The 72,089-nt window shown below is 38.7% G+C and overlaps 1 protein-coding gene across 2 annotated transcripts; it reads right to left on the reverse strand.

The window, feature by feature from the left end:
- Positions 1-2,134: 2,134 nt before the first annotated feature.
- On the reverse strand, positions 2,135-47,613 carry usp46 (ubiquitin specific peptidase 46). Of its 2 annotated transcripts, XM_061978089.1 has the most exons (12): positions 47,582-47,613; positions 45,344-45,378; positions 27,996-28,073; positions 23,105-23,296; positions 19,688-19,768; positions 19,391-19,604; positions 10,762-11,000; positions 10,611-10,687; positions 10,450-10,533; positions 10,171-10,368; positions 4,728-4,806; positions 2,135-4,643 (listed from the first exon to the last, which is right to left on the reverse strand). In XM_061978089.1, the coding sequence occupies exons 4-12, from the start codon at positions 23,138-23,140 to the stop codon at positions 4,542-4,544; spliced, it is 1,110 nt and encodes a 369-aa protein (XP_061834073.1). In that variant the 5' UTR covers positions 23,141-23,296; positions 27,996-28,073; positions 45,344-45,378; positions 47,582-47,613; the 3' UTR covers positions 2,135-4,541. The 2 variants fall into 2 exon arrangements, with proteins under 2 accessions (XP_061834073.1, XP_061834072.1); XM_061978088.1 differs by lacking the exons at positions 27,996-28,073; positions 45,344-45,378; positions 47,582-47,613 and having other exon boundaries at positions 23,105-23,460.
- Positions 47,614-72,089: the final 24,476 nt, after the last annotated feature.

Genomic DNA, 72,089 nt, shown 5'->3' on the forward strand with positions numbered 1-72,089 from the left:
ATGTATACATGTATGTATATATGTATACATGTATGTATATATGTATACATGTATGTATATATGTATACATGTATGTATATATGTATACATGTATGTATACATGTTTGTATATATGTATACATGTATGTATACATGTATGTACATATGTATACATGTATGTACATATGTATACATGTATGTATAGATGTATGTATACATGTATGCATGTGTATACATATGTATACATGTATATATGTATACATGTATGTATGTATGTATGTATACATATATGTATGTATGTATACATGTATGTATATATGCATACATGTATGTATACATGTTTGTATATGTATACATGTATGTATAGATGTATGTATATGTGTATACATATGTATACATGTATGTATGTATGTATACATGTATGTATACATGTTTGTATATATGTATACATGTATGTATATGTGTATACATATGTATACATGTATGTATGTATGTATACATGTATGTATATATGTATACATGTATGTACATATGCATACATGTATGTACATATGCATACATGTATGTTTATATGTATACATGTATGTATAGATGTATGTATACATGTATGTATATGTGTAAACATATGTATATATGTATGTATGTATACATATATGTATGTATGTATACATGTATGTATATATGTATACATGTATATATGTATACATGTATGTACATATGTATACATGTATGTACATATGTATACATGTATGTACATATGTATACATGTATGTACATATGCATACATGTATGTACATATGTATACATGTATGTACATATGCATACATGTATGTACATATGTATACATGTGTGTACATATGTATACATCTATGTATACATGTATGTACATATGTATGTATGCATGTCTGTATATATGTATGCATGTATGTTTATATGTATGCATGTATATATGTATGTATATATGTATGCATGTATACATGTATGTATACAAGTATGTATAAATGTATGTATACATGTATGTATATATGCATACATGTATGTATATATGTATGCATGTATGTATATATATGTATACATGTATGCATACATGTATGTATATATGTATACATGTATGTATATATGTATGCATGTATGTATATATATATATGTATGCATACATGTATATATGCATACATGTATATATATATGCATACATGTATGTATATATGCATACATGTATGTATACATGTAAACATGTATGTATGTATGCATGTATGTATACATGTATGTATATATGTATACAAGTATGTATACATACATACATGTATACATACATACATGTATACATACATACATGTATACATACATGTATACATACATACATGTATACATACATGTATACATACATGTATACATACATACATGTATACATACATGTATATATGTATACATACATGTATATATGTATACATACATGTATATATGTATACATACATGTATATATGTATACATATATATGTAAACATGTATGTACATATGTATACATGTATGTATGTATGTATACATGTGTGTATATATGTATACATACATACATGGCGTGGCAGAGTGGCCGTGCGCGACCAGAGGGTCCCTGGTTCAATCCCCACCTAGTACCAACCTCGTCATGTCCGTTGTGTCCTGAGCAAGACACTTCACCCTTGCTCCTGATGGGTGCTGGTTAGCGCCTTGCATGGCAGCTCCCTCCATCAGTGTGTGAATGGGTAAATGTGGAAGTAGTGTCAAAGCGCTTTGAGTACCTTGAAGGTAGAAAAGCGCTATACAAGTACAACCCATTTATCATTTATGTATACATACATGTATAAATACATGTATGTATATATGTATGTGTATAGATGTATCTATATTAAGTATGACTATTGAATAGTTTATATGTATCCTGTTCAAGCTCTGCCCTTTACCTTTGATGGAAAGGTATGTACACTTCATAAGTACCATGAGGGAACTCATTACAGTACATAGGTGGGGTAACTTCCTGTCACACATGAAGTGTACTGTGTTCCCTACAGTAGAATTTGAGTACTCTGTAAACTAGCATTTAGTCACCATGACAACATAGCCAGACACAGGTACAGATGCTTTTTTTTGTTAAACAAAAGTATTAGTGTGGTACATGCACTTTCTTTAAAAAATGTATTTTATTATTATACATCACTTCCTTCAACAGGTGGCGCTCTCTGCTGCCACAGTCACAGTGAGTCAGAGTGAGTGCATAGACAGCAAATGGAAGACATTGCCTGGGTCTTTATTCCCCCGCTACCGTCATCTTTGCCAACCAGGCGACAGTATATGCTATTAACAGTTAGACGCAAAATACCATTTTCGACATCTTTAAAAAAATGTTTTGTATTTTCATAGACGTTTCCTTCTACCTTTATGTACAAAGAGCTTCAAACATTTTATTACAGGTTCCACATCAACTCCAGTTTGGCACTTTTGCCCCGAGTCTTTGAGGACAGTAGGACACTTCTGTTAAAACCACACACACACAAACAGGAGTCCCACTACTCACAAATAGGACACATTTGAAATGCTAATTTCCAGTTTGACGCAAGGATCTAATTCCATTAATTAACAGAAGTATTTAGCACGGTTCAGGTCATTAGAGATGGAGAGATGGAAGACAAATGTAGTTGACATATAAAAAGGTCAGAAGTGATAGACAAGGTACAACAGGTGTGTCACTAAATTCAACATGAAAAAGCATCTGAACTGAGAATTAAACTCCACTTCAATATTATTGCACTACTTTGTACTAGGTTCTCTCCAAATAAAAAGGTGACGTTTGTTACGTAACGACACGCTTTGAACCTGCAAATTCCCGCAGACCTTCAACGCCCTACAACTGTAGAGAATGTCTTGGTACAAATTAATTTAGACTGTATTTTCCCCCCTAATTTATAAATGTAAGAAATGACAGGTGGTCTTTGGAGATGATTATACACGCAAACCAACAGGTGGTGCCAAACAGATTCTTAAAATGTTAGTAAAAAAATAAAATGTTTCATGCAATTTAATTTGTCATAGCGATTAGAGAACAAAATTAAGTGTATTCAGGGCTGTCGCATGATATACATTTTTAAAATCAAATTAATCACATTTGGGAATTTTTGTTAACCATGATTATCAAATGTGATTACTCACTTTCACAATTAAAATGTGTTTCAGAAAAGACCACAATATTTGTACACAAATGCAATTTCAGAGTCAGAATGTAATCCAGGAACATTTTACTTGGATGTACAGTACAGGTTTGGACACACCTTCTCATTCAATGCGTTTTCTTTACTTTCATGACTATTTACATTGTAGATTGTCACTGAAGGCATCAAAACTAATGCATGTAAAACATGTGGAGTTATGTACTTAACAAAAAAGTTGAAAAACATGTTTTATATTGTAGTTTCTACAAAATAGCCACCCTTTGCTCTGATTACTGCTTCGCACACTCCTGGCATTCTTTCGATGAGCTGACTCCTTCAAGACTGTTGGAAAACCATTTCAGGTGACTACCTCTTGAAGCTCATCGAGAGAATGCCAAGAGTTTGCAAAAAAAGTAATCAGAGCAAAGGGTGGCTATTTTGAAGACACTAGAATATAAAACATGTTTTCAGTTATTTCACCTTTTTTTGTTAAGTACATAACTCCACATGTGTTCATTCATAGTTTTGATGCCTTCAGTGACAATCTACAATGTAAATAGTCATGAAAATAAAGAAAACACATTAAATGAGAAGGTGTGTCCAAACTTTTGGCCTGTACTGTATGTCAAGTATTTGCACAACACTTAATAACAGTTTTACGTTTTTTTCAGTTCTGTATTTGAGTGAGATTTACCAGTGAACACACCAGTCGTATTCTCCTCTCATTTTTGACGTATCCATTGATCCGATCACTCTTCGTATAAAAGAACTTGTATGCTCAAAATAAATTGCATTGTTAATCCAAGTGTGATATTTTCTCGTGATTAATCACATGAGTTAACTCATTAATTTTGACAGCCCTTTTCATAGTGATTTTGTCCTTAGAATACTTCCCCAAAATGGTCTCTTGAGAAAGAGGGTGGTAATAATAATAAGATCAAAGTGCAAATAGTGACAGTAGCTGCAAACTTCAGAGGATCTTAGAGACACCTAACAAATTGATTCAATGTTTAAATGCTAGAATATGTTAAGCTTAAAGCGGAAAAGATGTGCAGCAATGAATGGGGACAACGCTAGAAGTGAGAGCAATAAATAAGTTCAATAAATAGAGAAAAAAGGCGACAGAAGGTGTAACGTCTGAAGGTTAGAAGGTGCCATCACAGTGATTGTGCTGTTAGCTAGTGGCTAAAATGGAGACCCTTCAAACCAGAAAGAAGTCATGAAATAAAAAGTGTGCATAGAAAGTGAGAGGAATGAAAGAAAAAGAATGCAGAGTGAGAGTTTGTGTGATAAAGTGCAGCCCAGACAGTAAAGTCAAGTAGTGGTTGGCACACACTTGTCAGAAGTGGAAGAACGGAGTCTGTGCCGTCGTTCGAGTCCCGCTCACTCCCTGGACTGGTAGAAGAGGATGTATCCCGACTCGGAGTTCTTGGAGATGTCTGAGGTAAGCCCGTAGAACTCCTCGATGGCGTGGGCTTCTATTTTCTGCGGGGTGGTTTTTTTTTTTAGCGACGAGACAAACATAGCGTGAGAGCAGAAAACAGAGGAGAAGATGAAAGGGTGACACACCTCCACGATGTCATCGTCAAACAGCAGCCAGAAGCCGTGACTCTTCACGATGGTGATGTAATGACCCCGGTTTGGACCGCTGAACACACAACAGTTGTTTTGTTATGCAATGCAGGACACTGACACACTGACACACCTGCTTTGATATCAGTCCAGTCACTACTTGCTTGGTGGGCGTGTGATGCAGACGCCAGAATTGTTAGTGACCAATAGTTGATCATGTCAAGAGTCTGGTGTCAGAAAACTAGGCTTGTTTTCAACAGATAACTAATGACACATTTAGCAGACACCCGAATGTGATATCAACTGATACTAAACCTGTATTTACCAATACATAAAAAAGTCAATAGTTTAAATGATTTGATACAACACCAGTTGTCCACAATTAGGGATGTAACAATAAACAGTAGAATGATAAAGAATGATGGTTAAAATGTGAATGATAACCTTAGAGCTGGATTGCTGGCCAATTTTGTTGTTTCCATACAATGACAATAAAGGTATTCTGATATTTACTGCACTGCAAAAACTGAAATCTAAGTAAGATGAAATATGTGCTTATTTTCTGTCTGATAAGATAATTATTCTCACTAAGCAGATTTTATGTTAGTGTTTTACTTGTTTTAAGTGTTTTGGTCCTAAATGATCTCAGTAAGATATTACAGCTTGTTGCTGAGATTTGATGACCTATATTGAGTAAAACATGCTTGAAACTAGAATATCAACTGTTGCAAAGCTGTGCCATCAACACTCACAAGTATAAAACTACTTTTTTAAAGTACCGTAATAATTTCTTATTTGAAGCATGAAATACAAAATCATGACTTTGACACAATTGTGTCTCATAATTAAAACGGATGACAGCCAAATGGACTTTGCTGTTTTATTTTCAATGAAACAATAGAAAATACATACTCATATAGTAGTACAGTAAACTGACAGTCAATATTTAAACATTTCAAACTATTTTGAACAGAAATAGTTCATTCATTTTCAGATGAATTCTTCAAAATTACATTAAAATTTTTTTGGGCCCGGCTGTATATATGCGCACTAATTGACTAAAAGAGCACGCACTTGGCGCAATGATGTCATGTTGTCGATGGAAAAATGCATTTTTAGACCATATGATTTGCCTGAGCGGTTGCCTTGTTGCCTTTCCATTAAGAACAATAAATTAGTTTTTAGTATAAGTTTGCTGGTTTCAAGAAATGTAATGCCTAGTGCATATCATGTCAAAATAATGGCACTAGCATTTATTTAATTTAAGAATATTTTTCAACATATTGAGCAAAAAAGGTTGGTTTTTTCTACTAAGAAAAGTGCACTTGTTATTAGTGAGAATATACCTATTTTAAAGGTATTTTTGGGTTCATTGAAGTTAGCTAATTTTACTTGTTTTGGAAAGTCTTGACAAGCCAAATTTTCTTGTTCTATTGGCAGATAATTTTGCTTAGTTCAAATAAAATACCCCTCATTTTTGTATTTTTTTTTCTTGTTTTTGAACACTGAGTTTTTGCAGTGTGGTGAGGCAAGCTAACATGAAAACAAGAGACATTAATGTTTTTCTGCATTGAAAAATGACCATTCCTCAATTTAAACTAGTCTAAGCACACTGAATCTATAAACAGAGCTCTCAGTCAGTGATGGAGCGATACTTGAAGCAATATGTGCGTGACATCACACAGAACTGACACGACGCACAAAATACAGTTTTTCCCTTTATCATTAAAAAACAGAAAACCTCGTACAAATTAAAACTGAAGAAGATGAACATATTTAAGTAGCCAGAACAATATTATTATAGAACATATTTCTTCTGCCAAGAAAGTATATTGTGTGGCTATGTACTATTTCTTTTATTTCATAGTTCAAATACAACTTGGTTAAAAGTGTGTATGAGTACTTTTTGAGCACCTTCAACAATACCATGATAATGATAGCTGTGCTAATTTTGGTGAGGATAACCGTGATATGAAATATTAATAGTTACATCAACTTTGGTAATGGTAAGAGCAGACCCACGGGCCTGACATCCACCAACACCAATGCCTGGGTGAGCTTTTCTTTAATGCACCATGAAAAGATTAGCGGACACCTGGATGTGAGAACACAAATCCACACTAGAGTTTGCTACAAGCCAATATTAAATCATGCGAAGGGCAGATACATGGACCTGATATGAGCCGATATCTACACCTGGATTGGCTTGACGGGATCATACCATTAGCTGATACAGACTCCTGGGTTGGCCATCGGTCAATACTTGATAATGCCATGGATGGTATTGTGCGATAAGTGCAGGTATTGGCCGATATTTTGATCTGGATTAACTATGAGCCGATACCGAAACCAACCACACTACAAGATACAGTACCTGGTCCTGGCATCTGAAAATATCAACACCTGGGCTTGAAGATACAGAGGACTAGTATCGACTGATGCCTGAAATTGTTTTCAGTTCAAAAGTTCCTCTTAAAGTGAGTTGAATAGTCACTTTTGGGGATGACACATTTCTTATCATGGGTATTGTGACCAAAATGATCATGGTTATCATTATTATCGCAGTATTATCAGATGAGCTCAAAATTTAAAAAATAAAATACTTATACTGAAATCTTTTAACAAAGTTTTTAAAAGAAAAATCCCCAACACATTGAAAATGATTTCCTTTACAGTAGAAACATTATTGTAGATAAGAACACGGTCTCATGTACCTCAAGTAGAAAGTTGAATGTGCATATGAAAGTAACAAGCATTATAAACTAAGTATTATGGCAGAAACAAAATAACGACAAAAAAAATAAATGTGAGAATTGTGCAAGATGGCACCATATGGATATAAGATGTAACTGCACTTTTTGTCCATATAGCTAAAAATAGTGTTCATATTTGAGGTCTGGTCTTACACATAGGACTGAATGATTATGGCCAAATTTATAATCACGACGCCATCATGTCATTTGTAATAAATAAAAAGGCTATAGAAAAACTATTGATTTATTTAAAGACAAATATTTGTGTTTTTGTTCATTAATAGTATCAACGTGTCAGCTTTTTCTCAGTACATGATGCCTTTATCTCTATTTTTACATTTTGACAGAGAGATGTATTTATTATTATTATTGTGTACTCATGTTAATGCTATATCAGGACAGATCCATTAGGAGTTGGAGCAGAAATTTGTCATATACCGTAACACGTGAACAAAATGCTATGTCACCTGAATGGTTTTTAAAGTAATAATTTTATGACAGGAAAAAACCCCACGAGTAATGTAAAAAAAAAAAAAAAAAACCTGGTGTTTTGTTTTAATATGAAACACAAAGTAGTTTGTCTAATCGAAATAAAGTCCAATAAACAAGCTTTGTTCTTCAACCACACCATGTGCTTCAGTACAACATTTTGGCCAATAAAATTAAACAGGAGTGATACCTCACACATCCACCTTTCTCCATCTAAAAACAACAGGACGCAAGATCCGTGTACCGTATTTTCCGCACTATTAGCCGCACCTAAAAACCACAAATTGACTCAAAAGCTGACAGTGCGGCTTATAACCCGGTGCGCTTTATATATGGATTAATATTAAGATTCATTCTCCTAAAGTTTAGGTCTCGCAACTACGGTAAACAGCCGCCATCTTTTTTCCCCGTAGAAGAGGAAGTGCTTCTTCTTCTACGGCAAGCAACCGCCAAGGTAAGCACCCGCCCCCATAGAAGAGGAAGCGCTTCTTCTTCTACTGTAAGCAACCACCCGCCCCCGTAGAAGAAGAAGAAGCGCGCGGATATTACGTTTCATTTCCTTTGTGTGTTTACATCTGTAAAGACCACAAAATGGCTCCTACTAAGCGACAGGTTTCCGGTTCATGAAAAGACGCAATCTCTCCATCCGCACACGGACTACTATTTCACAGCAACTGCCTAAAGACTTTCAAGAAAAGCTGGCTACTTTCCGTGCATATTGTAAAAACAAGATAGCTGAAAAAAAGATCCGGCCAGAGAACATTATCAACATGGACGAGGTTCCACTGACTTTTGATATTCCTGTGAACCGCACTGTGGATACAACGGGAGCACGTACGGTGAATATTCGCACCACAGGGAATGAGAAGTCATCCTTCACTGTGGTTCTAGCTTGCCATGCTAATGGCCAGAAACTTCCACCCATGGTGATATTCAAAAGGAAGACCTTGCCAAAAGAGACCTTTCCAGCCGGCGTCATCATAAAAGCTAACTCGAAGGGATGGATGGATGAAGAAAAGATGAGCGAGTGGTTAAGGGAAGTTTACGCGAAGAGGCCGGGTGGCTTTTTTCACGCAGCTCCGTCCATGTTGATATACGACTCCATGCGCGCCCACATCACGCTGTTTTTTAATATATTATTAAAGTTTGACTGACCTATCTGACTGTTTTTTTGACATTCCCCTTAGCGCAGTTAGATGCGGCTTATAACACGGGGCGGCTTATAGGTGGACAACGTTTTGAAATATGCCGTTCATTGAAGGCGCGGCTTATAACCCAGGGCGGCTTATGGTGCGGAAAATACGGTATTTGTGTTGCGCCATGTTTTGTCCATCGAAATGGCCCTGGTGGGCATGCGGCGACTTTGTTTCCAGGAGTAAACGGTGTTGCCTAAAATGCATTAATAATTGAGGTTTTTCGATAATTAAAAATGTAAACAGTATTACTAACCGTCTGGAATTTTACCGTGGACTATCATTATACTGTTTTCTGTATATATGTATATGTATACACATATGTGTATGTATATATGTTTGTATGTGTGTGTATATATATATATATATATATATATATATATATATATATATATATATATATATATATATATATATATATATATATATAAATAATCGATATACTCGTTTGTCTCTGTGCGATATAGAAAATGACTATCGTGATATTCGAGTATGCGATCTCACGCAGTTGCTTGTAGCTGCGGGCATTACACTACAGGCTTTTTTAAAATATGTCATCTTAGTGACATCATGCACAAAAGTGCACTCATAGCTTGTTTTAAAATGTCTCTGACAATCTTGCACTTTCTGTTTTGGAAATGACAATGTTTGTGCCACTGCTTAATAACTGTTTAATAAATACAGTTTTGGTAAATTTACTTAGTTGTGGTTTCCCTTTCTGCATGAAAGTTTAAAATGAGCATATAATAATGCAGTATGAACAAGAATGTTTTAATGTAGACACATAGAATCATCATACTGCTGTGATTTATCAAGTAAGATTATTATCAAGTGGTCATTCAAGGCTAAGGAAAAGTATTGAGATATATATCGTGTATCGTGACATGGCCAAAACATATCGAGATATTAATAAAAGGCCATTATCGCCCAGCCCTAATATACGTGTATATACTGTATGTGTGTATATAGCGCTGGCTAGTCGTTTCACACGAGTATGTAGCGTACCTGCCACAGTGGACCACCACAGCTACCAGGTCATACATGCGATCCAGGTTGACGGCATCCCCGGACGTGTTGAAGAGGCGGAGCTCCAGAGGGAAGACCACTCGATAGGACAGCTTGGTGTAGCGATGAAGCTGCTCCATGTACTTGAACCTCTTCAGGTGCAGCGCTAAGATCATGGGCAGTTTCTTCACACGCATGCTGCACATAAAAGACACAGGTGGCGGTCAGCCAGGTGGGTTTTGTTCTAGATGCGTGCGTGAATGGCGGCGCTCAGCTGACCGTTTCTGAGCCTCCTGCTTGCTGCAGCAGGTCTCGCAGTAGTACTTGTGCTCGCTGCACAGAGTCTCCGTGTTGCTGAAGTCCCTGCAGGGCACAGCGGCACACAGGCCAGGTTATATCTGTCTCGCCATGACCCAATGATGTGTGAGAATTGACACTACCTGAGACAGTGTGTTATTGATGTATTCTGCTCCACGTCCACGGAAAGATCTAGAAAATCTTCATCCTTGCTGCTCACCTGCAAAGACACTAATAAGTCTTTTCTTCTGAATTCATGATGAATGTGCGTGACGCTACTTAAAGGCCACTTACTGTTTCGCAGTTGAGGCAGCGAGTCTCGTTGGTGAGCGTGCCTTGGAAGATGTCATGGACCCAGGTGGGCTCCGTCTTGTGCTCCGCCTCCGTTTCGGTGGTGGCGACAGCGCCATTGTTCTTCAGGCGCCCGTTCTGCTTCTCTTGCTTCTTCTCCTCCTGCAGGATGTCGGCCACCGTGTTCAGCAGGTAGTTGAGGAACTCGTGGGCGTCCTGCTGCATGTAGTTATCAAACAGATCTGCAGGGAAAATATCAACTTATTTATAAGGGCGTAACAGGATTATAGATACAGTGGTATTTCGGTTTCAAGGTCTTGACAATAATACCGTGACGCCTAACGGCATCAAACAAAAACTTGGTGTGAAGTTTTTTCCAGCGCTTTTGCGTTGTCCGGCTCTGAAACTAAACCACATCTCCCAAAATTCGCTTCTTTCTCTCTGGCACTCATCGAGGGTGGACGCTCTCCTTTCCTCTCCCTTATCTCTCCTGCTTGCTTCTTTGTCTTGTCTGGTCTTAACTTTCTTGTTGCCTCTTTTTGCACTGCTCTCCAAATCTAAACATTGGAACTATTCAACTGGCCTCAACGAAATTAACAAGATCTTGGGTTTGGGGGAACCTTCTTGTCTTGACGGAGCTGTTGTTGCTGGACACACGACGGACTCTTGGGAGAAGAAGGAGTGCCGCGTGCCCGGCGACCCTTTCAGTCGAGGACGTGAAGATATCCACCTATTCGGAATTATGACAAAAGGACATCTGCTGATTGGAGTAAGCGTTGCTCTGAGAGCTGCGGCCTACCACCATGACCCCACACTCCCTTTCCTCTGTTGCTAGATATCTCGAGATGTATGTTGTAATATGTATATGTGCTTTGCTATGGAGGTTTTTTCCCACTCCAGACTGGGCCCCCGTAAGGAGCCCAGTCTAGATTGTATTTTTTACTCATCCTTCCCCAGCGTTTTACCTTTTTCCCCATCTTTTACGGGGCGCATTGTGGCGACCCATCAGCGTTCCTGTTCTGTAACCCTGTACACTGTTTGTTTGTCTAATCTTGAACGGGTTTGTGCTGAAAACAAAGTTTCGTTGTACTTGTGCAATGACAATAAAGACCTATCTATCTATCTATCCATCTATCTATCCATCTAATCCTGTGCACAGCCGAACACGGTAAGCAGGAAGTGAAGTGCGTTTGTGATTGATGAAAGGAATAGTTTTTTTGGGGCAATTCCTGGGAAGTGTCATCAAAATCTTTCCATAACAATTTGAGCTATGTTGCTAATAAACAGACAACCCCTGGCGAAAACATGACCTCTTTGGTGGAGGTAAGAAAGTCTGTGTTCTGCAAAGCAACACTTTCGTCTCCAGCATTTCCACAGAGCCAGCCGGTCACATCGCACAGCAAGGAGGCAATCACCTAAAAAGAATATGTTCAACAAGGGAAATATGGGAAAACTGAAGAATTACGTGATAAATCCTCAATCCATACATCTATTTTTCCACCGCTTGCTTCTCTCGATGTTGCGGGGGGGCTGGAGCCTTTTGAGCAGCACTCGAGCGGAAGGTAGGATACAAAAGTCGCCACCTCATAAACGGTCATCCAGAAATCATACTTGAAGCAAGCGAAGCCAAACATCAGTTTGTGAGGTATTTACATTATTAAAAGTTAAATTGGTAGTTAATTTTTTTTAGAGAAACAGCATTTTCCAGAGAGATATTTACATGTCCACTGTGGAGGAGACTGCTTGTCAAAAAGTTGAAAGACGCTAAAGTGAAAATTCTTGTTTTACACTAGTTGTCAATTTAAAGACACGCAACTGTAAGTTTTTTTAAATATTTGCTTGGAACAGTGGATGTCCCTGCACAATTCTTTGCACTTATGTTTGTAGTAATAAATATGATTACAACATTTTTAGCATTATGTTTGTGTTCAATTACTTGTGTTAATCTTAAACATTCCAATTACTTAATTTCACAAACGATAACATTTTTGTTTGCTCTACTTTTCAGGGAAGAGTTGCTTAAACGCTCGATTTTAAAGTTGTGGCATTTCATGAATTGAAGGAAAAACCTTTCGCATATACTATGATGATCCCTCTTTAACCCCACCCCATGTATGTGCTTACCACTTAAAAAAAAAAAAATCAAATAAGGCTTTGCTACATATCTTAAAATGTAGACTGAACGTCCACAAACTATCCGTCTGTGAGTTTGGTCGTTTTGTTGTTCCTAGGCAAGTAAGCTAACCTAGCATGAAGTTGCTGTTAAAATGTGAGTGGGGTGTCGGAAGAAATTCAATTAATCATTTTATAATTTTCAAGAATTTATTAAAAAGGAGCTTATGTAACCTGTTTTGAGAAGGTTTTGTTGTAAATTATACAAGTTTGTCAGTTGTGCGGAATAAAAACGTTATTGCTAATCACTTAGGAGTGCACAAATGTAGTGTGAAGGGGTTTGTGTACAAGTCTTATTTGTCTTGTAATATACAGGACCTACTTCATACTTTTCCATCTCACTCGTATTTTTTTCGGTAATCCGAATGAAGCTAGCATTCTCCATTTTCTTCGCTACCTTTGGAAATAAAACTTTTCTTTTTTTTTTCTCCCATCAATGCACTTCAAAATGTTTCGATCTTTTAATTTCAGAAGCAAATAAACAGTCCCGTCTTCATTCCAGTTGTTGATTGAATGTGATCTGCTTCTGGGTTATATCCTGCGTGTTTAGACTGGCGCAGGCACGATACGAAAGGTCCCTTATGGCAGCCCACACACACTCGAGAGAGATCTGGTTTCGAATCGCATAATCTAGGTGTGTTAGTCAGATTTTTCAAAAGCCAAACGTGATCATATTAAGGTCTTTCCACGGGTTGTAGGATGCTTCTTTTGAGCCAAACTATTTGAGAAATCAGATTGCTGACATCAATATATTGTTTGTAATGAAATAGGCTAAAAAACGTTATATTTTAAACTAAACAAATATTTGTTTCGTTTAGTTTAACATTTCAACCTTTTATTTTTTATTTTTACATTTTGATAGGTTTGTTATTTAAACAATGTGCTACACAGGTCCATAAAAAAGCTGTGTTCCACAAATGGCTCCCAGGCCACCCTTTGAACATCCCCAGGACGTATTAGATTATGGTTATGACTTATTGGTTTCAGGTGTGTTGAATAAGCTACATTAAGGAACATATTGTGGTAAAGTTTGCACATTTTAACAAATCTAAAAAAAAAAAAAAGAGTAGGAAAAAAAAACGTATTTAATCTTTCCCCTTCTTCATGTCTTTTAGTGATAGTTAATTCACAACACAATATTCACTATAACTTCACTTCCTGTGTGAAAGAAGAAAAAAAAGTTTTAAAAAATGGATAAGTAATAAAAATTAAAAAACATTTCAAGTACTAGCGGCGATGGAGCGAGTAACGAGTATCCTGCAGAGTTGAAAATAAGTTCCTGTGTTACTAAAAACTGTAGTTCCTGCATCACTGAAACAACATACATAACATTCTGCACGCGGTTGTATGCTTGCTGTGAAGGAGGATTTTCACTCACGCAGTGACTATTTGTATTTGATTAGTGAATAAATGCACGGCGCAAAGACACCCTCCTCTTTTTCACCATTAATGCATACACTAAATACAGCGTCAAAGTCGTAAAATTGCCACCACAGAACGCCTTCCGGTGTGAAGCGGATTGAAGATACATCCGCCACACCTCTATTAAAAACCCAGAAGCACCAAATCTGCCTTTATGAGTTTATTTGTGGCAACAAAAACATTAATATTAATAAACACTGACGTGTGTGTGAGGAGCGCCATATGTCTGTGCAGAATGGAGAGGTCTCCACCCCCGAACGCGGAATGGTGCCGCTACGGAACATCTCCGCCACCGCCCACCGAGGTTTAATGAGCATCATTGCGGCTCCGCCGTTCAACAAAATAGCGCAGACTTTGACGAGATCTCATGAATCTGCGCATGATCACGTGATAAGAGGACAGTTTATTCTGTCCTTCTAGACGAACAGAAGCAAATAAAGTCACTACTGCCCATTGGAGGTACATAATGTCTGTTGAACACACACGCACGCATACACCTCATTCAACTCCTGTCAACCACTTCCATGCCCCCCTGTCCCCCTAGACATCTTATAAGTAGAAGCAGCATTGGCTGCTGTTACGCGAGAAATTCGGCCGCCATCTTGAAGTGGTGATGAGGAGCCGGCGAGCAGCCTAAACTGACAGTTGACATGTAGAAAACAAAGGCTGGTGTTCAGCGTTTTCCTGCTCAAATGAGCGGACTGTTGAAAATAGGAATCGGGGGATTACTTTTCGAAAATAGGAATTGGGGGATTGCTTTTCAAAAGTAAGATTTAACATTAACGTACTATTGGTGGTATTTTGTGAAAAGAATATTACCACAGAGTTGAGAAGGAGCAAAGATTTTCAATAGTACTGAAATCGTAGCCGCTAGCAAACAAGAGTATGACCATAATATAATTGCTTGTCAATGAAATTAATTAAATGTAAAAATGTCATACTTGAATATTAAGTTGAAATAAATGATGAAGATAAAGATTGTAAAAGCCAACAGGGGTAAAAGTTAGGACCACAGTCCAGATTGTGTAGGGGGTGGGGGTGGGGTGGGGGTGGTGTTATATATATTTGCTAAAAAATCATAAAGAAATCTTCAGGAGAGAAAATTCACCAGCCGCCACCGATTATGAAGCATTCTCATTTTAGGCCAAGTATAAGACAATACCTTCTTAACAGTATAATTGTAACCAGGAATAAGTCTTCAAGTGACAAAATTCAAATACTAACATTGTTAGGTAAGACAGAATTTGGTTTTATTCTGAATCCAGTGAAACAGATTGGTGGTTTTAACTGATATAAAGACTTTCAGGTGTTTATATATGTTTATGTTTACGTATTTGGCAGACGCTTTTATCCAAAGCGACATACATAAAAAATACATATAAAACAATCACTGTAAACATTATCATTTAAGAGAAGAATGTAATATAAAAATATCAATACAAAGTGTCAAGACAGAATAAACTCTCTGCTGCTGCAGCAACAGAGATACAGTCTATAGGTCCCTAAGATATATAGATATCTAATGTATTCATACATAGGATATACGCATGTACAGTATATATACCGGTAACCTAATCATATTGTTTCTTCAACTTAAAAATAGCTGACCGTTTTTTTCCCCCTTCTCTGGGATTATATTCCCAGTTTTGATCTCGGACGTCTGGTCACTTATAGCATATAAGAATACTCGATTACTGTTAAGCAAACTATGAATAATAAAACACGCCAAAACATGTGTCCTTTATCATAGCTACACGTATGACGAATAAACGATTTTAGCTAAAGTGAACTGATGTGCAAAAATAGAAGCTCTGCGTAAATTTAGCGCAGGAATGCCATACTTCACACAATGCAAAGACGGTCCGCAGCGGTGGAAACTGACACATAATCTTAACTAATCAAATTAAGATTTTAAATCCATTAACAGTGCAGTCCCTAACGTCCATACGGTATAAGCAAAAGTTAATATTCCTGCAGGTCGTGTGTGTCTGCAACGGCATTATCACAAAAATACAAACTACCACGGTGGAGAAAGAAGATCACTCAAGGTGCAAAACATGCTTGCAGACATGGCAGCATGAGAAAGGCAAGGCCGAACTGAACATGATGGTGCATCTACGAGAGCACCAATCATCGCTATAAGCTACATTAAAGGTATAGTTAATGCTGCCTTGACATTAACTACCTATTTGCAGTTGTCATTAATGGCACAGATACTAGTTACTATGGAAGATACAGAATGCTAATAGCAAAAAAATATTTATATAGCCCTTAATCACAAGTGTCTCAAAGGGCTAATATGGCGAACACCAGCTAGCTAAAATGAAGCGAGGAATAGAATCACAGGCATGATGTTTTGTTTTACTTTAACGCCAAATATAGTTTCAATTGAGGAAGCAAATTAATCAAAATTCATTAAATAAACACTTCTAGGGAGTGACATTACTGCCAAAACTCCACTAACACACAAACATGTTTTTACTCCCGCCCAACAACTCCCAAGTAAAAAAACGATTTACTAGTATAGGAACAACTTTCTTCAATCAAAAAAAACGATTCACAAGTATAAAAACAATTTTCTTCAAGTTAAAACTTTTGGCAGTAAAAGTCCAACCTGCGCGATCCACACACTTGCACCCGTAATTGGCACTCCACAACAACAAGTGGTGCTGCAGAGTTTATTTAAGCTACAGTTTCTTCCCAGCTGACCACAACAGCATGACAACATAACACAGAGGCATTAATAAATAACATTGCATGATTTACGAGGGGATAATAAAATACATCTGTTAACTTACAGGTTGAACTTATTCCTCCTCTCTTTTGTCTGTTATTTTACTCCCCAACCTGCTTCTTCTTTTTGGCAGACGGCATCATGCGCAAATAAAAGTAGCTCTGCCGGCCTTAAACTGACTCAGCAGCACCACCTGTTGTTATCAAGTGCAAATTACGGGTGCTCTGAGTGCAAGCATGTGGATCATGCAAAGTGGAATATTACTGCCAAAAGTTTTTACTTAAAGACAATTTTTTTTATACTTATAGAAAAAATTGCTTTTACACTCCTGAGAAGTTTTTTTTAATTTAAGATTTTTTTTAACTTGCAAATCGTTTTTTCATTGAATAATTTTTTTTAACTTGTGAATCACTGGGTGTGAGTGAAAACATTTTTGTGTGTTTGTGGAGTTTTGGCAATAATTTTACTCCGTACACTTCAACTCCAAAACACACTTGGTGAAAAATTGTGAGCAAGGTTTTCAAAACTTGTTGAGATTTAGTTTCAAGCTGCAGCATACTTTTATTTATTATTAAAATTTTACTAAGAACTGTCTTTTTATGAATTAAGTGGTGACCTTCTTTAGTCACTTCATGATTACATTTATTTGCATTTTATGCTTGGGTTTTTTTTTGTATCTTGAGTTGTAGGTTTACCAACAGTATTATTCATAAATATATTTATTTAGAAATAATTCAGGTATTTTGTATTCCATCCATCCATCCATTTTCTACCGCTTACTCCCGTCGGGGTCGCGGGGGGCGCTGGAGCCTATCCCAGCTACAATCGGGCGGAAGGCGGAGTACACCCTGGACAAGTCGCCACCCCATCACAGGGCCAACACAGATAGACAGACAACATTCACACTCACATTCACACACTAGGGCCAATTTAGTGTTGCCAATCAACCTATCCCCAGGTGCATGTTTTTGGAGGTGGGAGGAAGCCGGAGTATTATATATTATAAATACATATATATGCTCCACTTCTGTCATTTTCTACTGTAGTTTAAAACTGCTGAAAAGTTATGTGTTTTCTTCTTTTCAATAAAGACATTTAAAAATAACACATTTTAGTGCTGTAATTATAATACCATAAATACCATTGATATATTTGCCTAAGGTTATCACACTGTCAGAATCTTATAACATGCCTCGTCTGGAGTTGAAGTAACATGTCTGCAGTGTGGATGTACTTCAATACAGAAACTACACAGCACTTCAATGTTTCCACATTTTGTTATGTTACAGCCTTATTCCAAAATGGAATTAATTTTTGTCATCAAAATTCCACAGACAATACCCCATAATGACAATGTAAAAATTATTTTTTAAGAGTTTCTTTTTTTATTTTTAGAAAATGTACTAAATGTAAAAAAAATAAGAACTAAAATGTATGTAGCAATTCACAGCCTTTGCCATTAAGCTTAAAAGTGAGTCAACTTCAGATTCTCTAGTTGAAACTGCCCAGAGATAAGTGTGCCAAGCTTGTGGCATCGTATTCAAAAATACTTGAGGCTGTAATTTATACCAAAGGTGCATCAACTAAGTATTGAGCAAAGGCTGTGAACACTTATGTACATGTGATTTTGTATTTGTATTGTACATTGTCATTATGGGGTATTGTCTGTAGATTTTTGAGGACAAAAATACATGTATTCCATTTTGGAATAAGTCTGTAACATAACAAAATGTGGAAAAGTGAAGCACTGTGAATACTTTCAGGATGCACTCACTGTATGTCCCAGAAAGACCCACGTACAACAATCTGCGAAACGTGCAATGAGGAAATATTAAGAAGGGGGATTTTCTGCGAAGATGTTCTCCATGTCGGGTTTGATCACCTGAATTGCAAACGTTCCGATCGCCATTCTGATTATGTGAACAACATTGCACACTAAAAACAGACTGTGTCTGTGGCCCCATTCAGTATTTGACCAGAACATAATGTGCATTTGTGGTAAATAATTTTCTTATTATTTTGTTCTTTGAAAGATAAATATTAATTTGTGCAATTGCAATCCCTTGATTTTAATGATGTTAGTATGCAGTAGTAGCCACAAATACAATTGTAATAACTTATTGTAAAAACTTATTTCTGCATTTTAAGTTTTTCCGTTTTCAGTTTCGGCCAATAATTTTCATTCTGGTACATCCCTAATGAAAAGCCCTAGTTTAGACCTTTTTAGTCAATCAAAAGGCTGAAGAAAGTCACTTTTGGAAAAGCCACAACAACAACAAACACCTCCTGACTATCTGTCCTTACCGTTCTCTTTACGCAGACGAGAGATGAACTTCTTGGGCGGGATGACGCCCACCTTCTTCTTCTGCGTGGCGATGGAGTGGAAGAGGTCAGCCAAGCAGGTGAGAAGGTTCTCCTTTTTCTTCTGCTGCGCCTTGTAGGCCAGCACGTTCTCACGGAAGGGCCTGCAAAAGTAGAGCGCCTGGAGCACCGAGTTGCAATAGCATGTGTTTCCAAACTGGAACACAAGGGATACATCAGAAAAGGTAAAATTGAATACGGTGAGGAAGAAAACGTACGAGAGGATGCGTTGATGCTCACGTTGACCAATCCAAAGTAATGTTCATTGATGGGGAACTGCTCCGGGCCAATGTCTTTCTCCAAAGCGGAGGCATTGATGCCCTGGAAGGAGGAACGGCGACAACATGAGACAACTTACTCTTACCTCTACTTTAGATCTATGGAATGCACGCGCTAAGTGTCAATCAGGTAACGGTATTAACTATTAAGTTTGGGTGTGCCATCTAGCTGTTGATTCTTTGCATGGAGTGAGAAGAGAAACAAAAATGAATGCGAAAAAAAAAAAAAGGAATTGTCAATAAAACAGGAAAAGTCACCTTGAGAGCAGGGCAGTTTTTTTTAGTTTTTTTTTCCAAAACAGACCATAGTCTTTAGCCACACTCAACTTTTTTTTTTCAACCCTCATCCGTTCCCTTGTCGCCATATGAAAACAACAGGTAGGAACTCAAGTGAAGGACTGTATAAATAAAATATACAAAAATATAACAAATGTGCTACTTTAAAAAAACAGTAACGGTCCATAAATGTTTAAATAATTACTGCGTAACAAATATCTTTCCATACTTGAACAAGAATAGCAGACCATTAAATGTTACACAGCCGTAACTTCCTGGCACAAACCTGCAAACATTTATTTTTATTTTTTAAGCTTCTTTAAGTTTACACTTTGCACTATTTTGTTACACTTTATTAAGCATTTCTTATATATTCCTTATTGCTGCACCTTCATTTTAAGAGGTTATTGTTAAAGAGGACCAACTCTGCTCACAGTCGTGGTCAAAAGTTTACATACACTTGTAAATAACATAATATAATGGCTGTCTTGATTGATCATTTCTACAGTTCTTATTTTTTGCGATAAAGTGATTGGAGCACATACTTGTTGGTCACAAAAACATTCATGAAGTTTGGTTCTTTTATGAATTTATTATGGGTCTACTGAAAATGTGACCAAATCTGCTGGGTCAAAAGTATACATACAGCAATGTTAATATTTGGTTACATGTCCCTTGGCAAGTTTATATATATGTATATATATACACCGTATTTTCCGCACTATAAGGCGCACCTAAAAACCTCCAATTTTCTCAAAAGCTGACAGTGCGCTTTATAATCGGGTGCGCCTTATATATGGACCAATATTGAGCCACAACAGGTCTCGCAACCCCAGCCTCTACTGTAGCGTCTATTCTATGCGCCTTATAATGCGGTGCGTCTTATATATGAACAAAGTTTTAAAATAGGCCATTCATTGAAGGTGCGCCTTATAATCCGGTGCGCTTTATAGTGCGGAAAATACGGTATACATATACACACAGTGTTGGCGCTAAGAATCTTCAAAATGGGATCCCAGGGACCCCATCAAGTCAAAAAAAATTGGGTCCCACTTTTTTTGTGTGTGTGTGTGTGTGTGTGTGTGTGTGTATATATATATATATATATATATATATATATATATATATATATATATACACACACACACACACAAAAAAAAGTGTGTGTGTGTGTATATATATATATATATATATATATATATATATACACACACACACACACACACACACACACACACACACACACACACACACACACACACACACACACACACACACACACACACACACACACACACACACACACACACACCATTTGTATTGATTTATTTTAAATATATTTGTATTGTCTCTTACTTTATTCTAGATTGATAGATTGATTTGATATATTTGTATTTTGAATATGCATAAAAACAAGAGCAAGCCTGATCCAATACAGTGCTATAGCCTTAACAGCCTTTATAACAAAATGAAAACAATGGAGAATAAAAAACGAAAACAAATGAGCATTGGACTTTTTTTCTTTTTCTTTTTCTTACATATTTGAAAAGGAGTGAGAAGAAGCTTACACTTATTTAATCCCACCCCTTTTCTTTAAATCATAAATTACTCTGAACTAGAACTACCTGTTCACTCTATGTACAAACTTAAGGAACTTGTATATACATAAATTATAGATATATACATACATATGCACACTACACACATACATAGCCACACCATTACCACTAGCGATCATGGAAATGGTATCATGCCACCACAGCAGCAGCACTGCCTCAATGGGCAGCCCCACACTCTTCTGTGACACAAACAACCCAATATCAAAGCCTTTCTTCATCTCTGTACCTCTGGAATACCATGTACCTATACTTCTTTTTAAACTGTTTTATGTTTGGACATTGCTTTAACTCCACATTCAAACCATTCCATAATTTCACTCCACAAATTGAAATACAAAAACTTTTTAATGGTCGTTCTATAACTAAGCATTTTGAAATTTAAATTCCCCCTTAAATTTTATAACCCCCCGTCTCGTGTGCTGAACAATTTTTGAATGCTTCCTGGGAGTTTATTTATTTTGGCTTTATACATTATTTGTGCAGTTTGATACAAAATAATATTAAATTTCAATATCTTTGACTGTAAGAATAGTGAGTGAGTATGGTCCAGATATCCAACCTTGTGATGAGCTGAAGACATGTACTTCTTTGTTAAAGTTTAAGAAAACATTGAAAGGTGAAATAATTGAAAATAATAAAATATAGTAACAATTACATTCATCCCATTGATTTTGATTTTATTTTTTGTTTAACGTTGATGTTCCAGGTAATCTTATTTTCAGTGAAGGTTTAGGATAGGCAAATATAAGCTTTGGCTTCAGCCTATTTCTTTTTTGGTCATGCTTTTTCTTTTTTCTTTTCCTTTTGTGTGTAAATGTGTATGATTGTTATATATGTATAGTCTGTACTCTTAAACTGGTCACAGAAAATGGTTAATGGTTGATTATATGACCGAAATAAACTTATTTCATTCATTCATGATCCGTACAGCTCTTTTCTGAAGTATAGTTATTGAGTTTAATGAGCTTTTATAATTATTCCCCCAGACTTCCACACAGTAGGTTAAGTATGGTAAGACTAATGAACACATACATGTTGTGTATATAAAATATGTTGATTGCTCAACCTCGTTAATTTTTGTAATATTGTAGTATAATGGAAGTGCCTTAATTTGTCTGTGTATTTTCAATATATCCTGTTTATGTATTCAATTATTCAATGGAAAGAAAAAAAACTTACACACGCAGTAATTAAGTGACCAAGTCAACAAGTATTTGGCAGCTGTCAAACTTAAGTCCCAAGACACAACATATAGAGACACAATATGCATGTTAATGGTGGCAATATCTAGCAGCAGCACAAATACATAACAGCAATTGTATTAGTGTGTTTTAAAGATAAACATTAAAGGTGAAGCACACACACAATGTCTCACATTTAAACCCACAGGCAGAGTTAGCGCACACAGGCTACGAGCTAACAAGCAACAGCATACGCCATTACATTACATTACTTTTACTCAGCATATTACATTCAATACTCACCATATTACAAATGGAGGCGATGTTTCTGACAGTCATTTAGTTCACAGTGTCCGCCATCTTCGGGAAAACAAACATGACTTGAGAGCGAGGTCACGACAGCAAACAAGTTGACTTCGCAGCAGCGACAGGCCGCACTGCTAGCTAGCCGGCGGCGACACAGACCCACACCACCACCATAGGCCAGCCCGGGACCTTGGAAGTCAAAGACGAAGCGGCTTCATTCTCAAGACTTATTTCAAAGAGATACCATTCAAATACAACATGTCGGCAGAGCGCTAAAGAAACATTTGTGTTAGCAAACAACCAGGAAAAGCTATCGCGCCTACGTCATGTAGTCCCGCCCATCTTTCCGACACATGATTGGTTCAGAGTCGTAAAATTGATTGACAGAGAACTTCAGCCAATCGGAGAGCCGGATAGCGACGCCTCGCTGCTATGCAACCAATCATTGTTATGGATATAAGAAAGTGGTTTACGGAAGTTGGGGTCCCTTCGGTTTGATAACCCAACAGTAGTAAAGTACTGTAATATTATTATGTTGCAAGCTACATTTGTCATGCACCAGAGTCGATTTGTTAAAGTGAAACCGAAAATTAATGATTTTAAGTTATTAATAAAATATTGGAAAATGGTAAAAAGTAGAAAAGCTCGTAAACCAGTGGTCTCCAAACTATGGCCTGCGGGCCAGATCCGGCCCGCCTGCGTCCAAAATTCGGACCGCGGGAAGTCCCAAGTTGGAAAGAAAATTATTATCATTATTATTATTGTCACTATTATTATCATTATTATAATATTTTTTTAAATCTGTCCTCTCTAATCCATTTTCTACCGCTTGTTACTCTCTGTGTCTCCTAGCCACTCAGGCAAATCATGTTGTCTAAAAATGCATTTTACCATCGATAACGTGACATTATCGCGCTCGGAATCTCTCTCTCTCTCTCTCTCTCTCTCTCTCTCTCTCTCTCTCTCTCTCTCTCTCTCTCTCTCTCTCTCTCTCTATATATATATATATATATATATATATATCCATCCATCCATCCATTTTCTACCACTTACTCCCTTCGGGGTCGTGGGGGGTGCTGGAGCCTATCTCAGCTACAATCGGACGGAAGGCGGTGTACACCCTGGACAAGTCGCCACCTCATCACAGGGCCAACACATATATTTATTTATTTATTTTATTTTATTTATTTTAACCGAGTCAAAAAGTTTGGGGACCCCTGCCTTAAACCATTATCTTTATTGGAGGAACGTAAGTTGTTTTACATAAGCCCACATTTTTATATAGAGTGCATTGGTATTAAAAAAAAATCCCAAAAAACATTTATTTATTTATTCATCTATTTATATATTTATTTATATCTCCAAGGTTTCTCATTGTCATCCCACTGATTTGAGTTTTTCCTTGCCCTGATGTGGGATCTGAACCGAGAATGTTGTTGTGGCTTGTGCAGCCCTTTGAGACACTTGTGATTTAGGGCTATATAAATAAACATTGATTGATTGATTACATTGTCTTTTACTTTATTTAATTAAAAAACATTTGTTTAAATAAAGATATTCATGGTTCAACCTTGTTAATGTTTGTAATATTGCAATATATTAGAAGTGCTTTTGCCATCTCCGGGTTGGGGAGGAGATCTTGCCCCAAGTGGAGGAGTTCAAGTACCTCGGAGTCTTGTTCACGAGTGAGGGAAGAGTGGATCGTGAGATCGACAGGCGGATCGGTGCGGCGTCTTCAGTAATGCGGACGCTGTATCGATCCGTTGTGGTGAAGAAGGAGCTGAGCCGGAAGGCCAAGCTCTCAATTTACCGGTCGATCTACGTTCCCATCCTCACCTATGGTCATGAGCTTTGGGTTATGACCGAAAGGACAAGATCACGGGTACAAGCGGCCGAAATGAGTTTCCTCCGCCGGGTGGCGGGGCTCTCCCTTAGAGATAGGGTGAGAAGCTCTGCCATCCGGGAGGAGCTCAAAGTAAAGCCGCTGCTCCTCCACATCGAGAAGAGCCAGATGAGGTGGTTCGGGCATCTGGTCAGGATGCCACCTGAACGCCTCCCTAGGGAGGTGTTTAGGGCACGTCCGACCGGTAGGAGGCCGCGGGGAAGACCCAGGACACGTTGGGAAGACTATGTCTCCCGGCTGGCCTGGGAACACCTCGGGGTCCCACAGGAAGAGCTGGACGAAGTGGCTGGGGAGAGGGAAGTCTGGGCTTCCCTGCTTAGGCTGCTGCCCCCGCGACCCGACCTCGGATAAGCGGAAGAAGATGGATGGATGGATGGATGGATGGATGGATGGATGGATAGAAGTGCTTTAATCTGTATGTGTAGTTTTAATATGTACCGTTTGTGTGTTCTATTGTTCAATAAAAAAGTAGCACAGGCCAATAAAAAAAAAATGTAGAGTATATTTTCAACATAGTGAGCAAAAAGGTCTATTTTTTTTTCTTCTACCAAGTAAAGTGCACTTGTTATTAGTGAGAATATACTTATTTTAAGGTATTTTTGGGTTCATTGAGGTTAGCTAATTTTACTTGTTTTGGAAAGTCTTGACCAGCCGAATTTTCTTGTTCTATTGGCAGATAATTTTGCTTAGTTCAAATAAAATACCCCTCATTTTTGTATTTTTTTTCTTCTTGTTTTTGAACACCGACTTTTTGCCGTGAAGATGTTTTGTACAATACATAAATCCTTAGTGCACGAATCAAATACAAGAGGGTTAGATTCTAACATTTAGGGCTAAAATAATAAAGTACAAAATGAATTTAAAAACCAACTGTTTAAAATGAGTAACAATTATAGTAAATACATTCATGTATAATAGCGAAACCTGAGTGATGTGTGCAATACTTCAAATTGTCATATCTTTGTCAAACAAGCCAACAATATTACTAATATTTTGCTGGAGTGTGGTTTCAATCATTGGAAATGATACTAACAATGTCACATTAATTTCAAGTCATTTTGATCACTGCAACTTTTTTATTATTACTATTGTCATATTTGTTATTTTATTTGCAATGTCTTTGTTGCTGCATCATACTATGTGCTTAGTTTATATTTTAACCATGTGAAGCACTCTCTGTGAGAAGTGCTATATGAATATTTACTTAAGACTGCAGCTATCAATTATTTTAGTAATCGAGTTATCTATCAATTATTTTGTTCGATTAATTGAGTAATGAATAGAGATGTCGATATATGCGTTAAAATGTAATATCGGAAATTATCGGTATCGTTTTTTTTTTTATTATCGGTATCGTTTTTTTTTTTTTTTTATTAAATCAACATAAAAAACACAAGATACACTTACAATTAGTGCACCAACCCAAAAAACCTCCCTCCCTCATTTACACTCATTCACACTCATTCACACAAAGGGTTTGTTTCTTTCTGTTATTAATATTTCTGGTTCCTACATTATATATCAATATATATCAATACAGTCTGCAAGGGATACAGTCCGTAAGCACACATGATTGTGCGTGCTGCTGGTCCACTAATAGTACTAACCTTTAACAGTTAATTTTACTCATTTTCATTAATTACTGGTTTCTATGTAACTGTTTTCATATTGTTTTACTTTCTTTTTTATTCAATAATTTTTTTAAATTTATTTATCTTATTTTATTATTATTTTTAAAAAGTACCTTATCTTCACCATACCTGGTTGTCCAAATTAGGCATAATAATGTGTTAATTCCACGACTGCATATATCGGTTGATATCGGTATCGGGCAATATCGGAATATCGGATATCGGCAAAAAGCCATTATCGGACATCCCTAGAAATTATTTCTTTAAAAAAGAAGTTTTAAGTGTTCAAAAACAAGAAAAAATAAATAAAATTAGGGGTATTTTATTTGAACTAAGCAAAATTATCTGCCAATAGAACAAGAAAATGTGGCTTGTCAAGACTTTCCAAAACAAGTAAAATTAGCAAACATCAATGAACCCAAAAAAATCTCAGCAACAAGCTGTAATACCTTACTGAGATAATTTCGGACCCAAACCCTTAAAATAAGTAAAACACTCTAACATAAAATCTGCTTAGTGAGAAGAATTATCTTACCAGACAGAAAATAAGCAAATATCACCCTTATTTGAGATATTTAATCTTACTTAGATTTCAGTTTTTGCAGTGTAGGTGTGCTTTCAGGGCTTGAATTGTTCACTTTCTTACTCTGTAATATTTTGCATGCTGATGGCGTGACGTAGCCTGAAGGCGGACATTATTAAGGCGAGATATCATCTCTGCAGAGGTCCCGCTGGGCCCCCCAGGCCGCTGTCACTGAATGACAAACCCGCTTTGTTTGTGCTTTCACAACAATCCCTGGGCAATTATCTCCTTAGCATTTTTATCCGGGCAAGAAAAGAAAGGAAAACAAGAAACAATACGACGAAATGCACTTCAAAAGGAAGGGGAAGGGAGAGAACAAGAGAGGGATCGGCGGAAAAACAAATAGTCGGGGCTCACAGTTGGACTTGGAAGGATGGGAGGTTGTCATTGTTGATGTTTGGTCTGCACCAACGACATGCTCTCTTATTGGCTTACCTCATGTCAACATGTAATTGACTGGGAAACACTGGCAGCTGGCAGGGCTTTCTTTCATACAAAATGTTCCGGGCTATTTCAATCGCTGATTATAATTACACACGTGGGCCTCTGTCGAACTTCCATTTTCTGACTCACGCCGCTTTTTATGGACTTCATGCTGGCCGTCTACGCACTTACAGGTGACAAAAGCACTCAGGGACGCCCTCGGCTTCAGCCGTAGAACCAAAACAGGCACGGAAAAAAAACTCTAGAGTAGCACATAACGAGGAGGCGTGAATTGGATTTTTTTTTCACCTTCTCGTTCATTCATTTAGTATGTGGGCGCCTTCTTACTTATGGAATTTTGTTTTCCCAACACGTTCCGCTCGAGGGCAGCCAGCCAGCAGGGGAAGCACGGTGTTTGCACTTTCCCTGCAGGTAAAAACACAGAGAAAAGCGAAATATTAAAAGTGTGTTTCCTGTAAAAGCCCCTCAAAAAAGATGACATTCCTGCACAGAGGAAAGAATTACCGTAAGGCGCACTTACAATCCTTTCATTTTCTCAAAACTCGACAGTGCGCCTTATAACACGGTGTGGGGAAAAATTGATTCGAATTCGAATCGCGATTCTCACGTTGTGCGATTCAGAATCGATTCTCATTTTTAAAAAATCGATTTTTTTTTTTTAAATTAATTTTTTTATTTTTTATTAATCAATCCAACAAAACAATACACAGCAATACCATAACAATGCAATCCAATTCCAAAACCAAACCCGACCCAGCAACACTCAGAACTGCAATAAACAGAGCAATTGAGAGGAGACACAAACACGACACAGAACAAACCAAAAGTAGTGAAACAAAAATGAATATTATCAACAACAGTATCAATATTAGTTACAATTTCAACATAGCAGTGATTAAAAATCCCTCATTGACATTATTATTAGACATTTATAAATAAAAAAATAAAAAAATAGTGTCACAGTGGCTTACACTTGCATCACATCTCATAAGCTTGACAACACACTGTGTCCAATATTTTCACAAAGATAAAATAAGTCATATTTTTGGTTCATTTAATAGTTAAAACAAATGTACATTATTGCAATCAGTTGATAAAACATTGTCCTTTACAATTATAAAAGCTTTTTACAAAAATCTACTACTCTGCTTGCATGTCAGCAGACTGGGGTAGATCCTGCTGAAATCCTATGTATTGAATGAATAGAGAATCCTTTTGAATCGGGAAATAAAATCGTTTTTGAATCGAGAATCGTGTTGAGTTGAAAAATAATCGATTTTGAATCGAATCGTGACCCCAAGAATCGATATTGAATCGAATCGTGGGACACCCAAAGATTCACAGCCCTAGTGCCTAATGTACGGAATAATTCTGGTTGTGCGTACCGATCTCGAATACATTTTATTTAGAATAGAATAGAATAGAATAGAGTTTTATTTGTCATTATTACAGTGAACAGGTTCAAAGAACAACAAAATTGGAGCAGATCCCCTAAGGTGCATACACAATAATTTAATAATATAAATAGTAGGGATGTCCGATAATGGATTTTTGCCGATATCCGATATTCCGATATTGTCCAACTCTTTAATTACCGATACCGATATCAACCGATACCGATATCAACCGATACATGCAGTCGTGGAATTAACACATTATTATGCCTAATTTGGACAACCAGGTATGGTGAAGACAAGGTACTTTTTAAAAAAATTAATAAAATAAGATAAATAAATTAAAAACATTTTCTTGAAACAAAAAAAAAGTAAAACAATATAAAAACAGTCACATAGAAACTAGTAATTAATGAAAATGAGTAAAATTAACTGTTAAAGGTTAGTACTATTAGTGGACCAGCAGCACGCACAATCATGTGTGCTTACGGACTGTATCCCTTGCAGACAGTATTGATATATATTGATATATAATGTAGGAACCAGAATATTACGATACCGATAATAAAAAAAACCATACCGATAATTTCCGATATTACATTTTAACAAATAATAATAAATAGTAAAAAAAAAAAAAAAAAAAAAAAAGATAAAAAAGAAGATATGTATCTATATACAGTATATATATATATGCATATATCCACACTAGGGCTGCAACAACTAATCGATTAAATTGATTAAAATCGATTATAAAAATAGTTGCCGATTATTTTAGTAATCGATTCGTTGGATCTATCCTATGCGCATGCGTAGAGGCTTTTTTATTTTTATTTTTTATTTATTTGATTTTTTTTTTAATAAACCTTTATTTATAAACTGCAACATTTACAAACAGCTGAGAAACAATAATCCAAATAAGTATGGTGCCAGTATGCTGTTTTAAAAAAAAATAAAATACTGGATAGGATAGAAATGTAGTTTGTCTCTTTTATCGGATTATTATTCGATTAATCGAAGTAATAATCAACAGATTAATCGATTATCTAATTAATCGTTAGTTGCAGCCCTAATCTACACACATGCATATATTCATACATATGCATATATATATATATATATATACATATACACATATAACATTATATTGCACATTATAGTCCGAAAAAATTAAAAGACATGACACATGAGGACATGACGGACACATTGTGCTCACTCAGGCCTGTTTGGTACATGGTGTATTAATAAGTGTGACCAGTAGATGGCAGTCACACATAAGAGATACGTGTAGACTGCAAGATGACGCCAGTAAACAACACCAAAACTTTAAATGTTCCATTGAGAATATAGAACATTACACACGGCGCTCAAAAATCTGTGAAAATGTTTTTAGTACGACTTCGGTAAGCTATGAAGCCACACCACTTGATGGATTGTCGGCGCATTAAACATAGGAATATTATTATGGTGTGTGTATAAGGACCGCAAAATGGCACCTATTGGCAGACATATTATCTGGCGTCTTGTTTCGCATTATTATGCAAAACACCAAAAAACTCAAAATAAGTCAGGGCGTGATGTGACAGGTGGTGACAGTACACCTACTTTGAGACAAGAGCTATAGTGATGCATGCTTGGTTATGCTTTGAATTCATATCCAACAAGTGCGACGACGACTTTTTACTGCTGAGTTTAATTTTTTTAATGTTTTATGCTGGTGGTGTGCCTCCGGATTTTTTTCAATGAAAAAAATGTGTCTCGCCTCAGAAAAGGTTGAAAAACACTGACGTAGACCACATAAAGAAAGAAAAAAAATCATAACATGACCCTTTTAAGTCAGTGGTTCACCGTCATTTTCTGCCAAGACACATGTGTGCTTATAGACCTCCTTAGGCCAGGGAGAAGACATTGTTCTAAGCAAAGGAAAAGAGATGGAGAGTATTTTATTAACCATCCTTCATCTGCGCACGCAGGCACGCACACACACACACACACACACACACACACACACACACACACACACACACACACACACACACACACACACACACACACACACACACACACCACACACACACACTAGGCTGCGGTACACTTTGTTCCCATCTGGACCTCAGCGGACACGTCTGCTCGTAGGGCTTCATTAAACACAGCAGCAAGGCATGCTGGGTACACGGCGGAACTCTGCGGATGATCTTCGCCAGCTCGAAACCGGATTCGACAAAAATAAAGCACTAAATCGGCACAGAAGATTGGGTATTAAAGTGTTTGGTGAAGTTAGCAAGATTGGGCTTTTTTTTTTTCTTTCTGAAATTCTGTGTGAAGGGTGAATTTGTTCCGTTGTGACTCAAAGGGCAAAAAGTCCCTTCCTTCAAAATAAGAGACACAAATGATGTTTGTTTGTCCATGAGAATGTTTGCTGGAATGCGACTTTCCTGAACACAACGTATAGATCGGGGGTCAGCTCTTCAGCACCGCCCTAGTGTGAAAATGGAAAAAGATGAAAAAACTTTTTTTTTTTTTGTTTTACTATGGTTTCTGTCAGAGGACAAACATGCCACAAACATTAATTGTTATAAATCCCACTGTTTATATTAAACATGCTTCACTGATGAGAGTATTTGGCGAGCGCCGTTTTGTCCTACTAATTTCAGCGAACCTTGAACTCAACATAGTTTGTTTACGTGTCCAACTTTCTCGGACGCTGCCACAGAAAGACGTGTTTTATGCCACTCCTTCTTTGTCTCATTTTGTCCACCAAACGTTTTATGCTGTGCAGGAATACACACAGGTGAGCTTTGTTGATGTTATTGACTTGTTGGAGTGCTAATCAGGCATATTTGGTCACTGCATGACTGCAAGCTAATCCATGCTAACATGCTATTTAGGCTAGCTGTATGTACATATTGCATCATTATGTCCCATTTGTAGCTATATTTGAGATCATTTAATTTCCTTTACTTGTGTCCTCTGTGTATTTAATTTGTATTTGCATGTCTCATGAGACATTATCTGTATGTAATATTGGCTGCATTTCTGAGCCATGTTGTTCCAGACCACAGCAAACGTTACTCAGCTTGCAAATATTGTAATAAATCCATTAGAAGAAGACAGCCTGCCGTTTCCTTAAACTTGGACACACACATCTATACCTTTGGCCATTCTGAGCCAGTAATTTCCAGAAGTTATCTCATCCTGTGAGAAGCCTCCATTTTACTAATGATTTCCAATGTTGCAAAAACGTGTAGAATAAAAATGAAATTCTAAAATTTCTGTCAACGAAGATTTGCGTCAGCCTTTGATAGTAGGCTAATATAGCTAATATAGACACTTACATCATGTGTTGCCTTCATTATAACACTTATATAAGGCTTTTAAAGTAATTTTGATAGTAGGCTATTATAGCACACATAAGTGACTGCAAGACATACTTGATCAACAGCCATACAGGTCACACTGAGGGTGGCCGTATAAACAACTTTAACACTGTTACAAATATGCGCCACACTGTGAACCCACACAAAACAAGAATGACAAACACATTTTAGGAGAGCATCCGTGTGACGACTGGGTCGCATAGTGATGCGGGTGTGGTTCTCCCAAGGATGCAGACGGCTTCGGACACAGCTTGCAGGTAGGAAAAATGATTTATTTTAAATATAAATAATATGATGAACAAACAAAAGGGCTAGCGTGGGAGCTAGCAAACCAAAAGAGCCTAGCGTGAGAACTAGTAGCTAAGAAACAGTAAATAATCGTCGTCATCAGTTGTGTGAGAACAAACTACGAAGCCAGACAGAGTGAGGCCAGAGCAAAGACTAAATAGCCCTCTGATTAGCGCCCGGGCAACAGGTGCGCGTCCCGAACACTAACCAGAGGCAGGTGCGCACAATCTGCCGTCATGGCAACAGAAACAAACTAAACTCAAGGTGCTGAAAACACGTGACACAAACAAACAAACTCTGATCCGGGCAGCGGATCGTAACAGTACCCCCCCTTAAAGGACAGATTCCAGATGTCCCTTGACACTAAATAAAACTAGAACCCAAAAAACAAGAAATAGTTCGAGAGTCAAGGGAGGGTGGAGGGAGGATTTGGTGGTGGGTCGCCAGGCCACGTGTCCCCGAATCCACCGGGGAAGAGTCAGGTGGCGGCGGCGAGTGGAACGCCGCTGCCGCAGGCGAGGCGGGCGACCACGGAAAGGCCACATTCGTGGCTGCCGAGAAGGTGGGCGTGAGTGGCGCCAGAAGTTCAGCAGCCGGAGAGTTCTACGACTACGTCTCGGGTGTCGCTGCTGTTTGCGCCACTGGCGTCCATAAACAAACCTCCGAGAACGCCGCTTGCGCAGCCAGACCACTCGAGGTCGCTGAGACGAAGACGAGGAGAGAGCAGACGTCGCCGTGGAAACAGGAGGAGCCGACGTCGCCGTGGAGGCAGGAGGAGCCGACGTCGCCGTGGAGGCAGGAGGAGCCGACGTCGCCGTGGAGGCAGGAGGAGCCGACGTCGCCGTGGAGGCAGGAGGAGCCGACGTCGCCGTGGAGGCAGGAGGAGACGTCGTCGCCGTGGGAGCAGGTGCAGGTTCTGGTACCAGCCGTGGAGCAGGTGCAGGTTCTGGTACCAGCCGTGGAGCCGGCGCTGGTGTGGGTACCAGCCGTGGAGCCGGCGCTGGTGTGGGTACCAGCCGTGGAGCCGGCGCTGGTGTGGGTACCAGCCGTGGAGCCGGCGCTGGTGTGGGTACCAGCCGTGGAGCCGGCGCTGGTGTGGGAACCAGCCTTGGAGCCGGCGCTGGTGTGGGAACCAGCCTTGGAGCCGGCGCTGGTGTGGGAACCAGCCTTGGAGCCGGGACAGGGGTTGGTCTTGGAGTCGGTGCTGGTGTGAGAACCAGCCTTGGAGCCGGCGCTGGTGTGAGAACCAGCCTTGGAGCCGGCGCTGGTGTGGGAACCAGCCTTGGAGCCGGCGCTGGTGTGGGAACCAGCCTTGGAGCCGGCGCTGATGTGGGAACCAGCCGAGGAACTTGGCATGGTGGAGCTTGGCGTGGTGGAGGTACTGGAGACGAAGCTTGGTGTGTCAGCCGAGGTGCAGGAACAGGTGCTAGCCGAGGTGCAGCTGGTGGTGGCCTAGCTGGCGGTTGTGGCTTAGCAGGACGAAGGACTGGTGGCGGTGGCCGTGCAGGAGGTTGCGGTTTAGCACGCCGGAAGACTGGTGGCGGTGGCCTTGCAGGAGGTTGCGGTTTAGCACGCCGAAAAACTGGTGGCGGTGGCCGTGCAGGGGGTTGCGGCTTAGCACGCCGAAAAACTGGTAGCGGTGGCCGTGCAGGGGGTTGCGGCTTAGCACGTCGAAAGACTGGTGGCGGTGGCCGTGCAGGGGGTTGCGGCTTAGCACGCCGAAAGACTGGTGGCGGTGGCCGTGCAGGAGGTTGCGGCTTAGCACGCCGAAGTTGTGCCACCGCACTAGCACAGTTCCCAGTACTAGCCCCCCCCTCAAGACGCGGATACCAGACGCGCTCTTTGCGGTTTGGAACCGTCTTCAAGGGTGGGTGGGGGGAGGTATGGAGGGGGGTATATTCTTCAAATTGTCCAAATTGACTATTATCATCCCCCACTTGAGATTGGGTGGGAGCACAGGGGGAAAAAATATGTGCAGTGGGCGGAGCAATAGTCACTGGGGGCGGAACCAAAGTCACTGGAGGTGGAGTCTGAAAATCAGAATGTGACTGACTAGACTTACACTTAATAAAAATGTCCTGATAATGTCTTATCTTACAATGAAAGTCATTTGGTATTGGCTGACAGAAAGACTTAGAAGATGGAAAAAAAAAATCTTGTTCAATGATGTCATCAGAAGTGGGCGGAGTTACCTCTTCGGGAGGCGCCAATGACATGACATTACTGTTGCAACTGTCCATGTGACTTACAGCCCAATCGGAGAACTTTTTGGCGAAGTGGTCGATGGGGTTGCCAAACATCTGAGGAGGGGGAGTTTGGGCTGAATGTAGCTTGCTTCGGTCCGGGGGAGGAGTTTGCAGGAGCGGCGCGTCTTGGCGGCGAGGGAAAGACCTCCTGGCCGGCTTCCGTCTTTGACGGCGCGCACGGTACTGCGGTTTAGCGGCGATGTCTTCCGACCAGAGGGAATCGATGGGGATAAGAGAGCCTCCAGGTCCCCACATGAGATTCGACCTCTCCTCCGTCGAATAGCGAAGCGTCTCGGCTTCCATCGCTCGCAACACCATGAGCGTACCTTCGTCCAACTCCTCGTTAGCCAGTGCGGGAGAATTGTTTTCTGCTGGCTTCGTACTGTGACGACTGGGTCGCATAGTGATGCGGGTGTGGTTCTCCCAAGGATGCAGACGGCTTCGGACACAGCTTGCAGGTAGGAAAAATGATTTATTTTAAATATAAATAATATGATGAACAAACAAAAGGGCTAGCGTGGGAGCTAGCAAACCAAAAGAGCCTAGCGTGAGAACTAGTAGCTAAGAAACAGTAAATAATCGTCGTCATCAGTTGTGTGAGAACAAACTACGAAGCCAGACAGAGTGAGGCCAGAGCAAAGACTAAATAGCCCTCTGATTAGCGCCCGGGCAACAGGTGCGCGTCCCGAACACTAACCAGAGGCAGGTGCGCACAATCTGCCGTCATGGCAACAGAAACAAACTAAACTCAAGGTGCTGAAAACACGTGACACAAACAAACAAACTCTGATCCGGGCAGCGGATCGTAACAATCCGCACCGTAACACAAAATAAACACAACAGAACAAATACCCAGAATCCCTTGTATCCGTAACTCTTCCGGGCTACAATATACACCCTCCCGCCCCCACACCTTAACCCCCCCGGAGGGTAGATAGAAATCCCACGGTTTATATTAAACATTCTTCACTGATGAGAGTATTTGGCGCACGCCATTTTGTCCCACTAATTTCGGAAGTCCCTTATTTACATGTGCAACTTTCCTTGATGCTGCCACAGAAAGACATGTTTTATGCCACTCCTTCTTTGTCTCATTTCGTCCATCAAACGTTTTATACTGTGCGTGTATACACAAAGGTGAGCTTTGTTGATGTTATTGACTTGTGTGGAGCGCTAATCAGACATATTTGGTCAGTGCATGACTGCAAGCTAATCCATGCTAACATGCTATTTACGCTAGCTGTATGTACATAACGCATCATTATGCCTCGTATTTTAGGTATATTTGTAGTTTCCGTTTCCTTCATCTTGGACACACACTTCTTTACCTTTGGCCATTCCAAGTCAGTAATTTCCAGGAGTTATCACACCTTCTGAAAAGCCTCGGTTTTAGTCACGTTTTCCAATGTTGAAAAAATGTGTAGAATAAATATTACATTTCAACATTTCTGTCAACGAAGATTTGCGTCAGCCTGCGACACACAGTCATTTTGATAGTAGGCTATTATAGCTAATATAGACACTTACATCATGCGTTGCCTTCATTATAACACTTACCGTATTTTCCGCACTATAAGGCGCACCTAAAAACCACAAATGTTCTCAAAAGCTGACAGTGCGCCTTATAACCCGGTGCGCTTTATTATGATTCATTTTCATAAAGTTTCGATCTCGCAACTTCGGTAAACAGCCGCCATCTTTTTTCCCGGTAGAACAGGAAGCGCTTCTTCTTCTACGCAAGCAACCGCCAAGGAAAGCACCCGCCCCCATAGAACAGGAAGCGCTTCTTCTTCTACCCGCCCCCGGAAGAAGAAGAAAAAACGCGCGGATATCACCGTACGTTTCATTTCCTGTTTACATCTGTAAAGACCACAAAATGGCTCCTACTAAGCGATCCGGTTCATAAAAAGACGCAATCTCTCCATCCGCACACGGATTACTACCGTATTTCACAGCAACTGATATTCCTGTGAACCGCACTGTGGAACGGGAGCACGTACGGTGAATATTCGCACCACAGGGAATGAGAAGTCATCCTTCACTGTGGTTCTAGCTTGCCATGCTAACTTCCACCCATGGTGATATTCAAAAGGAAGACCTTGCCAAAAGAGACCTTTCCAGCCGGCGTCATCATAAAAGCTAACTCGAAGGGATGGATGGATGAAGAAAAGATGAGCGAGTGGTTAAGGGAAGTTTACGCGAAGAGGCCGGGTGGCTTTTTTCACACAGCTCCGAAGGCGAACACACCTTCACTAAGACGGGCAGACAGCGCCGGACGACATACACCAACATTTGCCAGTGGATCGTAAATGCCTGGGCAGATATTTCGGTCACAACTGTGGTCCGAGCTTTCCGGAAGGCAGGATTCACAGAACAACAGCGACACTGACTCCCGATGACTTCGACGAGACGGAACCGGCCATTTTGGATACCACGCTTGCGCAACTTTTCAATTCGGACACCGAAGACGAAGAATTCGAAGGATTTACGAATGAAGAATAACTTCAGAAGGTGAGCGCTATGTTTATTTTGTGTGTTGTGACATTAACGTTCGAGCAACATTATGTTACTATTGCTCTACACCATTTTGAATTTTACTATGTTTGTGATTGCACATTTGCGTACATTTTGGGACAGAGTTGTTAGAACGCTGGTTTTCAATATATTATTAAAGTTTGACTGAACTATCTGACTGTTTTTTTGACATTCACTTTAGCGCAGCGTTTTTTTGACATTCACTTTAGCGCAGCGTAGGCGCGGCTTATAGTCCGGGGCGGCTTATTGGTGGACAAAATTATGAAATATGTAATTCATAGAAGGTGCGGCTAATAATCCGGTGCGCCTTATAGTGCGGAAAATACGGTATATAAGACTTTTAAAGTCATTTTGATAGTAGGCTAATATAGCTGACATAGACACTTACATCATGTGTTGCCTTCATTATAACACTTATATAAGACTTTTAAAGTAATTTTGATAGTAGGCTATTATAGCTACTATAGACACTTACATCATGTGTTGCCTTCATTATAACACTTATATAAGACTTTTAATTTTTTGCGGCTCCAGACAGATTTGTTGTTGTTGTATTTTTGGTCCAATATGGCTCTTTCAACATTTTGGGTTGCCGACTGCTGATCTAGTGGTACTTTAACTTCTCTAGGCAGTTACTTTTATGTGATTCATTATTTAAGTACAAAGAGTTATTTTCCTAGATTCAAACTCAGTGTCACTGTTCAAACTGTATCCCGAAAATATTAAATAATCGTTAAAATAAAACTACTGCCTTGTTTTTAATGAATACGTAGCCCTACTACGCTACTATATTTTAATGTTGGTCATTATGGTGGTACTTAGAGAGCCAAGTGTTTTCTGAGGTGGTACTTGGTGGGAAAAGTTTGAGAACCACTAATTTAGGCACACGCGCAACCCCTTTGAAAGCACAACTGTTGGATAAGACCTCCATCCCACTCAGCCAGTGACACACTGACGACGACACGTCACAATTGTCGTGTTCAAGGTCGAGAAAAGGTGAACCATTTGAGTCAGCCGGCGTGAATCAGCGCTAACTAGAAAGGGATGTGCACGGCGGGGAAGGCCACACAAACTATGAACAATGAGGGAGCCACAATGGTCGGGGGACGAGATAAAGTACCGACTGACTAGTTTATTTCAAGACAATAATAAAGAAATAACATACAAATAGAGAGTGTATAAGTAAAAGTCGTAAGACACCACAAGCGTTGGTGTTTTCTCATATTTGTACGACGTGAAACAGTCATTTTTTGGGTGAGAATCTGGATAAAAGTGCAGGTACAGAATATTACGACATCAGGGGAACAATAGTGGCACCACTCCAACTATGAACATGCTAACAGATGGACAAACTAAGTTTACTAAGGTCTACGCTCTACTTCTAGGGCAACCCAAAACGTTGAAAGAGTCATATTGGACCAAATATTAAACAAAAAAAATTTGTCTGGAGCCGCAAAAAATGAAACACATGACGTAAGTGTCTATATTAGCTGTAATAGCCTACTATCAAAATGACTATGTGTCGCAGGCTGACGCCAATCTTCGTTGACAGAAATGTTGAAATGTAATATTTATTCTACACATTTTTACAACATTAGAAAGCATTAGTAAAATGGAGGCTTCTCAGAAGGTGAGATAACTCCTGGAAATGACTGGCTTTTAATAGCCAAAGGTAAAGATGTGTGTGTCCAAGTTGAAGGAAACGGCAGGCTGTCTTCTTTTAATAGATTTATTACAGTATTTGTGTGGAGGGTGGGTGTGGCCTGCGGGCCTGCCGCGGAACGGGGTGTGCAAGGACCGGCCTCGAAGACAGCGACAGGTGAGTGGATGGCCCAGGTGGGCCTTGTTATCTAATCACCTGTCGCCTTTATTAGCAGCAGCCGGAACGAGACAGTTGGAGTGGGAGCCAGAGAGAGAGAGACACGGACTCGGAAAAAGAAAGACATTTTGCTGGAAAGTGAAGTGAATTATATTTATATAGCGCTTTTTCTCAAGTGACTCAAAGCGCTTTACATAGTGAAACCCAAGATCTAAGTTACATTTAAACCAGTGTGGGTGGCACTGGGAGCAGGTGGGTAAGGTGTCTTGCCCAAGGACACAACGGCAGTGACTAGGATGGCGGAAGCGGGGATCGAACCTGCAACCCTCAAGTTGCTGGCACGGCCGCTCTACCAACCGAGCTATACCGCCCCAAAGCAAAAGCGGAGCAATCTGTACGCAAATAAAACAGCGTTGTACCCATAAATCCGGGCTCTCGTGGCAGTGTGTGGTGGTCCGAGGAACCCACTAGAGGGCAACCTCTACAATTTGCAAGTTAGGTAATGTTTGCTGTGGTCTGGAACAACATGGCACACAAACTATCAGAAATGCAAGCAATATTACCTACAGATAATGTGTCATGAGACATGCAAATATAAATTATATACAAAGAGGATAAAAGTAAAGGAAATTAAATGAGCTCAAATGTACCTAAAATGAGGCATAATGATGTAACATGTACATGCAGCTAGCCTAAATAGAATGTTAGCATGGATTAGCTTGCAGTGACCAAATATGCCTGATTAGCACTCCAACAAATCAAGAACACCAACAAAGCGCACCTGTGTGCATTCACGTACAGCATAAAACTTTTGGTGGACAAAATGAGACAAAGGAGGAGAGGAAGATTTGACATGTAAACCAACTGTTGCGTGAACAGTCCACACTATGGTGAGTTCAAGAACCGCCGAAACTAGTAGGACAAAACGATGTTCACCAAATACTCATATTAAACAGCGGGCTTTCTAACAATTGGGAAGGTTTGTGTCATGTTTGTCCACAAACAAAAAACATACTAAAACAAAACAAAAAAATCCCCCCCCCCATCTTTTTACCATTTTCAATCCTTTTTTTTTAAAATGCTCCAGGGAGGCACTGGGGCGGCGCTAAAGAGCCGCATGCTACGGTGTGTAGTGAAGCATGTTTAGCTATTCCTCATCCTGCAGGGATGATACTTGTAAGAAATGTACTTTATTTGTCGCCATTGGATTAGTGATTTAGAAGTAGCTAAAACACTGGAAATTAGCCGCTAGCGAGCTAGCCATGTCTTAAAGCACCTCTTTCTGAGGGCGTTTCACTGTTATAACTTCACCTTTATCTTTAGTTTTTAAGCCAAAATTCATCCGTTCTCCCTTTTCTGTCTACACACTGTGTCTGCTTGTAAGTACTCCGTGACTGTGCGCTGCCGAACATGCTCCTCTGCTGGTAAACCAGCAATGACAAGACGTGACGACGACGGGGGAACTGGGGGGTGAGGGACCGGTACTTTTCAGAGGCGGTATAGTACCGAATATGATTCATTAGTATCGGGGTACTATACTAATACCGGTATACCGTACAACCCTAATTACTCGGTACTGAAAATGGTCGTACTGGAGCATTGCATCGTAATGTCTCACCGAAACGGCACACGAAAAACGAGTAAAGGAAATTTTAGGTGGAAACGTTTTAGTCAAAAAGCGAAAGTGGTGTGTACGAAAACGGAAGTACCACAGTGATGGTGAAAATAAACCAACGCCGTTAAAAAGGGGTACTAATTAGTAAGAGATGTACACAACATTGCATTTAATGTAAAAGTAGACTTTGTCAGGACAATATGTAGGTCAAAGTAGACAACGAGACAGAATAGTGACGTTGTCTTTTGTTTCACGATGAGTTGTGTTCCCCACTGGGGCATAAAAATGAGCACTAAACGTAAAAGATGACACATGAGTCATCTTTCAAAGCAGCCTGAGAGCCCCCATCACGCTGACAAACAAAAGGTCAGTTTGCATGAGAGCCTAAAGTCAACAGCCTGATTGACCCACTTCCAAGCGGCGTGGAGCACGTGGACGCAGTCTGCAGGCGTGACGGAACAAGCGGCGTTTAAAAAATCGACACTTAATCACGTTGCACGTTAACGAGGGGAGGAAGAAGAATACTCACTTATTGATTCTTTGTACTTTCTGTGTTATTTCATTGATTATGAATGTATTCATCCAAAACATGGTGCTAAATAATATTACAAACTATCCATGCATCCATTTTCTTCCGCTTATCCGAAATCGGGTCGGGTCGCGGGGGCAGCAGCCTAAGCAGAGAAGCCCAGACTTCCCTGTCCCCAGCCACTTCGTCCAACTCCTCCCAGGGGATCCCGAGGCGTTCCCAGGCCAGCCGGGAGACATAGTCTTCCCAACGTGTCCTGGGTCTTCCCCTTGGCCTCCTGCCGGTCGGACGTGCCCCAAACACTATTACAAACTATTCATCCATCCATTTCCTACCGCTTATCCCTTTCGGGGTCGTGGGGGGTGCTGGAGCCTATCTCAGCTACAATCGGGCGGAAGGCGGCGTACACCCTGGACAAGTCGCCACCTCATCGCAGGGCCAACACAGATAGACAGACAACATTCACACTCACATTCACACACTAGGGCCAATTTAGTGTTGCCAATCAACCTATCCCCAGGTGCATGTCTTTGGAGGTGGGAGGAAGCCGGAGTACCTGGAGGGAACCCATGCAGAATCAATCCCAAATATTAATTATATTTGACTGCTCTGGCTGCAGTGCCCTCTGCTGGTTGTTCAGGGGAGTGTGTAGGTCACATTTGTTTGTGCATCTGGTTTGTGGGAGGAATGTCTCGTCGACACAAAAGCAAAAAAAGCGATCCACATATGCAAATGCATATACAAATACAAATAAAAAAATCAAGCATATTTTTATATTCAAATCTCAAAAATATATTTACAAACACACGTTTATTTATACAAATTCTTGATTTATTTGTATGTCACATTTTTATGTTTATACATTTTAATTGTATATATTTTCAAATCTCAAAAATATATTTACAAATACACGTTTATCCATACAAATTCTTGATTTATTTGTATGTCACATTTTTATATTTATACATTTTTATCGTATATATTTTCAAATCTCAAAAATATATTTAAAAATACACGTTTATACAAAGTCTTGATTTATTTGTATGACACATTTTTATATTTATAAATTTTTATTGTATATATTTTCAAATCTCAAAAATATATTTACAAATACGCGTTCATTTATACAAATTATTTGTTTATTTGTATATCACATTTGTATATGTATTTGTATATTTATTAATATATGCATATGTATTAATTAGAGATGAGCCGATAAATGCTTTAAAATGTAATTTTGGAAATTATCGGTTTCAAAAAGTAAAATTTATGACTTTTTAAAACGTCGCTGTGCACACGGACGTAGGGAGAAGTACAGAGCGCCAATAAAACTTAAAGGCACTGCCTTTGCGTGCCGGCCCAGTTACATAATATCTACGGCTTTTCACACACACAAGTGAATGCAAATCATACTTGGTTAACAGCCATACAGGTCACACTGAGGGTGGCTGTATAAACAACTTTAACACTGTTACAAATACGCGCCACACTGTGAACCCACACCAAACAAAAATGACAAACACATTTCGGGAGAACATCCGCACCGTAACACAACAGAACAAATACCCAGAACCCCTTGCAGCACTAACTCTTCTGGGACGCTACAATATACACCCCCCCGCTACCCTGTTTAATGCATCCAGCGGGGCATCACAACAAAATTAGGCATAATAATGTGTCAATTCCACGACTGTATATATCGGTATCCGTTGATATCGGAATCTGTAATTAAGAGTTGGACAATATCGGAATATCGGATATCGGCAAAAAAAGCCATTATCGGACATCTCTAGTATTAATATCATATTGATATATATATATATAAGTTGATGTGAGACAATTCTACTTCCATAGATGTGAGTCAGACCGTGGATGTTTTGCTCAATCGCCGTCGGCCCGGTCTTCTCTGACGCCGCTTTTTATGTTGTGCTCGCCGACAGCAAGACCGCCACAGTCACCTTGACTTGCTTGTGTGTGTCAAAGTAGCAAAAAAAAAAAAAAAAAAAAAAAAAAAAAAAAAAGGCAGAGAAAAGGAAACTGTGGCTTTTTCTTTTCTGTTTTGGAGCACATGTTTCCATCTTCAACTTGCTCAAGCAGACGAGTGTGGCGTTCATGTGTGCAGCGGTTTAAAGACGTTGTTAAAGGCCTTCGAAGCAACAGCTCTTTTTGCCGCTTTGATGGCTGACGCACATCTTCTTTTTTTTTTGTCCTCAGCGCCGTTTGTCACGTACAGCGTGTACCCTTCAGGAACACGTATCCTATCCTTGCCCGGGGCAGTTTGGCCCTCTCTTCTTCCACAACACATCTCCTATATCTGTGGTTCTCAAACTTTTTCTTACCACCTCAGAAAACACTTGGCTCTCCAAGTACCATCATAATGACTAGAGATGTCCGATAATGGCTTTTTTGCCGATATCAGATATTCCGATATTGTCCAACTCTTAATTATCGATTCCGATATCAACCGATACCAATATATAATTAACACATTATTATGCCTAATTTTGTTGTGATGCCCCGCTGGAGGCATTAAACAATGTAACAAGGTTTTCCAAAATAAATCAACTCAAGTTATGGAAAAAAATGCCAACATGGCACTGCCATATTTATTATTGAAGTCACAAAGTGCATTTTTTTTTTTAACGTGCCTCAAAACAGCAGCTTGGAATTTGGGACACGCTCTCCCTGAGAGAGCATGAGGAGGTGGAGGTGGACGGGGTTAGCGGGGTGTGTATATTGTAGCTTCCCGGAAGAGTTAGTGCTGCAAGGGGTTCTGGGTATTTGTTGTGTTGTGTTTATGTTGTGTTACGGTGCGGATGTTCTCCCGAAATGTGTTTGTCATTCTTGTTTGGTGTGGGTTCACAGTGTGGTGCATATTTGTAACAGTGTTGAAGTTGTTTATACGGCCACCCTCAGTGTGACCTGTATGGCTGTTGACCAAGTAGGCATTGCATTCACTTCTGTGTGTGAATAGCCGTAGATATTATGTAACTGGGCCGGCACGCAAAGGCAGTGCCTTTAAGGTTTATTGGCGCTTTGTACTTCTCCCTACGTCCGTGTACACAGCGGCGTTATAAAAAGTCATACATTTTACTTTTTGAAACCGATACTGGTAATTTTTAAACCGATACCGATAATTTCCGATATTACATTTTAAAGCATTTATCGGCCGATAATATCGGCAGTTCGATTTTATCGGACATCTCTAATAATGACCAAGGTTCAAATACAGGAGCATAGTAGGCCTAAGTATTCATCGAAAACAAGGCAGAGGTTTTATTTAACGAGTATATTTAATATTTTGGCCACTGTAACATTACGCACAGTTTGAACAGTAACACTGTGTTTGAATATAAGAAAATAAAACAATGTACTTTAATCAAGTGACTCTTTGGCGTACTGCACCACAGTTTGAGAAACACTGTCCTATACCAGTGTTTTTCAACCTTTTTTTTTAAAATCCCCAGGCACACCACTAGCAGAAAATACTGAAAAATTTAGCCTATAATGACAATATAAAGTTGTTCTCATCAAAAACCTGACACAATTGTTCGATATGAATTCAAACCCTAACCTTAACCATCCATGCATCCCTAATTCTCTTGTCTAAAGGTAGGCCTACGAAGCAATTATCTACCTGCTGCCCCCTACTGATATTACACAGTAATACATGGTTACTTTGCCGATCTCTAGACTGCAGAGACCCTTAACAACAGCATATTATTTTGGGATTATAATTATTGGTTTGCAAAAAATATTTTTAGACCAAGTACCGTATTTTTCGGACTATAAGGCACACTTAAAATCCTTTCATTTACTCAAAAATCGACAGTGCGCCTTATAAACCCCAGTGCGCATAATGTTCATGTTCCTACCTGCAGGTCCTGTCCGGAGTGGTCCGTTTGCATCCCTGTATTCAGACAAGGAATACTCATGTAACTTGTTGCATGAAGCAAACAATTAAGCCAGGCCGACTAACCGGCAAAGGCAGGTTTAAATAGTCCCTCTGATTAGTGCTCGGAAAACAGGTGAGCGTCCCGAGCACCAATCAGAGACAAGTGGAAACAACAAGCACCCATGGTAACTAAAAACAAACAAGGGTGCACAAAAACAGGAACTAAGGGAGTCCAAAACTAACAGAATATAACAAAAACATGATCCGGGCCACGGATCATGACAGGTTTACATTATTCACCCAAGGAACTTTAGTTATTAGAGAGTTCCAGTCGGACGGTTTTTCACAGGACACATTTCCGGTGTTGTTGTTGCACTAGTGAGCCACGGATGAGGAGATGCTGCTCCGTTATTGATTGAAGTAAAGTCTGAATGTCATTAATACAGTTAGCTCCATCTTTTGACACTTCTTCCACTCCCGTCCTTGCACGCTACACCGCTACAACAAAGATGACGGGGAGAAAACGCTGTCGAAGGGGAGCCACGTAAATAAGACCGCCCACAAAACGGCGCATCCTGAAGCGACTGTCAGAAAAAAGCCATTGGAGTTGATGTGTAAAACATCATCTATGCAACATTTTGACCAAGGAACCACAATTACATGTTATGTAGACCACAAAGAAGTCTTTTACATTTAGGAAAAAAATCATAATATCTAATTCACAATTGATGTTAAAAAGTGGCTTCAATCAAAGCTGCTCACACGGCCACTAAGGTGGGCACTATGTCAACTTAATGTGTATTATATTTATCCATGAGAGCATTTTTGTTGTAAATTGTGAGGTGTGTCTGTTAAAATCATGGTTGTTTTTACAAATGATGACAGATGTGAACAAGAGCATGTATTGTCTTTGTGTGACGATGTAAATGAGGTGTGGTTGTATCCATCCATCCATCCATCTTCTTCCGCTTATCCGAGGTCGGGTCGCGGAGGCAGCAGCTTAAGCAGGGAAGCCCAGACTTCCCTCTCCCCAGCCACTTCGTCCAGCTCCTCCCGGGGGATCCCGAGGCATTCCCAGGCCAGCCGGGAGAGATAGTCTTCCCAGCGTGTCCTGGGTCTTCCCCGTGGCCTCCTACCGGTCGGACGTGCCCGAAACACCTTCCTAGGGAGGCGTTCGGGTGGCATCCTGACCAGATGCCCGAACCACTTCATCTGGCTCCTCTCGATGTGGAGGAGCAGCGGCTTTACTTTGAGCTCCCCCCGAATGACAGAGCTTCTCACCCTATCTCTAAGGGAGAGCCCCGCCACTCGGCGGAGGAAACTCATTTCGGCCGCTTGTACCCGTGATCTTGTCCTTTCGGTCATGACCCAAAGCTCATGACCATAGGTGAGGATGGGAACGTAGATCGACCGGTAAATCGAGAGCTTTGCCTTCCGGCTCAGCTCCTTCTTCACTACAACGGATCGATACAGTGTCCGCATTACTGAAGACGCCGCACCGATCCGCCTGTCGATCTCACGATCCACTCTTCCCCCACTCGTGAACAAGGTGTGGTTGTATTGTATATTAAATATATATATATTATATTAAGGATATTGTTTTTAATATTGTTTTTAATCTTGTTGTGCAGCACTTTGGAAACATTTTTGTTGTTTAAATGTGCTATATAAATAAAGTGGATTGGATTGAAGTATGTGTCCATGAAAGGGCATTTTATGACTTTTCTTAATTTGATTACATGCTATAGGATGATTTTATTGTCATAATTTTATTGCATGATTTTTGTATCCCTTTAATTTAGGTAGCCAGGGACTGCAGATGGAAATGAGCTATAATCTGGTACAAAACATATCTGTCTTTGAGCTTTATGTTTCTGTGCATTGTCCCTTCAAATAAATAAAGACTAAGACTAATAATATGACTTCTCTAATGCGCCCTATAATCCGGTGCGCCTTTTGTATGAAAATAGACCTGAATGAACCCGCTCATCGGCAGTGCGCCTTATAATCTAGTGCGCCCTATGATCCAGAAAAAGTACGGTAGGTAAAATTGCATAATTTCCCAGGACACACCAGACACTGGTTGAAAAAGGCTGTCCTGTTCTACATCAGCTCTTTCTAATGGAACAGACATGTGCTAAAGTGAAGGAACATGTGCTTCTGTCTTCCAGCAATACAGCCCACGTAGTAAAAAAAAATGATGAACTTGTGTACTTACCCACGTCTGAAGTGCTTCAATTGTGTTCCGTCGGCTGTTAGACGAGTCTACCGGGACACTCCAGAAGCCGTGCATTTGTGGAAAAACTAGGAGAAGTGCAGTAAAATGTCAACTCAAGTCATGTAAAAATGGCATCACACAACACGAGCAACACCCTAAGACAGTGTTTTTCAACCACTGTGCCGTGAGATACAGTCTGGTGTGCCGTGGGAGATGATGTCATTTCACCTTTTTGGGTTAAAAATATTTTTTGCAAACCAGTAATTATAGTCTGCAAATGATGTGTTGTTGTTGAGTGTCTGTGCTGTCTAGAGCTCGGCAGAGTAACCGCGTAATACTCTTCCATATCAGTAGGTGACAGCAGGTAGCTAATTGCTTTGTCGTGATCACAATATGCAGACGACAGCGGGAGGCAGCGTGCAGGTAAAAAGGTGTCAAATACTTAAACTGAAAAATAAACATTAGGCATTGAAGCTCAGGGAAGGCTATGGAGAACGAAACTAAAACGGAACTGGCGACAAAGTGAAGAAAAACAGAATGCTGGACGACAGCAAAGACTTACTGTGGAGCAAAGACGGCGTCCAAATGTACATACAAACATGACATGACAATCAACAATGTCCCCACAAAGAAGGATAACAACAACTGAAATATTCTTGTTTGCTAAAACACAGCAGGTGCAGGGAATAGCGCTTAAAGGAAGACAGGAAAATACCAACAAAAGAGGAAAAGCCACCAAAATAGGAGCGCAAGACAAGAACTACAAACACTACACACAGGAAAACAGCAAAAAACTCAATAAGTCAGGGTGTGATGTGACAGGTGGTGACAGTACACCTACTTTGAGACAAGATCTACATTGATGCATGGTTGGTTATGGTTTAAAGTCATATCCGACGACTTTTTATTGTCAATATCGAGTTTCATATTTGAATGATTTCTGCTGGTGGTGTGCCTTTGGATTTTGTCAACGCAGAAAACGTGCCTCGGCTCAAAAAAGGTTGAAAAACACTGCCCTAAGAGACACATCCAAAGAGTTCACTTCGATTTACAAACCTCTCATTATACGAACTTTCATTTACAAACCACAGACCGAATAAAAATATGCTTTTGTGAACGAATCTTGTCTCAGTGTACGAACATTTCCTCCACCCATTGTGTGCCTTTGGTGAAGCCATTTTGTGCCCGGCAGCACATCCATTATGGGCAGGCTAATTGATTTCCGGTACTCATTCTGTCATTAGCTAGTGTGCTTTGTGGGTTTTTTAGCCTTTTTACAGCATTTTCTAGTTTTTCTAACTCAATATGAGTCCTAAGAAAGCAAGGAACAAGCAATGTGCGGTTTGAAACATTCAGGAACTATCCACAGCGCTGTCGACACTGCCTTATCCCACCTCCCCCTGCCTTACGCCAGGAATATTAACCAACAATGTAAAGTGGATTTGATTTTTTATTCCTAGCCATTGTAGCGAACCTGGGTGTTAAATTTAAGGAGTTTTTTTTTTTTATGATTTCAAACTGTGAGTGCACCTCAGGATTAGTGACAGTGTGTGCGTGTCAGCAGGGCGACTGGATTTGAGGACAGCTGAGCTTGTTGTTGTTGTTTAGACTTTGTTATTGAATAGAAAGTTGATCCATCACTCCCTTGTTTATTGCTTAATATTGTGTTCAAAGCGTACACATTTTTACTAAGATATGGACTTTTGTCAAGGCTGGAACCGATTATTCATGTTTGCTTATGGCGAAATTTGCATCAATATACAAACTTTTCTATTTATGAACCCTGTTCATGAACCATTTAAGTTCGTAACTTCAGGTTTCACTGTTTATAAAACAAAATTGTATTTGTGAATTTATGGTAAAATGTAAAAAAAAAATTCTGTTTTTGTTATGACTGCAGACTGCCAATCAAAACAAATGTTAACTTATTGCAGTGGTCAGCCATGTTTGTGATGATCAAATACTGTACATCATTCAACAATGGCGGTGCCAATAATTAATGTAAAATGTCAGTTTAGAGATGATTTAGAGTGATCATGTATTTTTGGGGTACATTAGATTTAAATCTACCCATGTAGGAATCAACACAGAGTCATTTGGTAAATTGTAAAAAATCAAAACAATTAACCATTGAGTATAAAACTGTGTTTACGGTACATGTAATCATTTGGAAAAATGTCATTAAAACGTTTGTTGTAATGGACTAAAAATTCAGACTGTAGTAAAGCATCTAGACCAGTGTTTCTTAACCATTTTTGGGCCGCTAAAAATATATATTTCTCAGCTGTGGTCCATATGGGCCGCAGGCTCGCAGCGGTACTCAATTGTAATACACTTTTTCACCACTTGTGGCAGTAAGTACAATCTCAAAACAAAGAGAAGAAGAGCTAAAGTCATAGAGAAGTCTCATAAGTGCAAAAATTATGATTATTTGCACTTTTATTTAATTGACAATTTAGTTAATAAACATATACATTATTTACTATTAATTTAGTTCAAATGTATTTCTTTTTACCACTGCATACATTGTATGTAAATGTATTTTTCATCAGTTTTTATGAATCCTTTTTTTGCTGTATATTTACTTTTGTAATCAGCCTGTCCTAAGCCTTGATAATAATCTTTGTGATTAACACGTGGTTTCACATCATTTGATAAGGTTTAGCCTGTTAAACTGAAAGTGAATTAGATATAATTATTGAATATGATTAAAAACAAGAGTAATTCAGTGCCAATATTTAAGTTGGTCCTGAGCCCGTCTGTAGTGGAAAAGTTGGGCCCAGAGGTCATGAAGGTGAAGAACCTGTGATCTAGACAGCTAGTTTAAAAACATTAGCATGCGACAAATTATGAATTTGTGTACTTACCCATGTCTAAAGTACTTCAATTGTGTTAGACGCGTCTACTGCCACCATCCAGAACACCTGGAAATGTGCAAAAAAAATGTCAACTAAAGTCAGGGAAAAATAGATACATGCTCGTAAAGAGTATACAAAACTACATTTTATCAGGGATATAAAAAAGTCAAAAGTCAAAGTAAAAAAAATACAGTAAAAAGTTTGTTGTCATGACTGCAGACTGTCAATCAAAACAAATGTAACAAATGTACAAATGTAACAAATGTACAAATAGCTTGTTTGAATCTGGAGTGAATGAATAATAATAACAATTCAATTTATTTACGAAGCGCTTTTAAAAGATACTCAAAGACACGCACACATAATCAAAAGGAAACATGATCATATGCTTTTTTTCGCATTATCTCAGGATTCTAAGAACATTACTGTCATATTGAGTAAAAAATAGAGATGTCCGATAATATCGGCCGGTAAATGCGTTAAAATGTAATATCAGAAATGATCGGTATCGTTTTTTTTATTATCTGTATCGTTTTATTTTTTTTATTTTTTTATTAAATCAACATAAAAAACACAAGATACACTTACAATTAGTGCAGCAACCCAAAAAACCTCCCTCCCCCATTCACACTCATTCACACAAAAGGGTTGTTTCTTTCTGTTATTAATATTCTGGTTCCTACATTATATATCAATATATATCAATACCGGTACTGTCTGCAAGGGATACAGTCCGTAAGCACACATGATTGTGCGTGCTGCTGGTCCACTAATAGTACTAACCTTTAACAGTTAATTTGACTCATTTTCATTAATTACTAGTTTCTACGTAACTGTTTTTATATTGTTTTACTTTCTTTTTTATTCAAGAAAATGTTTTTAATTTATTTATCTTATTTTATTTTATAATTTTTTTTTAAAAGTACCTTATCTTCAACATACCTGGTTGTCCAAATTAGGCATAATAGTGTGTTAATTCCACGACTGTATATATCGGTTGATATCGGTATCGGTAATTAAAGAGTTGGACAATATTGGAATATCGGATATCGGCAAAAAGCCATTATCGGACATCTCTAGTAAAAAACTAATATTTGTGTTTGCAAACATTACAAACTGTACTACTCCTCTCTGGTGGGGGGGGGTGCAATACTTTTTCATAACATGGTCACTACTGCCTAGTTTCTCTTGTTATATTCTTATTTTACTGTTATATTTTTATTCTCATTGTTGCTTCTAATTTTTTTGATCTATTGTAATATTTTTCTATTTTTTTCCATTTATACTCCCATTATTTACTTTTTACTTTTTAAATTCGATCTCAATTTTGTACACTGCTGCTGGAAATTAAATTTTCCTGAGGGAACTCTCCTGAAGGAATCAATAAAGTACTATTTATCTATCTATCTATCTATATTGAGTGTGACACTGTCATATTGAGTAAAAACTATTTTTTGTATTTGCAAACCTTACAAAAGCATTAATTTCTAGTAAAACTAACAAAGATACATTATTTCAGGCATTATTAGCCATTTTGCATGTTTGATTTAGGAATTATATTTAACTAACTGTCATTGAGTGTGACACTGTCATATTGAGTAAAAACTATTTTTTGTATTTGCAAACCTTACAAGAGCACCTGATTCTAGTAAAACTCACATAGATACATTAATACAAGCATTATTAGACATATTGCATGTTTGGTTTTGGAGTTATGTTTATATAACTTTCATATTTAGTATGACAGTTATACTGTCATATTGAGTTAAAAAAAACTAACTCTTGTGTTTGCAAACCTTACAAAAGCTCATGTTTCTAGTAAAACTCACAAAGATACATTATTTCAGGCATTATTAGACATTTTGCATGTTTGGTTTAGGAGTTATGTTTAAATAACTGTCATATTGAGTGTGACACTGTCATATTGAGTAAAAACTATTTCTTTGGATTTGCAAACCTTACAAAAGCTCATGTTTCTAGTAAAACTCACAAAGATACATTATTTCAGGCATTATTAGCCAATTTGCATGTTTGATTTAGGAGTTATGTTTAACTAACTGTCATATTGAGTGTGGCACTGTCATATTGAGTAAAACTATTTTTTTGTATTTGCAAAAGCACCTGATTCTAGTAAAACCCACATATATACAGTAATACAAGCATTATTAGACATATTGCATGTTTGGTTTTGGAGTTATGTTTATATAACTTTCATATTTAGTATGCCAGTTATACTGTCATATTAAGTAAAAAAAACTAACTCTTGTGTTTGCAAACCTTACAAAAGCTCATGTTTCTAGTAAAACTCACAAAGATACATTAATACAGGCATTATTAGACATATTGCATGTTTGGTTTAGGAGTTATGTTTAAATAACTGTCATATTGAGTAAAAACTAATTTTTGTATTTGCAAACCTTACAAAAGCACCCGATTCTAGTAAAACTCACATAGATACATTAATATAAGCATTATTAGACATACTGCATGTTTGGTTTTGGAGTTATGTTTATATAACTTTCATATTTAGTATGACAGTTATACTGTCATATTAAGTAAAAAAAACTAACTCTTGTGTTTGCAAACCTTACAAAAGCTCATGTTTCTAGTAAAACTCACAAAGATACAATATTTTAGGCATTATTAGCCATTTTGCATGTTTGGTTTAGGAGTTATGTTTAAATAACTGTCATATTGAGTAAAAACTATTTTTTGTATTTGCAAACCTTACAAAAGCACCTGATTCTAGCAAAACTCACATAGATACATTAATACAAGCATCATTAGACATATTGCATGTTTGGTTTTGGAGTTATGTTTATATAACTTAAATATTTAGTATGACAGTTATACTGTCATATTGAGTAAAAAAAACAAATGTTTGTGTGTGCAAACCTTACAAAAGCTCATGTTTCTAGTAAAACTCACAACGATACATTATTTCAGGCATTAATAGACATTTTGCATGTTTGGTTTAGGAGTTATGTTTAAATAACTGTCATATTGAGTACAAACTAATTTTTGTATTTGCAAACCTTACAAAAGCACCTGATTCTAGCAAAACTCACATAGATACATTAATACAAGCATCATTAGACATATTGCATGTTTGGTTTTGGAGTTATGTTTATATAACTTTCATATTTAGTATGACAGTTATACTGTCATATTGAGTAAAAAAACAAATTTTTGTGCGCGCAAACCTTACAAAAGCTCATGTTTCTAGTAAAACTCACAAAGATACATTATTTCAGGCATTATTAGACATTTTGCATGTTTGGTTTAGGAGTTCTATTTAAATAACTGTCATATTGAGTGTGACACTGTCATATTGAGTAAAAACACATTTTTGTATTTGCAAACCTTACAAAAGCACCTGATTCTAGTAAAACTCACAGATACATTAATACAAGCATTATTAGACATATTGCATGTTTGGTTTTGGAGTTATGTTTATATAACTTTCATATTTAGTACGACAGTTATACTGTCATATTGAGTAAAAAAACAAATTTTTGTGTGTGCAAACCTTACAAAAGCTCATGTTTCTAGTAAAACTCACAAAAATACATTATTTCAGGCATTATTAGACATTTTACATGTTTGGTTTAGGAGTTATGTTTAAATAACTGTCATATTGAGTGTGACACTGTCATATTGAGTAAAAACAATTTTTTGTATTTGCAAACCTTACAAAAGCACCCGATTCTAGTAAAACCCACATAGATACATTAATACAGGCATTATAAGACATATTGCATGTTAGGTTTTGGAGTTATGTTTATATAACTTTCATATTTAGTATGACAGTTATACTGTCATATTGAGTAAAAAAAACTAATTTTTGTGTTTGCAAATCTTACAAAAGCTCATGTTTCTAGTAATACTCACAAAGATACATTATTCCAGGCATTATGAGACATTTTGCATGTGTTTGAATACATTTTTTCGCATAATCATAAAAGCCCATACAGCATGATAATAAAAACAACCAACATAAAATGTTCAAAATGAAAGAGAACATTGTGTCATGAGATGCTTTGTGCAGTATTCAAAGCACTTTTGAAAAGGTGGGTTTTAACAGCCTTTTCAAAGTTGTGGGCCATGGGAAGGGGGACAGAGGGTCTCATTTCAACGTCCAGAAAAGTGCTAGATGAATCCAATCCATTATTATAATTATTATGATCATTGGTTAGCTAGCCGGGCAGTGGAGTGTTGCAGGAAGCAGGTTAAGCAAAAATTCAGAGTACGGTATGTAAAGTCTGAGATGAGGGAAATTCAGGGTTTTCTGTGGAGGTAAGTGAGGTAAAGTTACCATGGTAACCGACTCTGTCATTCCTCCTAATAAACGTGAAGCAAGTCGTCAGACATGATGTGTCTGTTACTTTGTAGATGTTAAAACTAAATTATTCCTGAATATTTATGAAGTCATGTTACTTAGATGTATTATTATTATTATAGTGGACTGGTACATTAGAAAAAATAAATCTTGTGAGTAAAAAAAAAAACATCCTTGTTTTTTAGCTGTTTTATATTAATTCGATTTATTTTAATTAAACATAACCTCGTCATGTCCGTTGTGTCCTGAGCAAGACACTTCACCCTTGCTCCTGATGGGTGCTGGTTAGCGCCTTGCATGGCAGCTCCCTCCATCAGTGTGTGAATGTGTGTGTGAATGGGTAAATGTGGAAGTAGTGTCAAAGCGCTTTGAGTACCTTGAAGGTAGAAAAGCGCTATACAAGTACAAGTACAACCTATATTAAACACAATAAACCATTAAATATATATATTTTTTCATTCATGTAAATATACCTAAAAGCTGTGCTATACCCTGCTGAGAACTCAGCAGGATATTATTTAAATTATGACTAACATCAAGTGAAGTGGTAAAAACTGTTTTACAAACTAAAACAAAACAAACAAAAAAAACAACTTAGATTTCAGGTATTTTTAAAATGTTTTAGTTATAATCATTCAATCATTTTTGATTCATTGATAAAAAAAAGTAATAATTATAATTTGTTTTCATTATTGTAAATATAGCTACTATAGGAGCTATATTACTCACAACAAGTAAAATAACCTGCCAACAATAGCTGATATTGCAGATATATATCTCATTTCAAGAAACATATCTCCCATTTTAGAACAAAACATTAGAATACAAACACATTGGTGTAACGAATGGTTATAAAAAAAAAAAATTGCCCAACAACATATTTACTTTGTATTTTTGCATGAGTGTTTTTACCAGTGGGATTGCATCATATTAAAATGTGCTTTTATTCCATTTCATTTTTTACCTGAGGACTAACAGGAAAATGTCACTAAATGTTGAATCTGATATGTAATGCATTCAAACCTATGCATTAACTCTGGAAGTGATTATTGTCCAATATTTTTCAACTTGGTTACTTTCTATAAAACTGTTTATAGTCACCCAAAACACACATTTATTTTGAATTTTGACCAGATCTGACCAATCCCTGTCTGATTTAGACTAGATTTGACCAATCCAAGTCTGATTTAGACTAGGTCTAACCAATCTAAGTCTGATTTAGACTAGATCTGACCAATCCAAGTCTGATTTAGACTAGATCTGACTAACCAAAGTCTGATTTAGACTAGATCTGACCAATCCAAGTCTGATTTAGACTAGATCTGACTAACCAAAGTCTGATTTTGACTAGATCTGACCAATACAAGTCTGATTTAGACTAGATCTGACCGAGCAAAGTCGGATTTTGACCAGTTCTGACCAATTAAAATCTGAGTTAGACTAGATCTGACCAATCTAAATCTGATTTAGACTGGAACTGACCAGTCAAAGTCGGATTTAGACTAGATATGACCAATCCAAGATGGATTTAGATTATATCTGACCAATTGAAGTCTGATTTTGACTAGATCTGACCAATCAAAGTCTGATTTTGATCAGATCTGACCAATTAAAATCTGATTTAGACTAGATCTGACCAATCAAAGTCGGATTTTGACTAGATCTGACCAATTAAAATCTGATTTTGACCAGATTGAACCAATCAAAGTCTGATTTTGACCAGATTTGACCCATTAAAATCTGATTTACACTAGATCTGACCAATCCCTGTCTGATTTAAACTCAATTTGACCAATCCCTGTCTGATTTAGACTAGATCTGACCAATCCAAGTCTGATTTTGACCAGATCTGACCAATTAAAATCTGATTTAGACTAGATCTGATCAATCTAAACCTCATTTAGACTAGAACTGACCAGACAAAGTCGGATTTAGATTAGATCTGACCAATCCAAGATGGATTTAGATGATATCTGACCAATTGAAGTCTGATTTAGACTAGATCTGACCAATCAAAGTCTGATTTTAAAAAGTTTAAAGTTAAAGAACCACTGATAGTCACACACACACACTAGGTGTGGTGAGATTATCACCTGCGTTTGACCCATCCCCTTGTTCCACCCCCTGGGATGTAAGGGGAGCAGTGAGCAGCAGCGGGGGCTGCGCTCGGGAATTATTTTGGTGATTTAACACTCAATTTCAACCCTTGATGCTGACTAGAGCTGACCAATCCCTGTCTGATTTAGATTAGAGCTGACCAATCCAAGTCTGATTTAGACTAGATCTGACCAATCCAAGTCTGATTTACTAGATCTGACCAGTCAAGGTCTTTTTTTTTTTATCTGACCAATCCAAGATGGATTTAGATTATATCTGACCAATTGAAGTCTGATTTAGATAAGATCTGACCAATCTAAATGTATTTTAGAGTAGATCTGACAAATCTAAATGTAATTCAAAATTGTAATTTTGTCATATTGAGCAGAATAAAAATAATAAAGACGTGTGTTCATTTTCAGACAACCTTTTCCGTCTCCAGTTGCTATGACGACTCATAGATCATGGCTTTTTAGCGCGGAGTGGACACACTCAGGTTTGACTGAACTTACTCAGATCAGCTGTTCTGGAATGCTAAACTCAAGAGTCATCAACTCAGACTTACGGTGCTCCCCACTAGTCTGGCCAGACAGAAACTGCTGACTGTCAGTCAAAACAAATAGTAGCTTATTTTTTCCATTTTGCGCTTGACTTTTGCTATTTCCCAGCGGTATTGAATGCGTCACGTACAGTGTGGTTAGCAAGAAGACTTAACTTTGTCTGGGCACCAGGTCGTGGAAACACGTGCGTGAGTGCCGGGCACTTGGATGCTGGTTCATTCTGGGCGTCGAGTCATCCAGTCGGTGATCCCTGGAGGACGTGTGTGTGTGTGTGTGTGTGTAGTGTGTGTGTGTGTGTGTGTGTGTGTGTGTGTGTGTTCTTGTATTTCTACCCTTCTTGAGACACCAACAAGGAAAAGTACCTTCCATATGAGGACTGGTGAACAAGTTAGGACATAAATCATGGTCCCCATACGGAACACCATTGCATCTAATAGAGAATGTCTCATTTGCACCCCTGGTGGTGAAATCTATCAACATTAGGGTGGTCCCAGAAAGGAGGGATTTTTCAAATTGACTGTGTGTCGGTTTTAAAAGAGCTCCCCCTCTGGTCAACATATGAAATAACAAGTGTGTGTAAGAAATTGAAATGCGCCCCTTTGGCCACAATTTAAAAAAAAAAAAAAAAAATGTATTTAGAGACATACTGTAATAATGTGAAGTAAATAATGAAGATTAAAAACCAATTACAAACAAAAAATTCAAAAAAATAAAAAATCTAATTTCGACTTTTATCACTATAATGCCAATTTTTTTTTGTTCTTGTAAAATAGTGACATTGAGTAAAATTATGAATTTAGTCATAATTTTGCCAAGTAAAATACCGCTTATTATTATAATGTTGCCAACATTTTTAAGTTTTCTCATAAAATTGTGACTTTTGTCGAGTAAAATTACGACTCTTTTCATAAAATTGTCAATATGTTAAGCTTTTCTTGTACAGCTGCGACCGCATTTGGGTAATAGTCCAACTTTTATTATAACTATGCACAAATGTTCAGTTTTTCTTGTAAAATTTTGACTTGCGTTGAGTAAAATTACGACTTTTATTACAATGCTGCCAAAATTATACTTTTTTCTTGAGAAATTGTGAGCTTTTTCTTGTGAAATTCCAACTAATTTTTCACAAGAAGCTTTTGTATATTTGCATATATATTACTAATGTTGTAAATACAAACCTTTATACATCTAGAAAGGGTGGTCCTAAAGAGGTAGGCATTTTTCAGAGGTCTCAAGAAGGTAACAAATACAAGAGTGTGTGTGTGGGTGTATGTTGCTCCTGACTCTGTAAAACAAAAAACACACACAGAGGGGATTAATGAGCCTGTGAAGAAGAGCCAAGCTGAAAAGCACACAAGTTGCTCATGATGCAATTAAAACATTTTTATTTCAGCAAAAAAACACACTTTAGCGGGATATTTCGTGTCCGTGCAGGAGTGTGTGCACAGGTGTCTAATCCCCAGCTCGTCCGTCAGCGTGCACACAAAGACACTTTTACACCCCGACGTCAAAACAAACCACATAATTAAGCCTATGAACACATAAATATCGCCTGCTGTTTGTGTCTTGTATCAGGCCAGCCCGTATCGCAAAGACGGGCCGCCGTGTCCCCCCGGCAGGAGACGGCGAAGAGGACATCATCAAACATGATATCTGGATCCTGTCACACACACAAGAAGGCACGCCGTGTTCTGTTTAAGAAGAACTTGTGCTTACACTCGACTTTTATCTTCCCTAACATCATTCACAACTTTTTGTCAAGGGTCTCAAACTTTTTTTCAACAATTACCACCTCAGAAATCACTTTAAGTACCACCATAATGACCAATGTTCAAATACAGTAGCGTAGTAGGACTTAGTATTCAATAAAACAAGGATATTTGATATTTTTGGCTAAAGTAACATTACACAGTTTGAACAGTAACCACTAGTACATAACACAGATTGAGAATCGCTGACTTAGACAATAACTTAATAATAAGTGCATTTAAAAAGCTGGCTCACATTAAAAAAGAACACATAAGCCGTGTGTTAATGTTTCATTCAAGACTGCTGGAAAATTAGAAATATCCCATTTGGAGGTGAACCTTGGTCCGTGTACCTTCCGTTCATTCTATTTCCAATTCTTAAAGGGGAACATTATCACCAGACCTATGTAAGCGTCAAAATATACCTTGATGTTGCAGAAAAAAGACCATATATTTTTTTAACCGATTTCCGAACTCTAAATGGGTGAATTTTGGCGAATTAAACACCTTTCTAATATTCGCTCTCAGAGCGATGACGTCACGTTGTGACGTCACATCGGGAAGCAATCCGCCATTTTTTCAAACACCGAGTCAAATCAGCGCTGTTATTTTCCGTTTTTTTCGACTGTTTTCCGTACCTTGGAGACATCATGCCTCGTCGGTGTGTTGTCGGAGGGTGTAACAACACCAACAGGGACGGATTCAAGTTGCACCAGTGGCCCAAAGATGCGAAAGTGGCAAGAAATTGGACGAAATTTGTTCAAAATACGAGGGTGTGGGGAAAGCCGACGAAAATGGTCAGTCGTTTGTTCCGCACACTTTACCGACGAAAGCTATGCTACGACAGAGATGGCAAGAATGTGTGGATATCCTGCGACACTCAAAGCAGATGCATTTCCAACGATAAAGTCAAAGAAATCTGCCGCCAGACCCCCATTGAATCTGCCGGAGTGTGTGAGCAATTCAGGGACAAAGGACCTCGGTAGCACGGCAAGCAATGGCGGCAGTTTGTTCCCGCAGACGAGCGAGCTAAACCCCCTATCGACCCTAGCTTCCCTGGCCTGCTGACATCAACTCCAAAACTGGACAGATCAGCTTTCAGGAAAAGAGAGCGGATGAGGGTATGTCTACAGAATATATTAATTGATGAAAACTTTATTCATTACTCGCGGTTTTACGTAAATTATTATACATAAACTGTGTTTACCAATAATTTAGCTTAAAACCATTACAACACTTAAAAACAAACACATACTAATCGTTGGTTAGAAGGCGATCGCCAAATTCGTCCTCGCTTTCTCCCGTGTCGCTGGCTGTCGTGTCGTTTTCGTCGGTTTCGCTTGCATACGGTTCAAACCGATATGGCTCAATAGCTTCAGTTTCTTCTTCAATTTCACTTAAGCCGCTGAAATCCGAGTCTGAATCCGAGCTAATGTCGCTATACCTTGCTGTTCTTTCCGCCATGTTTGTTTGTATTGGCATCACTATGTGACGTCACAGGAAAATGGACGGGTGTATATAACGATGGTTAAAATCAGGCACTTTGAAGCTTTTTTTAGGGATATTGCGTGATAATGATAAATGATAAATGGGTTGTACTTGTATAGCGCTTTTCTACCTTCAAGGTACTCAAAGCGCTTTGACACTACTTCCACATTTACCCATTCACACACACATTCACACACTGATGGAGGGAGCTGCCATGCAAGGCGCTAACCAGCACCCATCAGGAGCAAGGGTGAAGTGTCTTGCTCAGGACACAACGGACATGACGAGGTTGGTACTAGGTGGGGATTGAACCAGGGACCCTCGGGTTGCGCACGGCCACTCTCCCACTGCGCCATGCCGCCTGTGATGGGTAAAATTTTGAAAAAAACTTCGAAAAATAAAATAAGCCACTGGGAACTGATTTTTAATGGTTTTAACCCTTCTGAAATTGTGATAATGTTCCCCTTTAAATTCCAATTCTGCAAATCAAAAAACACATTTTGGGCCATTTTTTCTATTTTCATTTCTGAAACAAAAGTTGGACAACTATTTAATGACACTTTTTTAAAACGACAATAGGACATCCTGCTGAACAAAGATGTTAGCGTTATGCTAAAAGCAAAGGAAACGCTAAAGTGGTCCGTGTACCTTCCGTTCATTCTATTTCCAATTCTGAAACGCAAATTAAAAAACTAAATTAGTGCCGTTTTTTTCGATTTTTATTATATATGGCGGATTTTAAAACAAACAAAAAAGGGTTGATTTTGACTAAAATCCTGCCATAAAATTGGATTTTGTGCTGTTTTCCTTTTATGTATTTTTATTTCTCCAGATAAACGCAAACATCGAATATACGTTCATCCGAAATGCAATGTTACCGTACAATACCGTATCTGTGTGATGACAAATTGAGTATTTTAGCTTTCCTTTGTGTTTAGCATGTTTTTAGCATAACGCTAACATCTTTGTTCAGCAGGATGTCCTATTGTCGTATTAAAAAAGTGTCATTAAACAGTTGTCCAACTTTTGTTGCAGAAATCCATCCATCCATCTTCTTCCGCTTATCCGAGGTCGGGTCGCGGGGGCAGCAGCCTAAGCAGGGAAGCCCAGACTTCCCTCTCCTCAGCCATTTCGTCCAGTACTTCCCGGGGGTACAAAAAAAATTGTTTTTTGATTTGCATTTAAGAATTTGAAATAGAATGAACGGAACGACTAGATATGACCAATCCAAGATTGATTTAGACTAGATCTGGCCAATCCCAGTCTGATTTAGACTAGGTCGGATCAATTGAAGTCTGATTTAGACTAGATATAACCAATCTAAAATTTATTTAGACGACACCTGGCCAATCCAAGTCTGATTTAGACTAAATCTGACTAATCAATCCAAGTCTGATTTAGACTAGATCTAACTAATCCAAGTCGGATTTAGACTAGATCGGACAAATCAAAAGTCTGATTTAGACTACATCTGACCAATCCCTGTCTGATTTAGACTAGATCTGACCAATCAAAGTCTGATTTTGACTAGGTCTGACCAATTAATATCTGATTTAGACTAGATCTGATCAATCTATGTCTGATTTAGACTAGAATTGACCAGTCCAAGTGGGATTTAGACTAGATCTGACCAATCAATGTCTGATTTTGACCGGATCTGACCAATCCCTGTCTGATTTAGACTAGATCTGACCAATCAAAGTCTGATTTTGACTAGGTCTGACCAATTAATATCTGATTTAGACTAGATCTGATCAATCTATGTCTGATTTAGACTAGAATTGACCAGTCCAAGTGGGATTTAGACTAGATCTGACCAATCAAAGTCTGATTTTGACCGGATCTGACCAATCCCTGTCTGATTTTGACTAGATCTGACCAATCAAAGTCTGATTTAGACTAGATCTGACCAATCAATGTCCGACTTAGACTAGAACTGACCAGTCCAAGTGGGATTTAGACTAGATTTGACCAATCAAAGTCTGATTTTTGACCGGCTATGACCAATCCCTGTCTGATTTAGACTAGATCTGACCAATCCAAGTCTGATTTAGACTAGATCTGACCAATCAAAGTCTGATTTTGACCAGATCTGACCAATTAAAATCTAATTTAGACTAGATCTGATAAATCAAAGTCTGATTTTGACCAGATCTGACCAATTAAAATCTGATTTAGACTAGATCTGATCAATCTAAGTCTGATTTAGACTAAAACTGACCAGTCCAAGTGGGATTTAGACTCGATCTGACCAATCAAAGTCTGATTTTGACCGGATATGACCAATCCCTGTCTGATTTAGACTAGGTCTGACCAATTAATATCTGATTTAGACTAAATCTGATCAATCTAAGTCTGACTCAGACTAGAACTGACCAGTCCAAGTGGGATTTAGACTAGATCTGACCAATCAAAGTCTGATTTTGACCGGATATGACCAATCCCTGTCTGATTTAGACTAGATCTGACCAATCCAAGTCTGATTTAGACTAGATCTGACCAATCAAAGTCTGATTTTGACCAGATCTGACCAATTAAAATCTGATTTAGACTAGATCTGATAAATCTAAGTCTGATTTTGACCAGATCTGACCAATTAAAATCTGATTTAGACTAGATCTGATCAATCTAAGTCTGATTTAGACTAAAACTGACCAGTCCAAATGGGATTTAGACTCGATCTGACCAATCAAAGTCTGATTTTGACCGGATATGACCAATCCCTGTCTGATTTAGACTAGGTCTGACCAATTAATATCTGATTTAGACTAAATCTGATCAATCTAAGTCTGACTCAGACTAGAACTGACCAGTCCAAGTGGGATTTAGACTAGATCTGACCAATCAAAGTCTGATTTTGACCGGATATGACCAATCCCTGTCTGATTTAGACTAGATCTGACCAATCCAAGTCTGATTTAGACTAGATCTGACCAATCAAAGTCTGATTTTGACCAGATCTGACCAATTAAAATCTGATTTAGACTAGATCTGATAAATCTAAGTCTGATTTTGACCAGATCTGACCAATTAAAATCTGATTTAGACTAGATCTGATCAATCTAAGTCTGATTTAGACTAAAACTGACCAGTCCAAATGGGATTTAGACTCGATCTGACCAATCAAAGTCTGATTTTGACCGGATATGACCAATCCCTGTCTGATTTAGACTAGGTCTGACCAATTAATATCTGATTTAGACTAAATCTGATCAATCTAAGTCTGACTCAGACTAGAACTGACCAGTCCAAGTGGGATTTAGACTAGAGCTGACCAATCAAAGTCTGATTTTGACCGGATATGACCAATCCCTGTCTGATTTAGTCTAGATCTGACCAATCCAAGTCTGATTTAGACTAGATCTGACCAATCAAAGTCTGATTTTGACCAGATCTGACCAATTAAAATCTGATTTAGACTAGATCTGATAAATCTAAGTCTGATTTAGACGAGAACTGACCAGTCAAAGTCGGATTTAGATTAGATTTGACCAATTGAAGTCTGATTTACACTAGAACTGACCAATATAAATGTAATTTAGAGTAGATCTGACAATTCTAAATGTAATTCAAACTTGTCATTTTTTCATATTGAGCGGAATAAAAAAATAAAGACGTGCGGTCGTTCATTGAGCAGCGCTGCACGTGAGAAGAAGCATAAGCAGAGAGTGAAAAGAGGATTATCCTGCAGTTAAACGTCTTAGCGCAAACATACGTGTCCATGGTCACATGCACACTGTCTATGTCTGCAACACTAAGTGCTTTTAATCTGGCACTGTACACACACACACACACACACACACACACACACACACACACACACACACACACACACACACACACACACACACACACACACACACACACACACACACACACACACACACACACACACACACACACACACACACAGGCACGTGTGCAAAATAAGCGCACGGGCCAATGATCCTGACGCCGTGCCAGAGATCAGCCGTGGAATGTAAACAGGAGCAATATGAATGGAGATTGAATCTAGATTCAGATATTTTCCATCAAGTTCCCTCACAGCTTTGACTCGTGGCTCGGAGGACAGGGGAGGGTGTGTGTGTGAGTGTGTGTGTGGGGAAGCTTAAGGCTGGCATTCCTCAGGTGGGAGGAGGTGTGTGTGTGAGGCTATTGTCATTCACACACACACACACACACACACACACACACACACACACACACACACACACACACACACACACACACACACATTGTTGACATTCAGAAGTATGCAAATGCAGTTCATTGGGGTTTACATTTCAATACGATGGCCAATACCATTGCTCATTGGGAATGCTAATCGATGGCGGACGTACACAAACATACCCAGCAATGGACTCCCCATTAATGACAATGATACCAATCTCATGAGCAGGCTTTGACGGTTGGATCATAAGGTTTGATCCTACAAAGAACCGGCCTTGGGAGGGGGGGGGGGGGGGGGGGGCAAAGAAGTATGCCTCTTTTTGTGGGCTAGGACACCTCGGGAAGTTACTCACGAGAGTGTCAACAAGGACATCCTTCTGTGAATACTTTGGATTTCACCTGCCCCCCCCCCTAATTATCCCCACATTCCACGTGCCATGAATACCCCCAATGATGCCTGACAATTGCCCTCAATCTAGCCAAGTACCCCGCAAAAGTTAGTGCCCTCTAGGCAGCCATGTTGCAAACACCAGCTGGGATTGCCACGCGAACGTAAGAAGACGTTAAAGACGTCCCTGATACATGACACAACTATTTCTGAGGGGATTAAGTCCCATCTTAAAACTCATTTGTATACGCTAGCCTTTAAATAGACCCCCTTTTTAGACCAGTTGATCTGCCGTCTCTTTTCTGCTCTGCCCCCTCTTCCTTGTGGAAGGGGGGGCTCAGGTCCGGGAGCCATGGATGAAGTGCTGGCTGTCCAGAGTCGGGACCCGGAGTGGACCGCTTGCCTGTGCATCGGTTGGGGACATCTCTGCACTGCTGACCTGTCTCTGCTCGGGATGGTCTCCTGCTGGCCCCACTATGGACTGGACTCTCACTATTATGTTAGATCCACTATGGACTGGACTCTCACTATTATGTTAGATCCACTATGGACTGGACTCTCACTATTATGTTAGATCCACTATGGACTGGACTTTCACAATATTATGTTAGATCCACTATGGACTGGACTCTCACTATTATGTTAGATCCACTATGGATTGGACTCTCATTATTATGTTAGATCCACTATGGACTGGACTCTCACACTATTATGTTAGATCCACTATGGACTGGACACTCACTATTATGTTAGATCCACTATGGACTGGACTTTCACAGTATTATGTTAGATCCACTATGGACTGGACTCTCACTATTATGTTAGATCCACTATGGACTGGACTCTCACTATTATGTTAGATCCACTATGGACTGGACTCTCACTATTATGTTAGATCCACTATGGACTGGACTTTCACAATATTATGTTAGTTCCACTATGGACTGGACTCTCACTTTTATGTTAGATCCACTATGGACTGGACACCCACTATTATGTTGGATCCACTATGGACTGGACTCTCACTATTATGTTAGATCCACTATGGACTGGACTCTCACTATTATGTTGGATCCACTATGGACTGGACTTTCACAATATTATGTTAGATCCACTATGGACTGGACTCTCACTATTATGTTAGATCCACTATGGACTGGACTCTCACTATTATGTTAGATCCACTATGGACTGGACTCTCACACTATTATGTTAGATCCACTATGTACTGGACTCTCACTATTATGTTAGATCCACTATGGACTGGACTCTCACTATTATGTTAGATCCACTATGGACTGGACTCTCACTATTATGTTAGATCCACTATGGACTGGACACCCACTATTATGTTAGATCCACTATGGACTGGACTCTCACTATTATGTTAGATCCACTATGGACTGGACACCCACTATTATGTTAGATCCACTATGGGCTGGACTCTCACTATTATGTTAGATCCACTATGGACTGGACACCCACTATTATGTTAGATCCACTATGGACTGGACTCTCACTATTATGTTAGATCCACTATGGACTGGACACCCACTATTATGTTAGATCCACTATGGACTGGACTCTCACTATTACGTTAGATCCACTATGGACTGGACTCTCACTATTATGTTAGATCCACTATGGACTGGACTCTCACTAATATGTTAGATCCACTATGGACTGGACTCTCACTATTATGTTAGATCCACTATGGACTGGACTCTCACTATTATGTTGGATCCACTATGGACTGGACACCCACTATTATGTTAGATCCACTATGGACTGGACTCTCACTATTATGTTAGATCCACTATGGACTGGACTCTCACTATTATGTTTGATCCACTATGGACTGGAGTCTCACTATTATGTTAGATCCACTATGGACTGGACACCCACTATTATGTTAGATCCACTATGGACTGGACACCCACTATTATGTTAGATCCACTATGGACTGGACTCTCGCTATTATGTTAGATCCACTATGGACTGGACTCTCACTATTATGTTAGATCCACTATGGACTGGACTCTCACTATTATGTTAGATCCACTATGGACTGGACTTTCACAATATTATGTTAGATCCACTATGGACTGGACTCTCACTATTATGTTAGATCCACTATGGACTGGACTCTCACTATTATGTTAGATCCACTATGGACTGGACTCTCACTATTATGTTAGATCCACTATGGACTGGACACCCACTATTATGTTAGATCCACTATGGACTGGACTCTCACTATTATGTTAGATCCACTATGGACTGGACACCCACTATTATGTTAGATCCACTATGGGCTGGACTCTCACTATTATGTTAGATCCACTATGGACTGGACACCCACTATTATGTTAGATCCACTATGGACTGGACTCTCACTATTATGTTAGATCCACTATGGACTGGACACCCACTATTATGTTAGATCCACTATGGACTGGACTCTCACTATTACGTTAGATCCACTATGGACTGGACTCTCACTATTATGTTAGATCCACTATGGACTGGACTCTCACTAATATGTTAGATCCACTATGGACTGGACTCTCACTATTATGTTAGATCCACTATGGACTGGACTCTCACTATTATGTTGGATCCACTATGGACTGGACACCCACTATTATGTTAGATCCACTATGGACTGGACTCTCACTATTATGTTAGATCCACTATGGACTGGACTCTCACTATTATGTTTGATCCACTATGGACTGGACTCTCACTATTATGTTAGATCCACTATGGACTGGACACCCACTATTATGTTAGATCCACTATGGACTGGACACCCACTATTATGTTAGATCCACTATGGACTGGACTCTCGCTATTATGTTAGATCCACTATGGACTGGACTCTCACTATTATGTTAGATCCACTATGGACTGGACTCTCACTATTATGTTAGATCCACTATGGACTGGACTTTCACAATATTATGTTAGATCCACTATGGACTGGACTCTCACTATTATGTTAGATCCACTATGGACTGGACTCTCACTATTATGTTAGATCCACTATGGACTGGACTCTCACTATTATGTTAGATCCACTATGGACTGGACACCCACTATTATGTTAGATCCACTATGGACTGGACTCTCACTATTATGTTAGATCCACTATGGACTGGACTCTCACAATATTATGCTAGACCCACTCGACGTCCATTGCATCCGGTCTCCCCTAAAGGGGAGGGGGTCACCCACATATGCGGTCCTCTCCAAGGTTTCTCATAGTCATTCTCATTGACATCCCAGTGGGTTGTGAGTTTTTCCTTGCCCTTATGTGGGATCTGAATCGAGGATGTCGTCGTGGCTTGTGAAGCCCTTTGAGACACTTGTGATTTAGGGCTATATAAATAAACATTGATTGATTGATTGATTGATTGATTTCCAGTAAGTTCTGATCAGATTTGAAATTTGGGGTGGTTTTGCACGAAAGTGTTTGGACACCCGCACACAGCATACATCTTTACAGACGTAAACATGGGGGAAAGCGTGCAGCTTCCAGAAGATCTGGAAGGGGTCTGTGGAATTTTTGAAGGTGGATACGATAGGCCAGAGGTCACTGAAGTTTGACTTGAGAGAGGCTCGGAGGAAAAGGTATTTTACTGGTCGCCGGCAGGGAAGTCCAAAACACGTAGAAAATCCAAGGGAAGTACGCCCCATCGTGCATTGGAACAATACGTCAACAAGGGGGGAGCCGTGTCTATTTACTGTATTAGTCAAAGAGACAGGTCTATCAATGATCAATGTCGGTGCCAGTCAGATCGGATCGGTCTGACTGAGCCCTACCAGTGGCGCCAGGTCTGCTGAACAAATACATGACCGGGGTGCCCAGAAGAAAGCTGGCAGAGTGAATAGGTACATTTTCTGTATTTAACAAAGTTATTGAGCAACCAGCCATAGTCTTGGACACACCTTCTCATTCAATGCGTGTTCCTTATTTTCATGACTATTTACATTGTAGATTGTCACTGAAGGCATCAACACTATGAATGAACACATGTTGAGTTATGTACTTAACAAAAAAGGTGAAATAACCGAAAACATGTTTTATATTCTTCAAAATAGCCACCCTTTGCACACTCTTGGCATTCTCTCGATGAGCTTCAAGCACTCCTGTGAAGTGAGAACCATTTCAGGTGACTACCTCTTGAAGCTCATCGAGAGAATGCCAAGAGTGTGCAAAATAGTAATCACAGCAAAGGGTGGCTATTTTGAAGAAATTGAATATAAAACATTTTTTCAGTTATTCTACCTTTTTTTGTTAAGTACATAATGTGTTCATTCATAGTTTTGATGCCTTCAGTGACAATCTACGATGTAAATAGTCATGAAAATAAAGAAAACACATTGAATGAAAAGGTGTGTCCAAAATTTTGGCCTGTACTGTATACACACACACACACACACACACACACACACACACACACACACACACACATATATATATATATATATATATATATATATATATATATATATATATATATATATATATATATATGTGTGTGTGTGTGTGCTACGATTTCCTTCTTGAATTCAATAGAGTTTCTCACTGTCTTCAGCAACTTTCTTTGGACACATAGCATCTTATTTAGTAGGCATACTCAATCATAGGGAAAGTGGGGGGTAAGAAAATGGAGGTACCACTGTATTGTACAAACCTATCATTATTCTAATTGACACAGGCAAGCTCTGATGAGTCACTTGTGTGGTCTTTGTACAGCAAATGAGTGATTCCTCAGCTGCCAGGAGGCTGAAAAGCATCCCTTCTTTTTATGATCTGCAGCCACTTACTATTATCTCAGCCTTTTGCTACACTTTCATGCCTTTCATCCCTCCGCGCTACAAGCGCGCAACAGCGTGGGCTGGCTACAGCAAAATGTGCTGCACGGTAATTCCGTCGTTCTGTTGAAGTGAATGTACTTATTCCTCTTTTGTCCTTTCCTTGATGTTGTTTGTGGGGGAAAAAGAAAAAAAGACATGGAAAAACGTACTTGCTTTTTTAAATCTGTTTTTTCCATTATATGTTTTTGATTTAGAAGGCAGACAAATAATAAGTAGGAGGAAAAATATATTTAAATATTTTTTTTCAAATTTGTTTTCTTTCAAAACAAGAAAACGATTACAAAATATTAAAACAGACATGGAAAACATATTTGATCTTTTAACCTCATCACCTACTCAGTGGCCTAGTGGTTAGAGTGTCCGCCCTGAGATCGGTAGGTTGTGAGTTCAAACCCAGGCCGAGCCATACCAAAGACTATAAAAATGGGACCCATTACCTCCCTGCTTGGCACTCAGCATCAAGGGTTGGAATTGGGGGTTAAATCACCAAAAATGATTCCCGGGCGCGGCCACCGCTGCTGCCCACTGCTCCCCTCACCTCCCAGGGGGTGATCAAGGGTGATGGGTCAAATGCAGAGAATAATTTCGCCACACCTAGTGTGTGTGTGACAATCATTGGTACTTTAACTTTAACTTTAAAATCTGTTTCTTTCCATTATATGTTTTCGATTTAGAAGGCAAACAAATAATAAATAAGAAGAAAAAAACTATTTAACAATATTTTTTTTCTAATTAGTTTTTCCCCAAAACAAAATGTTTTTTTTCTATTTTTCTTTTGGAGAAAAAGGAGAAAAATATGAAAAATAACTTATACACATATATATATATATATTCTGTCATTGTATTATTTCGATAATGAGGAAAAAATACAATCTTTTTTCAAAAACCCCTTAAATTCTTTAACTGACTGTGTGCGTTTATACTATGTATATATATATATATATATATATATATATATATATATATATATATATATATATATATATATATATATATATATATATATATATATATATATATATTTGTGTATATATATATACATATATATGTGTGTGTGTATATATATACAGTATATATATATATATATATATATATATATATATATATATATATATATATATATATATATATATATATATATATATATATGCGATATAGCTCGGTTGGTGGAGTGGCCGTGCCAGCAACTTGAGGGTTGCAGGTTCGATCCCCACTTCCACCATCCTAGTCCCTGCCGTTGTGTCCTTGGGCAAGACACTTTACCCACCTGCTCCCAGTGCCACCCACACTGGTTTAAATGTAACTTAGATATTGGGTTTCACTATGTAAAAGCGCTTTGAGTCCCTGGAGAAAAGCGCTATATAAATATAATTCACTTCACTTCACTTATATATATATATATACATACATACATACATACATACATACATACATACATACATATATATATATATATATATATATATATATATATATATATATATACGTATATATTTACACACATATATATATATATATATATATACATATGTGTATATATATAAATATATACATATGTGTATATATATATATATATATGTATACAAACACATATATATACAGTGTTTCCCACACATTCATTTATTTGTGGCGGCCCGCCACGAAAGAATTACGTCCGCCACAAATGGATTTTTCGGCTTTTGACTCGCTCGACCGCTCATAAAAGCAATGGGACTGTCTGTGAATGTTGCTTGTAGTTACACCTCCGGTGCAGTAGGTGGCGGTAGCCTACTATGCATTGTAACTCCGCCAATAGCACTTAATTCACCTGGTGGGCCAGAAGAAGAAGAAGAAGAAGAAGACGAAGAAGAAGAAGAAGAAGAGGGACGGACGGACGGACGGGATTAAAATACTCGCCGGCTACTTTTCATAATGATGGCGCTTCCTACGTTTCTACCTCAAACGTCCAAAAGCTGCTGAAAGCCTTGATCCAGGAT

Source organism: Nerophis lumbriciformis, linkage group LG18 (genome assembly GCF_033978685.3).
Source record: "Nerophis lumbriciformis linkage group LG18, RoL_Nlum_v2.1, whole genome shotgun sequence".
NCBI classification, from domain to species: domain Eukaryota; kingdom Metazoa; phylum Chordata; class Actinopteri; order Syngnathiformes; family Syngnathidae; genus Nerophis; species Nerophis lumbriciformis.

Bases quoted from the DNA above. Each gene is read 5' to 3' on its own strand.
- usp46 (XM_061978089.1), bottom strand. From the start codon at position 23,140: ATGACTGTCAGAAACATCGCCTCCATTTGTAATATG. The intron at 10,688-10,761 runs GTAAGTGGCCTT...GTGTCTTTGCAG, and splicing joins GCTGCCTCAACTGCGAAACA to GTGAGCAGCAAGGATGAAGA. The intron at 4,807-10,170 runs GTACGCTACATA...TTGTGTGTTCAG, and splicing joins GTGGTGGTCCACTGTGGCAG to CGGTCCAAACCGGGGTCATT.